This window comes from Hibiscus syriacus, unplaced genomic scaffold (assembly GCF_006381635.1).
Source record: "Hibiscus syriacus cultivar Baekdansim isolate YM2019G1 unplaced genomic scaffold, ASM638163v2 tig00004045_pilon, whole genome shotgun sequence".
Classification (NCBI taxonomy): domain Eukaryota; kingdom Viridiplantae; phylum Streptophyta; class Magnoliopsida; order Malvales; family Malvaceae; genus Hibiscus; species Hibiscus syriacus.
Genome location: NW_024061996.1, coordinates 17,714 through 89,802, shown reverse-complemented (window position 1 = coordinate 89,802; position 72,089 = coordinate 17,714). Strand labels below are relative to the sequence as shown.

General features: G+C 34.5%; 2 protein-coding genes, 1 long non-coding RNA gene and 2 pseudogenes across 3 annotated transcripts; 2 read left to right on the top strand and 3 right to left on the bottom strand.

Annotated features, from left to right (window-relative positions):
* Positions 1 to 25,820: 25,820 nt before the first annotated feature.
* LOC120188013 lies at positions 25,821 to 26,945 on the top strand (annotated as a pseudogene).
* A 944-nt stretch (positions 26,946 to 27,889) lies between these two features.
* Positions 27,890 to 30,040, bottom strand: LOC120187964. Its single transcript, XM_039191544.1, has 3 exons — positions 29,843 to 30,040; positions 28,943 to 29,025; positions 27,890 to 28,147 (listed from the first exon to the last, which is right to left on the bottom strand). The coding sequence occupies exons 1-3, from the start codon at positions 29,919 to 29,921 to the stop codon at positions 28,112 to 28,114; spliced, it is 198 nt and encodes a 65-aa protein (XP_039047475.1). The 5' UTR covers positions 29,922 to 30,040; the 3' UTR covers positions 27,890 to 28,111.
* A 3,787-nt stretch (positions 30,041 to 33,827) lies between these two features.
* LOC120188002 lies at positions 33,828 to 38,369 on the bottom strand (annotated as a pseudogene).
* A 61-nt stretch (positions 38,370 to 38,430) lies between these two features.
* On the bottom strand, positions 38,431 to 52,261 carry LOC120188090. Its single transcript, XR_005522386.1, has 3 exons — positions 52,176 to 52,261; positions 52,017 to 52,086; positions 38,431 to 38,559 (listed from the first exon to the last, which is right to left on the bottom strand). It is a non-coding gene; the product is annotated as an uncharacterized LOC120188090 (long non-coding RNA).
* A 3,967-nt stretch (positions 52,262 to 56,228) lies between these two features.
* LOC120187954 (alkaline/neutral invertase CINV2-like) lies at positions 56,229 to 58,799 on the top strand. Its single transcript, XM_039191535.1, has 4 exons — positions 56,229 to 56,342; positions 57,151 to 57,597; positions 57,966 to 58,506; positions 58,594 to 58,799. The coding sequence occupies exons 1-4, from the start codon at positions 56,229 to 56,231 to the stop codon at positions 58,797 to 58,799; spliced, it is 1,308 nt and encodes a 435-aa protein (XP_039047466.1).
* The last annotated feature ends 13,290 nt before the right edge of the window (positions 58,800 to 72,089 follow it).

Below are 72,089 nucleotides of genomic sequence, written 5' to 3'. Positions count from 1 at the left end.
AGCGCGCCCTCTGTACCGCGCTATACGCTGACTAGGTTACACGTTGAGTATAGCGCGCCCCCTGCTCCGCGCTATAAGCCGTACCAAAATTATATTTAACGCGGTCCTTGGTCCGCACTATATAATAATTACATATATCACGGTGCAGGTACCACGCCTTATATGTTTATAAATACACTCCTCTGGTTCTCGCATCTCTCCTCTCAACTTATAAATTAATACAACAATTCCTTCAACGAGTAATAATTTTGATAATCTTCTCATATTTGATTTAGAAGTTCGTGCGATTTTGCGTTATAAGGTAATTTTATTATAATTTTTTAATTATACTTATTGTTTATTATAATTATTTAAAAAATATTATACTAATTATTTTCAATTAATTTTTATGTTTGTAAAATTGAAAAGCGGTAGCATACGTCGAAATACTTTTGCGGTGCAGGTAATAATATAAAATTATATTATTTAAATTATTTACGTTGATGTGTAAAAAATTTATTGTGTTATATTTTCGTTCATATATAATTTATTTAATCAGGTTTGTTTTAGTTATTTTTTTGCAGATATAATATTGTCGCACTTTTAAACTCAAAGAATGGCGTGACTTTCAGCTATTGTTTATTATGATGGTGAAATTCGAGAAGATGAAACCGGCATTGTTTTCGTATCAAATAAGCGTGTTAAAATATCATTCAAGAGAAACATAACTCTTGAGGAGTTGATAACGGACATTTCGAGGAAGATTCATGTTGGAAGTAGTAGAAGAATGTCGTCGTTGCAGTACATATTTCCAACATCATTTTTTCCATTAACTTATACAGCGTTCGAACTTTCGAACAATGATGAAGTTCAAATAATGGTTGAAGCTCAAAGTAATTATTCAGACGCCGCTATTGAGATGTATGCACATTTTGTTCAAGTGCGTGCTGTTCGTGGTCAATCTTTAAGCTCAAACTATGGGCTGGCTGAACAAGTTGATCAAGTTGACAGCCCGACTACAGTAATGTGTAATGATTTTAATGCCATAATAGGGAGACATTCATCCGCAACTCTTTACGATATGTACCGAGGTGAGTCCACGAATAATCCGTATGGCAACACCGTGTCCAGTTCAAGGGGAAGGCATTCATCTGCAAATTTCTTTGACCATATGGAGATTCCATCGACGCAACCATCTGTGCAGTTTCCATTTGACACGATGACTTCAAGCTCCAGGGGGAGGCATTCGACTGCAAGCTTTTTCGATCTCAATGTCGATATGCCTTCCAGTTTAAGGGGAAGGCGTGCAAGTAGTAGGTTCTTCTACCTAAATGTGGAGAGCATTGAGGAACCATCATCTCCACCAGAAGAACCGCTTCATGAGCCTGGTGTGGATGATGCTGATACTGGACTATTCATTCACCCAGAATCACCGCAATTCAACTCCGATGATGATGAAGTTTCAGGAAATGTGGCACAAACTGACCCTCCTGCACACATGTATGAAGCTGATTATGGTGCAATGTACGGGCCAGAATTTGCGGATATGCCTCATCTCGGTGACTATGGATATTACTCATCAATAAATAATGGTGAGTTATCTTTAGGCATGGAGTTCTTAAGCAAAGAAGAAGCGGTGATGGCTATAAAAAATTACAATATACGTAATTTTGTTCAGTCCAGAGTCAACCGATCCACGACCGAAATATATGTATGCTACTGTGCCCGACGTGAAAACGGATACAATTGGATGGTTCGCGTATCGAAAAAGAAGAGGAAAAACAACATATGAGAACTAACAGTATACAACGGTCCTCACACATGTTGTGCTGGAGTGGTCAACCAAGATCATCCCAACTTGGACTCTGAAGTGATATGCCAAGCCATCATGCCCATGGTGAAAGCAAGCTCTCATATAGCTATTGCAGTGTTGATTTCAGCTATACAATCGTAGTATGGGTACACTGTCTCCTATAAAAAAGCTTGGTTGGCAAAACAAAATGCCATTGTCAAACTTCATGACGAATGAGATGCATCTTACAACGAACTTCCAGGTTGGTTTAGGCTGGTACGGACGTTGAATCCTGGGACAATTGTGGACTTCGAAACCTCCTATGCATACCATAATGATCGATTTTTCGCGATGGAAGCCAATTCTACCGGGTTTTTTGGAGTTACCCATAGTGTGTTAATGCTGCCAAATACTGTAACCCTGTGGTCCAGATCGACGGGACTTTCTTGTATGGAAAATACAAGCAAGTTTTATTATTGGCAGTTGTCCAAGATGACAATCACAACATTCTTCCAGTTGCTTTTGCTCTTGTCGAAGGAGAAGATATAGATTCTTGGGCTTTTTTCCTCCGAAATTTACGTGCACATGTTATCACGAGGAAAAAAAATCCGTGTCATTTCATATCGCGGAGCTGGGATCAAAGCAACAATGGAGTCTTTGGGTCCAATGTGGCAACCACCCTTTGTCCAACATAGGTATTGTCTCCGACACATTACTGCGAACTATCATGGAAGGTACAAGAAGATTGATGAGCGTCAATTAATTGTGCGCATGGGTAAGTGAAAGCAAGTTAGTAAGTTATACATTTTTTTATCATTTTAATTTTGCAAAGAAAGTAAGTTAATAAGTTATACATTTTTTGATCAGGTTACGAACTACTTCCTCGAACGTTTGAATCAATGCTTCAAGATTTACGGGTAAAGAACGAGGAAGGATACGATTACATCAACCTCATCAATAAAGAAATGTGGACGAATGCATATGATGGTGGATATCGATATGGACACATGACGACCAACTTGGCTGAGGCAATCAATTCAACCTTAAAGGGTGTACGTCACTTACCTGTATCGGCTTTGGTAAAAACTATATATTTTTGTTTGGGGGCACTTTTTGCGAAGCTCGAGGGACAAGCTCAAACCTGGATGCAAGGCGATCATGTCTATCACCCTAGATTAGTTGCAGATCAACAGAAAAAAAATTGTTGCATCAAATGGAATGTCTGTAACAAGCTACTCTAGAAGGCATGAAATGTTTCGTGTCACAGAGTTGCCGCGACCTCTTCAAGGGATTGAAGCTGTGTCGTTAAGAGTAAATCTAAGGGACAGAACGTGCGACTGTGGGTTTTTTCAAGCTCTGAAATCCATGCTCTCATGTGATAGCAGCTTGCTGGCATACACGTCAAGACTATAACCATTTTGTGGATCCCGTATACCTACTATCTGAAGTTTTTAAGGTATAAGAATTTGAGTTTCTCCCTATAGGTAATGAAAAAGACCCTGATGAGGTTCAAGATTGGCTTCCGATTTTACCAAATCCGAGTTTATTGAGGGAGCGTGGTCGTCCAAAATCCAATCGAATTCATTGCGATATGGATATTCGAGAAAAATCTAGACAAAACAGAAAATATGGCCATTGTAGAAACCCATGACACACTAGAAAAACATGTCCACTTCTGTTGTCATCAAGTAACAATTAATGAGGAAATGATGTATTTGTTTATCAAATAATAATTCTTGTATTTTAATTTGCATTTACTTCAAGTTAATGTCATTCGATAATCGCTGATGAAGATTAAAAAAACGAACACAATCATTAAATTTTATCAAACTAATAACAATTTGGTATTTAAATACAACAAACTTACAATAAGAATTAAATGGTAAATGATAACCAAATTACAATAACTGAAATTAAATGATAATAAACAAAATTAACTGAAATATATTAAGAAAAGTCCAACAAATTTAACAAAATAAAGTAAGTATTAAATAAGAAATAATAAAAAATTACAATTAAACAAAATAAAGTAAATACAAATATAATAAAAAAATCTATCTATGCCTGCATCGCGAATGTGTTCCGCAGAGCGGTGGCTGTCGGTCTCGAGGAGGTTTTCTTCGTATCACTGGTTCTGACTCCTCGCTGTCATCGTCGTCGTCATCTTGAGCAGGTACATTAGGTTGATGAGGAAATGATGACGATGAAGCACCTCCATAGAATAAGGACACTGGAGGTGTATGACTGACTATCCCACCGGCATGCGAAAACTGGGAAAACCCAAACATCGCTGAGTACGAAAACTGTACAGGAGGTGTCTGTGCTACGGCCATGGGTGATGAGGCTGAACCCGCCAAAAATTCAGCATATGAACCCCAAGTCAGATTTACAAATATAGACCAATAATAGGCTTCAGGAAGGGTCATCTATGACGGTGGCGGGGTCATAAAACCAGGTGAAGGAGGCGGCGGCGGCGGTGGCATCAGGTAATAGAAAGGCGATAGCGGCATCATATATAGCTGCGGCATCATATATGGCTGTAGTGGCTGCTGGGAAGGTCCTTATGGTGCAGCTGAGGATGAACCGGAAGCACTTGCTCTCCGTCCACGAGTCGAGGGACGATGGTGCTGTATCGGTGAACGTCTCTGTCGACGTCGTGGAAAGGTCTGCCCTCGTGCATCATCGGGAAGTAGAAACGGTTTCCCGTTACTGTTGAACTACTCATAATAATCCTCAGCATACATCAAGAAGTGGGTAAAAATAGGCTCTCTATGTGGAAGGTACCGATGTCGATCCTCCCACAACACGACCCACTCATGATGCCTCACCAGCCAATCTGTATCTGTCTTGTCGCGTCTATCTAAGCTATGCAACTCGTCCATATTGCGAGGTGCTTCCGAAATTGGTTGAAAACAACCAAACTGCCAAAGCATGAGATCAGTGGAGTGTCACTCGACGGTCGCATAACAGATCAGATGAATCATCGTCATCCAAACATCTGATGGACCCCTCAACTCAGGTGGGATCACCGCCCTCACATCATCAGTAAAATATGGCACCCATTCAAACTAAAACATATAATATATAATTTTTATCAAAATAATAATCTAATTATATAACTATAATCTAAAATCGATTTTTAAACATTAAAATTCATACCTGTGTGCCAACCTTCTGATCGATTAGCACCATAATTTTTTCTAAATCATCAGGTAGCTCCTGATGATTTTTTCTATCAGTAGACCACCTATTCAAGGGAAAAAATTTGTTATACGCTATATAAAATTATTAATATACAAAATCAGTTTTATAATTACCTCAGAAGTAGTGGAAATATGAATGGGTTCTTCACAACGGGACATAAAAAGGGCAATCGATATCATGCCCAAGACTGCAGTAGCAGGAGACATCCGCCGATAGCATTACGCCTGTAGTCAGTGGCTCCACACATCTCCCTGTACAGCAAAGCCAAAACTGCCGAGCCCCAACTGAATGATCCGGCGAGACGAAAGTCGCTAAGATGTCGCAACCACATACAGTGAAATAGGTTGCGCGATTTTTCCGGCATCAGCAACCCTCCTATCAGCTGTAGTATGCATGCTCGTGCATACATCTTAACCTCATTCTCAGAGACGTCTGCGCTCAACTCCCGAAAATTGGCATCTAACCAATTTAACGGTATCCTACCTCCGATAAAATTTTCTGGGACACGTCATAGACTATCCCGACACAAAGTAGTCCAAGAACCGAAAGCTATCCCCGATATCACATCTCCATTCACCGAAAACCCCAGGTGCATAGAAACATCCTCAAGCGTGATCGTGCACTCTCCGCACAGAAGATGAATGTGTGGGTCTCCAGCCTCCACTGCTCTACTAAGGCAGAAATCAGGTCTGACTCTATCTTACAGTTACCCTGATATCTACCTATGTAACCGAATCCAGCCTCTACTAAATACGGCAAGACACGGTTGGGTATCACTAACTTAAGATTCCTAATAAAAGGATCTAATACACGGTCATTCTCCTAAAAATAAAAAAATTACAAAAATTAATTCTTAATCTAATAATCATGCATTAAATAAATCAACTAATTATTAATAATAATTTAAATTAAATTAAAACGTTAAAATGTTATTGTATCAGCAAATTGTCGAGATATTTAATTCTTAATCTAATAATCATGCATTAAATAAATCAACTAGTTATTACTAATAATTTAAATTAAATTAAAATGTTAAAATGTTACCGTATCAGCAAAGTGTAGAGATATATGATTTCCATCCGAGCGAAGTAGACTGCCTTCCATTATATATCTGCAAAATAATTATATTAGTAAAATATTAAATAAAGTAAAATACTTAAATAAATTAAATACATAATAGTAAAAATATTATAAAATATACCTTAAAAAGAGAGAGTATTTGAGAGAAATTTAGAGAATTTGAGAGAATTTGGTGTGATAAAAGTGATTGAGGATGAGGGTATTTATAGGGAGGATTGGGATGTGGAGGGGCGGGTATTTAGGGGTATAGCGCGCCCCCTGCACCGCGTTATACCCCCACGTGTCAGATACCCAGGTATAGCACGGATCAGGGGGCACGCTATACCCATGTGGTGTCAAATCACCGTATATCGCGGGGCAGGGGGTGCGCTATACCCACATGGTGCCAAATCAGCGTATAGCGCGGTTCAGGGGGCGCGCTTTCTGCTATGGGTGTTAGATCGGGAAATATAATCTGACCGATGTTAGATCGGTAAATATACCGATCACCGGTGATTTATTGGGAAAAACGTCTACAATTTCTTAAGGGATTAAACAATATTTTTTTAACAATGACAACTTAATTTTATTAATAAAAATGGAGTAATCAAATTACGACTCATTCAAATTAGAGACAAGTCACAAAAAACTCATACATAAAATAAAATATTAAACTCAAAGATACAAAGAGATTAAAACCTCCAAACATCAAAATAATCCAGTAATCTTCATAAAACTTCTTGTCATTGTCAAACGAGACACTTTACAACGTGAAAAAGGAGTGGTGAGCGAACCAAACAACTTGATAGACTATTTTCGCTACACAATTATGATTATATCAACAAACAACCATTTACAAAAGATGGGATCTAACAATACGTGGCCACCTACAAGCCAAACAAAAAAAAATGTTGTGCGAATCTTTGTGGAAGCACCAACACAACCGCAGAAGTATGCGAAAAACTTACTGAAAAACCATAAGGAACATGCCATAAAAACAGAGAAAAAGCGTGTCACAAGAACATATAAAAGTGTGTCACAAGGACATATTTTTTATAAAAGTGAAAAAACTCAAGAAAAAAATAAAGACATAATATGAAAAAGGAAAAGAAAAATAATAATCATGTCGACAATTAATATTAAGATTGAAGCCGTCTCTAGCTAAACAAAAATAAAAGAAGAGAAGAATACGACACAAAAATATTAAGAAAAAATTAGGTTAAAATTGGATCTTATAAGAAGAAAAGATGCTCAAAATCTATTATAAACAATACTTTTATAAGTTAAGATTCTCATTCTATATTATTCTTAATATAATAATGTGAACCACAACACGCTCTTCAAGTCGAAAACAAATTACTGAAATTTACCAAACACACCCTATATCAGGAAATACAATGTAAGATTGTTCTTCCAACAATCGAAAAGGATGCATTAATTCAAATGTGGGTTTTAGATATTTATTTACAAAAATAAGAACCGCCCAAATATATTCCATTTAGGGGAAGAAGGAAAACGAAAAAAACAATTTGAATGTGTGCACCTTTTGTTGAAGGGTTATTGAATGTGAGTGAATATGTGATATGATATCGCCCCTTATTTTTGAATGGATTCATCTGTCCTTTTACATGCCTTTATTTGTGCCCTTTGAATCTTATTGGTTATTTTAAAATGAAGTGCGATGACGTGTATAAAAGAAAACTAACTAGTCACTAATAATGTCATTTTATAGCAAAACGAGGACGATCCTCCCAACTTAGTTTGCTCTATTCGCAAGTGTCAGGATTCGAACTTTTGACATTGTTTAAGGGATATAGTGTTTCATCCCACTAGACCAACTGATTGTTGGTACTAATAATGATTTAATTCTACTTGTTTTAAATGTTCATAAGTTGGATCAATAAGTTTTTGTATGACATTAACATTATATTTCTTTATTCAAATTTAATTCTATTATATTTTTGAAGAATAATTTTTGGAAACTGTTAACTTTTTGTTGAAACTTTCAGATTGATCTCTTTATTTGTTGGAGTCTACAAGTAGATCATATTTTTCAAACACAAGCTTCCAAGTCAATTATAGCGAGACATTGACAAGTCCATGTCACTTACTATAGCAAATCAAAGATTTGATGACTATATTTATTTAGTTTATTAACCTACGAATAATCATAATAATCTTATGCATAACGCCAAAAACTAAATATCATTATAAATACCTCTTAGTCAAGATTAAGAAAATATGGGTCTTTTACAATTTATAGACTCAATTTCCTTTTTCTTCTCTATAATCAATTATCTCTCGTAGAAATATGTCGATCAACTATTATTTTATCACCAAACACGATTTTTTTACCTAAATCGAAAGGGATAAATTATCAATGATCGACAATATAGATTTCTTCTTATCAATAAATTATGTTTTACAATCTAACATATATAATTTTGATAAACATTATTGTTGTTGCAACATACAAAATGGTATAGATTTAAACATATTTAAACGTGGATTAATTTTTGATTAATGAGTATTAGTAAAGAGGGATTTATCTAATTTAAGCATTGCATTAAAAATCATATCATAATCTCAAAGAATATTTATTAGTTTAATATAAAGTACATAATATGCAATAGGCTTAATACATGTTTTACCCCTTTGCTATACTTAAATTCTCACTTTGGTAAGTTTGGTCCCTTTACTTTTATGATATTATCATGTTAATCGCTTGTGGTTTTGTGATTAAATAATTGATAATCACAATAAAATATTATCACTAAAAACCTCAATTGATTAAATGGTAAATGATATGCTTCCGGTTGCAAGTTCCGAGTTATATATGTTGTTGTCCGATCGTGATTCAAGTAAGAAATTGATTTTTGCAAGGCTTGAACTCTGTAATTGTATAAACAAAAAAACGTAAGAAGGAAAGGAAATAATAATAATGATAAATAATGAATGAAAGGATTGTGGTTGTTGATTGAAGGTTATGGAAGAGTGATGGATATTGTAGTTAAATGAAATAAATGGAAAGTGGGGAACATATAGTGGTGGCGACGTGGGTTTTGTAGGTTTGAAATGATGGCAGATTGTGACCCACTAGCTAGCTACAACTAGGAACCAACAATATAAAGTGATGGAATTGAAGTGATAGAGGGTGGAACGTGAGCCACTAGCTATAAAAGAGCTAGGAACCAACGTTATAAACGAATGAATGGATAAAAACCATAAGATAAACTTGAAGTTGATAAATTTCTTCAACAGAACTAGAATGAAAGCAACTTTCAAGAGGTTTTTTTTAATAATCAAATTGTGTCGTACAAATGATCATAAGCTGCCTATTTATAGTATTTCTAGGCAGTATATGAAAGGTCGCAAAAAATGAAGCACTCTCATTAAATTAAAAATAAAATGCACTTGAATTCTTTGTCTTTTCTCATATTCAAGGTTGGCCAAATATTCTATATCATTTGGGGATGAATCTAGATAATTTGAAGTTGAATATGCCCTTAATTTCGTCCAAGCGGTGAAGGACTCTTGGGCTTCCTTGTCTTGTTTTCCTATAAAAAGAAAAAGGGGATGAATGTAGACATTGAATGAATGTAGACACCCTTGCTATCCACTAAGATATGACTCTTTCTATTTCATATTGATCTTCATCACTAAATTGTCTTAATAAGTGAATTAAACCAGCCTTTATTGCATGCTCCCTTGAAGAATTTGAACAACCACTTGAATTGGATGATAAAAATCAGCTTTGAATGTCTTGAATAGATGTAAAAAGAAGGCTTTCATTAGCCCTGTCTCTTGGCGAAAGTTGAGAAGACTCCTCATTGGTTCAAGCTTCATCCACACGTCCATGCACCTAGACACAAATGTAGGTCTTATTCAAACTTTAAATAAAAACATGCATGAAAGACTTAAGAGCTAGTTTGATTAATGAACTACTTTAATCAATTAACTAATATTATGAAATGTACTCGCTGGCTTAAATAAAGTAGCTTATTAAATGAAATAAATGCATGAATGAACTACTTCCCTAAATAAATTATAAGCTTAAATGCAATGCATGCTTTAATGAACAACATGCTTATTGAATGCAATGAGTATTTATGCAAACTTTAATTTCTCATGCAAATTCACGCATAAGTAAAATAAAGTGTCCCCCCTTGTTGTTGGTATTTTTCCTGCACATTCCAAGCTTGACATAAACAAGCTTTCCATGGCTGCTAGGAACTTCTTGGCCCTGACACTTATAATGGGCCGACTTGGGCATTCTTTCGGGTCTTTGTTGTTATGAATCACATCAGTCCCTCCCTCTTTAAGGCTATTTGTCCCTAAATCAACATCATAAGGAGATAAGTTAGCAAATAATGGTCCGAAACAGCATGGACAATACTCGGTTCACCACTTCTATTTGACCATCCGTTTAAGGATGACAAGTGGTAGAGAATAACAAACTTGTACCGATCTTACTCCACAATGCTCTTTAGAAATAACTTATGAACTTCACGTCCTTATCATATACAATGGTATTTAGAATGCCATGGAGTCTCATGATCTCCTTGAAAAACATATTAGTAACATGTGAAGCATCACTAGTTTTGTTACAAGGAATAAAGTGGTCAATTTTAGAAAATCGGTCCACCGCTACGAAGATGAAATCATTATTATTCTTTGTACGGGGTAGACTTAGTACAAAATCAATAGAAATGTCCAACCATGGTGCTTCCGGAATGGGTAGTGGCGTGTAAAGTCATTTGACATGACTTTCTACTTGGTCTTCCTACAGGTGATGCAACGTTCACATAACCTCTCTACATCTCGTTTCATTTTTGGCCAATATAGGTGTCATTGAGGTATGCACAATGTCTTAGCTATCCTAAAATTTCCCGTTAAACATCCTCCATGGGTTTCTTTGGCAAGTAACTCACGTTTAGATCGTTGTCTGATGCATAACCTTTATTCCTTGAATAGGAACCAATCATTCCTATAGTATTTGTCAAACGTTTCCTTCTCGTATGCCTTATAAATCTTTATAAAATCAAGATCAAAATCAAGTAATTCTTTAAGATAAGCAAATCCCAACAACTTAGAATCCAAGGTATTTAGAAGAGTATACCTCCGTGATAAAGTGTCGACAACTACATTCTCCTTACCTTTCTTGTACTTGATCACGTATGAGAAAGTTTCAAGAAACTCCACCCATTTGGTATGCCTTTTGTTGAGCTTATATTACCTTCAGATGTGCTTTAATGCCTCATGATCCGTGTGAATTATGAACTCCTTAGGCCAAAGGTAGTGTTGCCACGTTTTCATAGCCCGAACAAGAGCATACATTTCTTTGTCATAAGTGGGATAGTTAAGCGTAACTCCACTAAAATTCTCACTGAATTAGGCTATAGGACATCTACATTGAGATAAGATCACTCCAATTCCCACACCTGATGTATATTCAATTTCAAACGTTTTGTTAAAACCGGGTAGGGTGAGCAAATGTGCATGAATTAAACACTCTTTAATGGCATTAAATGACTTCTCTTGATCTTCTCCCTAAAAGAAGTTAGAAGTCTTCCTGATAACACTTGCCAATGGGGTGGGTATAGTACTGAAGTTGGGAACGAATCTCCGATAAAAGCTTACGAGTCCATGGAGGCTCCTTACTTGAGAAATGCTTACTGATAGTGGCCACTCTTCAATGGCTTTAACCTTATCTTTGTCAACCTCCATGCCTTCTAAACTCACAACGAAACCCAAAAACATAACTTTATTAGAACATAATATACAATTTTGCAAGTTAGCGAACAATTTCTCATTCCTCAAAAGAATTAAGACTGACCTTAAATGTTGAACATATTATTACATTGATTTACTATATATTAGTATATATCAAAGTAAACAATGCAAAACTTACCCAAGAATGGCCTAAGAACATGATTCATTAACCTCATAAAAGTACTTGGTGCATTAATTAAGCAAAAATGCATAACCAACCACTCATAAAGGCCTTGTTTAGTCTTAAATATTATTTTCCACTCATAACCTTCTCATATCCTCATTTGGTGGTAACCACTTTTAAGATCAATCTTTAAAAAAGGTTAGAACCACTAAGCTAATCTAACATATCATCTAAATGGGGACTATATTGAAGATACTTTATCGTAACCTTGTTTACCGCTCGACAGTCTACACATATGTACCAAGTTCCATTCTTCTTTGGCTTAAGTAAGACCGGTACGACACATGGGGTAAGACTTTCCCTCGCATAGCCTTTTCTATTAATTCAGATACTTACCTTTACAACTCCTTAGTTTCTTCGGGGTTACTTCGGTAAGTTGGTCGATTTAGAATGATAATGCCAGATATAAAATCTATTTGATGTTCTATGCCACGAATAGGTGGTAACCCACTAAAAATTTCCTCTAGAAATAAATCATCAAATTATTGCAACAAAAAACCAACAAAAGAAGGCAAATCTTGATTAAGGTGGTTAGCGTTTAAGAAATTCTCCTTGTAATAAACACAAGTGCTTCATTTTTCGATAATAAACACTTTCTCAACTTTCTCTCTCTTTTGAAAGAACACTGATTTTCTTTCCCTTATCTCGGTCATTTTTCTTTGCTTTTACCTCAACTTTGGTCTCTCTCTCTTTGGCTCTTTTGAAACTCTTTCTCAAGCGGATTTGATCTTTATGTACTTGCTTCGATGAAAGTGGGGCTAAAGTAATCTTCTCCGCCTTATAGGTAAATGTATACCGTTGGTATACCCATCATACACTACACGCCTATCAAGTTGACATGGTTATCATAGTAATAGGTGACCAGCATGCATTGAAACAACATCGTAAAATACTTCGTCTTTAAATCATTCGATGGAGAAAACAATAAGGACTTTCTTGAGAACTTTGAGTTCACCTCTATTATTGATCCACTGTAGCTTGTAGGGTTGTGGATGCTTTGTTGTTGCTATGCCAAGCTTATCTACCATTAAATTACTAGCAACATTAGTATAAATCCCCCCATCTATAATGAAAAAGCATACATTTCCACCTATATGAAAGCGAGTATGAATGATGTTTTCGTGTTGTTCATCTCTTTTAATTGAATGCATGTTTAGGCTTCTTTTGACAATAAGAGCCTTTTCTTTCAGGACATACTCTAATTCTTCTTCTTCTTTAATGGTAACATATTTATTTTCACTCTTTTCTTGTTCTGAATCGACTTCTTCATCATCTTGAAGAAACTTGGTGTTGCAGTTTGGACATTGGCTTGTGATATGCCCTCGCCTCATTTGAATTGGACGAACTCTTAGCATTGCTTGTGTCGAAAATGGGTTTGCTTTCTTTGGGTGGTCCTCATCTTTCATGGGAAGGTAATAGAAGAGTCTTCTTATAAGAACCTTGCCCCTATTTTGATGTTGCACTCTCATAAGATTATGTGGCCCCTTTCCTCTTGAGTTGATTCTCCACATTTATGGCCATATGCACCATGTCTTCCATCTCCATGTAATGTTGCAACTTGACCACATTCGCAATGTTTGGATTAAATCCCACTAAGAATCTTGACATTGTGGCTTCTATATCCTCATTGATGTTGGTATGAATCATGTACTTCTATTACCTTGTGTAAAGTTTTAAAGGCAGATGAATAACTCCCGATGATAGTGGGTCAGAATGAATCACCTCCTCATCACTACTTTCATTTCATTTAATGTAGAGATAGAACACTCACCATTGTGTCTCCCGATGATAGTGAGTCGTACAAATGATCCTAAGGTGTTTATTTATAATATTTCTAGGTAGCATATGAAATGTCACAAAAAGATGAAGTATTTTCACCAAATTAGAAATAAAATGCACTTGAATGCTTTATATTTTATTATCTTCAAGGTTGACTGAATATTCTAGATCATTTGGGGATGAATCTAGACAATTTGAAGCTATATATGACCTTAATTTTGTCAAATAAGTGAAAGACTCTTGGGTTGCCTTATCTTGTTTTCCTATGAAAAGAGAAAATGGGATGAATGTAGACATTGAATGAATGTAGACATTGAATGAATGTAGACACCCTTACTGTCCACTAAGAGGTGTCTCTTCATATTCCATGCAAATCTCACTAAATTGTCTTAATAAGTTAATTAAATCAGCCTTCATTGCATTCTCCCTTAAAGAATTTGAACAATCACTTGAATTGGATGATAAAAATCAACTTTGAATGCCTTGAATAGACGAATAAATAAGGCCTTCAATGACTGAAGTTGAAAAGACTCCTCTTTGGTTCAAGATTTATCCACACGTCCATGCACCTAGACACAAAGGTAGGTCTTATTAAAACTTTAAATAAAAACATGCATGAAAGACTTAGGAGCTAGTTTGGTTAATGAACTAGTTTAATGAATGAACTAGTTTAATCAATAAACTAACTTTATGCAATGAATTTGCTGACTTAAATGAAGTAGCTTATTAAATGAACTAAATGCATGAATGAACTACTTCCCTAAATGAATTATAAGCTTAAATGCAATGCATGTTTTAATGAACAACATGCTTACCGAATGCAATGAATATTTATGCAAACTTTAATTTCTCATGCAAATTCATGCATAAGTAAAATAAAGTGTCCCCCCTTGTTGTTGGTCTTTCTCCTACACGTTCCAAACTTTTCATAAACAAGTTTTTCATGGCTACTTGGAACTTTTTGGCCATTGTATGTGTAATGGGTCCGCTTGGGTATTCTTCTGGGTCTTTTCTGATAGAAATCACATTAATAAACTACACTATTAATCACTTTCGTTTAAATTTTTTAGGTTTTTTCCTCGCTGAATTGAAAAATATAATATTTGACCACTTTCATCTTTATTTAGATAAGATATGCCCACATAGGGTTAACTATTGTTAGACCTTTAACAAATTGTTGATATGACATAGTGAATAAAATTAAAAAGGGTAAACTACATTAAATGTCACTATTATTTGAGTAAGTTTTCATTTTTCCCATTGAAGTTTCAAAAGTAATAAAATTGTCATTAAAACATCAAATAAGTCATTGAACAATGATTTTGTATCTAATTTATCCCAAAAGTTTTTTAATTTTTAGTTTTTTCCAAACACCCACTACCTCCACTATATTCGCGTGAATCACCCTTCACACAAGACCAACTCAAGGACACTTGTTGATCACACAATAAATTTTTTGCCTTGATCCACGTCTACTGTGACAAATGATACATGCTTTGTCGTGGCAATCTCAAGACTGCGCTCTATAAATATCTTATCGTTTTAAGTTGTGTTGAATAAACTCGTCACTAATTTTGATGTTTCCACGAGCATCAAAGCCATCAAGCTGGTTAACGATTTCAAGCATGGTTCGCTGAACCTCATTTTCTCCACCTACACTATCATCGAAACGTGCACCTCCAGTGACATCAACTTCATCATAGAATACAATGCATGCTTTCTTTGATCGTACCATCTATGGTTATTCAATAATGTCAAACCTAAAATAAGTAGGCATAACATTATTTCAAGAGAATATGTAAGTGACTAAATTTAGGTGGTTATAACTTGAAACAACTCTTGAAGTATCCTAGCTCATTTACTAACATATTTTTGAACAAGCTCGCTCCCAATAACACGAATGAAACAAGTATCAGTTCTGTACATCTGTTTGCAATAACTCTCGCTAGAAGTGTGTTTTACCAATACAATGAGGACCAACTTGAAATGCTAGGATTTGCTTGGAGCACAGCCTTGAGGTTCCCACAACGAAACATCTACCATTTGTCGTGGTAGGCGTCGATCAAGGCAACAATTTCATCATGTGATCCAGTAAGTCACCTTGGGTTGATGCTGCATGAAGGGTGGTCCATGTGAATATAATGGAGGTTGTGGGATGTTTGGAAGAAAATGAAAATTATAAACTTTTAGGGTAAGTTAGATATAAAATCATTTTTCAATGACCTACTTGATGTTTTAATGACAAATTTGTTACTTTTAAATCTTCAATAAAAAATAAAAAACTTATTTAAATATTATTGACCATTTGTGTAGTTTAATCTTTTTAATTTTATATATTTTATTGTGTCACATCAATAATCCGTTAAAAGCCTAATGATAATGACCGCATCTTAATTAAATAAAAGTAAAAAAACCAAATTTTATGTGAATTCAATGAGAAAAAATATATATAACTTAAAAGAAATTGATGAATAATTTAGTTTACCCTTGATTAAACAACTATCAAACAAAGTCGAGGCAAAATTGCCCCATTACCGCACCTAAAATAAAAATAAGGGTTTTAGGGCATATTGATTTTTAATTAGGGATCTACGATATTTATTATAGTGCAGGGGGAACTTGTCACCTCGACGTGACGAGCTTCATGAGATATTATTTTTTATTACATGCATATTATTTTTTTTAAAAACAACTCGTCACCTCAAGGTGAGGAGTTTCATTAAAATATTATTAATATTTTTTCGGTAATATACATAAAATTAGAATTGAAAAAAGAAGGCGTTAAAACTCGTCACCTCGAGTTGACGAATTCAGTTGGATTTGAATAGATAGCCGTTGAAACTCGTCCTATGGGTTTGATGAGTTCCAACAATCACTTTGAGAATATTTCATCTATAAATAAGAGTTGAGTTAGTTGATAGAGTTATAAGAGAACCGAATCATGTAGTTGTAGGAAGAATATTTCAGGCAATTTTCGAAAGATCATTTTGCGTCTGATTACTCTGATATTGATTATTCAAATTCTAGGTCGCCTTCATATAGAAGTGGGTGAAAGAGTTAATAAAGTTGATTCTTGATCAACATAAGAAGATGAAAAAGGGAGGATGAGGAGGAGGAGAAGAATAATGTAGACTTAGAAAATTGACGTAGTAAACGACTTATCGAGATGAAGAAGTAGAGGAAAAGCTATTTATTTTGTTAAAAAAATGTTTTAAATATATGTATGAATTTGAATTTAGTTAAATATATGTATGAATTTGAGTTTAGTTAAATATATGGTTATTAATATTGATAAATTGTCCAAAAAAGGTACAACATATAACATTTAAAGCAATAAAAAGACGAAGGTTTATCAACTCGGTCGATATTTTGGAAGATGTGGACATTTCTTCCTGGTGTGGCATTCACTTTTTGCAGTGGCCACAAAGTTTTGGTAGACTTTTCTCTCGTTGTGGATATTCCATATCAATATGAATTCGACTAGATTCATGATGACCCTTTAACTTCCTTCGTAATTGTGGATTGGGCAACTATTTCTCAGAAATTGTTGGTGGCCAATATGCAGCGTTTGAGAGATACTTAATTTCATAACTATATATGTTTCACATAGTATGCAAGCTATAACAATCATCAGCATATGAGTATGGGTCTACTTTGACATGCATACATGCAACAACAGTGTGAGCATATGGGTATCTAAAGGCTTGAAATTGATCATAATCACACCATCTTCTATTCAAATTACTAGTTTAAGTGGAAGGATTTCCACCCTCTTGTGGTCGAACAAGTGCTTGGACAATGTAACTAGAATCGAGTCTGCCGAAATTATGAAGATATATTGATGTTGCATGTGTTTGATTTTTGTTCATGGTTTTCTCGAGATCTGGAGCCTAATTTCTGCTTTCGTTTATCATTGCCTCCACTTGGGCACATTTTTCTGCTATAGTTTACCCAATCTGAAGTAAGTTTTCCAAAAAATACTTGGCACCGAAAGATATTTAGTCCTTTTAAGTACTAAATTGATACAATCGAAAAGATTGGTTGTCATATGACCGTAACATCGACCTTGATCATCATATGCATGTGACCATCTTTCTCAAGGTATTTCAGCTACAAAGTTATAAACCTCTTGTCCATATTTCCTCAGATTTTCCAACCTTGCTCGGAAGTTTGGTTGAAGTAGAACGTATCCTGAAAAAATTTAGATTTAAGTATAATAATAAATGAAGAACATAAATGAAGGAAAAAATAAGTTACCCATGTTGATAATCTCTTTTTTGTTCATCATATTCTTAAACCTCGTCATAGCATTTGCAAGAATACGACGTATGCAATACGTCGGGAATACATAAGGAAGTGACCACATACTTTTCAATTTTTTAATCGTGGTCAACAACCAAGGTGAACGGTCAGAGATCATACAAACCCCATCTTGAGTGACAACATGTGAGACAAGTTAGATAGAAATAATTTTCATGTTTTTTCTGACTCATTTTAACGATGGAAAAAGCAATGAGGACAATGTTTCTGTCACCATCTTGTGTAACAGCTACTATCAGGATGTGTATGTGTATGCCATATAGAAAAGTACCATCTAGTTGAACCATTTGTTTGACGAAAACCTTTAATGAATGACTTGAAAACCTAGAATAAGCCTTCGAAAACTCTCTACCCTGGGATAACATGTCCATCAAACGTGGTTGTAAGATAAGTATAAGAGAGAAAAATGGCTCCTAGATGAAGAATTCCCTTGTGTGTAACATATGTATGTGGAAGCTTATTGTATAACTGATCTCAATCACCGTATAATAGTGTCATAGCTTTATTTTTTGCCATCCACGACTTGTAGTAAGACGAAATATAACCAAATGTATTTCGAATTTATGCCCCTATCATTGAAACTGAGTTCATTGCATTTTTCTTCATCAAAATCTTAACGCATGCACATATATGGCATCAAAATCTAAGTGTTTGTGGTCTTGTGTGAAGGACGTCAATGTATAACTGTGCTGGTATTGGAATATTGTGACTTCCCACAAAGTCTTTCGTTGTAGGTATGACACACTTATCCTCCACTTACATCTAACATTGTTGTTTATACACTTGATAAGGTATGTCTTCTGATTAGACTCAACAACAATGAATTCCATATGAACTTTTAGACAAAACTCCTTAACTGTTAGTTGAGCATCCTTCTTAGTTTCAAACTGCAACCTAGTTGCCAACTCCATTGATCATTCTTTCGATTTACCCCAGTGGGATACACATATCCCCGACATATCAGGAATCTCAGGATTCTTTATGGCATTATAGCTTATATCATGTATTATAACTGGACGATGATAGTGAGGTATTTAGAGTTGCGACATATTGGGTTGACTAGGTGTTGCTGAATGTGCCCAACCTCGTTGAGGACTCCGGTGTGCATGACTATGAGAAACCCCTTGCCTCCTAGACATCGCCCTCTATATTAAAACATTAGCCCTATGAAGCATCCTCAAAGATATCAGAATCATCAATTATTGGTGTGTTATCGTCTAGCATCAATGGAACAAAAATTTCATCATCCTCGCTAAAATCAATAAGGGTTTCACTGAATCGCCCGACAAGGTTATCTAGATCTTCTGATGGGCCTACTTCTTCGGGTCCAACGGTTGAGAATATAATAAAATATATAGTTTAGACGTATAACTCAACCAATTGATTATTTGAAGATTGATGCAGGCTAACCATAACATCTACATCGTCATTGTTGTCAAGCTGGATTACTCCATATTTGATCATATTCTCTGAAATTAGGTGTCAATAACTCAAACATGATATAGAAGCTCCATGTTTTTTTCTCAATTTTTCTTCATTTGTTGATGTGATACATCTACAGGGAATATCATGTTTATAGGCCTTTGTGACATAAATACAACACTATAATCATTTTCAGTGACTTGACCATTTGAGTGAACGATAGTGAAAATTTTGGTAGCCATAGCTTCAGAAAGGTTTTTGGAGAAAGGTTTTTGCTGAAGATTTACATGAAGTAAGCCAATTTAATAAGCTTCAGTAACTTTTCAGTGAAATGTCATCCCTAATAATGCACTATGCCTGAAAATGTCAAAACGGATCATTAATAATGTATCATGCCAAAAAATGCCAGCAACTTTTCAGTGTCCCATTAATCATCTTCAACAACTTTTTAGTGATATATCAACTCATTTTTTAAAATTTTCAATTATGATATATCACTTCATATCAGGTACAACCTGCATTTCAACAGTTATCTCAAATAATGCACCATGTCATAAAATTTTCAGTTTACAAACTTTTTTGCCTATAAATACGTGTCAAGTAAAATCTATTTTATTGGTCTAGAAAAACTTCAGTTTTTAACTTCCAAATTTTGAGTTTTTGTGAACATGACAGCTATTCGTGCAACTATTTTTTATGATTGCAAATCTTTAACCATGTGTTTAAAAAAAATTCAACTAGACGAGTCGAAGTTCAATATACAAAGAAGGGTTCAATTGGGAAGTAGTAGAAGAATATTTTTGTTATATTATAGAATTCCACTATCATGCACGAGGTTTCATCTAAGTGATGATATCGACCTTGCTGGTATGAATGAGACATACTTCTATCATTCTTTGTTTAATGTCGATTTGTTTGTATAGTTTAATGATCTCGACCTTGCTCGTATGGTTGAGGACATTGCTTCCAGCTCGAACATCCCAACAACTCAGACAAATGATAAAGCAAAAAAACATAGATGATGGAGACCCAAAAGCATGACTCCAATTTGTACGTGAACAAAAATAAGAAAAAACATTGAGAATTGAAGAACTTAATACTACTTCTGACGAGTCTATTGATTACAAAGAGTAGAACATCATAACGAATAATGCAACAGAGGTTTATGAATTTATGATTTGATTTACTGTTTAGTGTGTGTAAGGTTTGTCCCATTTACGTCTTTAAGGTAATGTATTAACTGTGTTGTAATATTACTTCATTGTTTTTTTCACTATATATTAGTATGATCGTTCGAACTCCTCACATTAAGAAGATAAAAAAAATTGAATAAGACCACTCAAATCACGTAACCTTAGAATTACGACTTTCTTATTTAAATATAATATTAAACAAAAAAAAAACAACCACAAAAAATTAAAAAATATTAATGTTTAAGTTTATTTAGTTAATAATTTTTATTGAATATGAGAATGATCTTCTGACATATACGAATGATCTGAAGCAATTCGCAGTATCTTCATTGGCAACAATACTCCTGGGAGATGCCCTCGGATGATCCAGCAAATCAAGCTCGAACTGAGCTTTAATTTTGAATTCGAATCAAATTTTAATTTTTATTTAGAACTTGACTCTAGTATGATAATTTTAAATATTTTAAATCAATTCGAAGTCAAGACTACTCGAACTCGATTTGAGGATTGGGTGGTTGAGATGATACTAAATATTGGGCTTTGTTTTGGTAATTAGAGAGATGGGGTGGGCTTGGTGAGTTGATGGTTTTTATTTATTTGAAAAAGTTGGTGTGATGATGGTTAGACATAGTGTCGGGGGTGAAAATTAAGGAAGCAAAAGCATTATATTGGAAGAGGAATATCTGAGAGGATGAAAATGTCAAATCAACAAGCGATAAAGATCGTTAAGGTTGTTTTATCACTGGAGTTAACGAGTAAACGCATTTCTCTTCGGTAATATTACCAGTTGGAGCCTTTGGATCCTATTTTTTTCACTTTAAATATCTTTCATATCCCTATCAAGTTTAATATTAACCAAAATAAACAATAAACTTATTGTTTTTGTTTAAATACTTCTTCAATTCAAATTTAAACAAATTAAACTATAACTCTCAATTCTTATTTTTTAGCATAACAATTAGCCTCTGACCTATTTTTCATTACTATTTATATTTGTCTCTTAATCTATCATTTTATCTTCATCCCTTTCGGTTGGATTTATCTTTTTTAAAAACATATTTTGTTACATCATATGTAATATACCTAATCTCAATTGCAGGCATAATTATATTTATACTAAAATAAAAATATTAAAACTTATTAATTAAATTTAATAACTTAATTTAAGTATTATATTTTTTGTTTTGAAAAGTAGTTATGTAAAAAATAAAATACTTAAAGAGAGTAAATAATTGAAAATATTAAAATTTTATATGAATTCATATGGGTTGGTACACACTATTGTAATCAATATTGATCGAAATAAGTCGAAACATAATAAAATGATTGAGACACACTAAAATTTGGGAAAGTCTAACGTGCGACAATCTTAATATACGGTTAAGGAAAGACGTTACCGGTTTTGTTATTATTTTTAAACTATAATTATACTCCAGTTACTTTGTATCGATGTAAGATTGATTAGATTGATATAGACTCATACGACCGATACTATATTAAATATTATGGTTTCACCTAACTCTTCTAAACGAGATGAAGGTATTTGTGTACAATTAGGCGAGAGGCATTTGTGTATAGTTTTATACAGTGTCTTCTGGGAGAGAAGAAAAATGCATGAATCCAGTTACGTGTGAAGCAACGTTGTGGCTTCTGCTTATTCATTCAAGCTGGGAATTTGATTAACATGTTTCGCGGCATCATTGCAAGTTCCAGAGGAACTCTCCAACAGGGAAACAAAAGGGGGAAATTTGGCTTCGTAGGAGTTTGGCAGTTTAGGATTTAGGCCTTAGGGATGGTAAGATGTCCAAACAGTTCGTTGGTGAGATGCTGAATTCTTGGTACTATTTTCCAATGGTTACATCAAAACATGACAATCTTAAATATATTAAAAAATTCACTGAAGATAAAATTTCGGATATTGTAAAACATACAATGAAGGGATCATAATAGACCAATCAACAAACCTCATTATCTTGTAGCTTGCACCAATCACGCTGACAAGCATATATATATGGGTTTTGGGCAATATATTTAGGTCATTTCAATTAATTAATTTTGATAATTAAATCATCATCTTCATGTGTTGCGTTGGAGGCTATAAGTGCTTAGAATCTTGTCGGTGCTTCAAAGAAAATAAATATATATTGTGTGTATATATATAGCATGAGTTTGAGCCTGATAATTAAGAAATAAAACAGAAAAAGAGTAAATGGTTGGTTTGTTGCTTTAGAGAGGCATTTTCGGAAGCTTCAATCATTCTTCCTCCGATTTCATTAATTAAATAATAGGGTAAACTATACATTTAGTACCCAATTATCACTTTTATTATGTTTTGATCACCCAACTATTATTGTTTTTTCAAAATCATACATAAAGTTATATTTTAACTTCATGATGATCACCCACATTAAAAAGGTAACAAACTATTGACATGACATTTAAAAAATAATAATGATGATGTAGCATTACTTTATAGTAATATATCAATATTGCTATTAATTTTTTAATGGTGAGTAACCAAAATAAAACTAAAATGTAAGTTATGTATGATTCTGAAAAAAATAATAGTTAGATAACAAAAATGGAATAAAAGTAATAGTTGAGGTACTAAATATATAGTTTACCCTAAATAATAATATAGTTGATTAATTGCTTTATTCATGATTCCTTGTGCTCTCTCCTTTTTTGACCTCTGCATTATGAGCAACTGTTGCTGAAGTTGTTTCTACTTTGAGAGAGTATTGTATTCAACTGTCGGTAATAGCACGAGTTTAAATAGTCTAATCCTTAAATCTTAAATCGTATGTACAATTTTTTTTTTGGATAATTAGATTATTATTACCCAATGAAAGCAGTAACTGCTTCAAATTCAATACAAACAAACAAGCATAAAAAAAAGGTGACAAGATACACAAAAAATCATACTATACCCCTAGGAATTATAAAGAGAAAGATTAGTAATATCCAATCTATTGACAACCCTATTACTAAGTTGAATTCCTACAGTTTTTTTGATTGAGGCCAGAATATCGTCTTCGGATCTGCAGGTTCCTCGAAAAAGTCTTCGGTTCCTTTCTTCCCGTATTGTATAATTGAGAGTGCACCAAGAAAGCTTCAATATACTAGTAAGCAAGGACTTGCCTTTCCATGTGTTATATGCCCAAGTAAACAGATTAGTCCAGGCAAGAAGAGGTTTATGAATATCTGTGAGCTGAAGAATAGAATTCCAGATTGAAGCAGTTGTTTTACATTCAGCAAAGAGATGGTTTTTGGTTTCCCTGGCTTCGGAACAGAGGATACACATATCATTAGTTTCAATTCCAAACCGTAGTAGCCTATCCTTTGTAGGAAGACGATCCAAGATAACCATCCAAGATATTAAGCTAAACTTGGGAATGTGCAATGAAAACCAAATTAGTTTATGCCATGGGACTTTACCGTTTTTCTGTCGAACCTCTTCCCAAATCAGTTTGGTAGTCACAGCTCCGGATGCAAGAATAGGTCGAGCAGCTGCTCGGAGTTTCATGATTTTCCTTAGGATCCAGCTTGAGTTCTTCGGTTCTTCCATGTGCCATAAATCATGATCCTTAATGAGATAGTTGAGGATCCAAGCAACCCAAAGGGAACCCTTCCCCTGCAAGTAATTTCTTGATTAGTAGAAGCATGCAAGATTTGTTCCATGACTTGATGTCCTTAAGACCAAGTTCGTCTTCCGACTTTGGGGTGCAAATTTTACCCCAACTAACTCTAGCTCCCACTGCTGAAACGTCAGAACCTTTCCAAAAATATCTCGAACAAATTTGTTCGATTTTGTTAATAACAGATTGTGGCAAGACAAGTTGCCTACACCAGAAGTTTGCCACACTAAAAAGAACTGTTTTGATCAACTCCAATCTGCCAGCGTAACTTAGCTTCTTCCTGGACCATTGATGGAGTTTGACCTTGATCTTGTCTAAGAGAGGATGACAGTCTTTGATCGAAAGTTTCCTTGTGACCAGAGGTATCCCAGACATCTGACTGGTAGTTTTCCAAGCTTAAAATAGAAGAATTAATAATAGTGTCAAGAGAGTAAGCTGAAATTCCAGCAGTAAATATTTCACATTTTGCAACATTAAGCTTGAGGCTTGAAATTTCATAGAAGTAGTCAAGAACAGTGATGACTCCCATGACAGATTCCAGATTTCCCTTGCAGAAAACTAGGAGATCATCAGCAAAAATAAGGTGGGTGAGATGAATTTTCTTGCATTTAGGATGGAAATTAAAGACCCCTTTTGCAGCAGCATTATTGAGTAAATTAGATAAAATATTCATTACCATGACAAATAAGATAGGGGAAAGGGGGTCCCCTTGTCTAAGACCCTTAGCACCCTTAAAATACCCAGTCAAACTTCCATTGAAAGTTATGGAGTAAGTTGTAGTAGAGTAGCAGGCCACTATCCATTCTATAAAAATATTTGGGAATTGAAGAGCCTTTAGAATGCTAGGAATGAATTTCCAGTGAATGGAATCAAAAGCCTTTAATGTATGTACAATTTATAGCAACAATCAATACATAAATGAGATTTTTGAACTAGTGAGAGCATAAGTTCCACAAGTGTGTGATCAAATATTTCCATGATTTCTGGGAGTCGTGCATGTGTATCCTACTTTCAAAGGTCATACTCATCGTACATAATTGTGCATTATTGAAAGGTAATTCAGCTATAATAATTGGCCATTACATACCTTCTCCTTCACTTTCCTTTCCAGTTATCATCATTGGTTTTTGCACTTTTTGGTAATTGCTTTGGATTGTACACTTAAATGTATGATTGTACCTTATGTTCACATGTAAGAAACTTTAATTGATAACACATTGCAGTATCATGGATCTATCAATTCATATGTTTAATGTCATATTTACATTATTTTCTGTTTTAATTGTGTTTAAGATATATTAGTCAATTAAGTCTTATTCTATTTGTTTTATAACATAATTTGAACATATTTAAATATATAATTATTTTCAATTCGAGGTAATTTCATTATCAAAGAAAACTCCAAAATAAGCCCAGTTCTGGAAGAGAAGAGAAAGGGGCCTGGCTCTCCCTTCAGGATCAGGTCGAATAGGCATCCAATGAACTTGGAGCAACAATTATATGGACTCAAGACCACCGTAGTTGCTTGCAACCTAGCCTTTTATATACTGTATTTCCCAATTTCTTCTGATTACCGGTGCTACATATCTTCATCTGAATGAAGGACAACATGCAGCAAGCAACAGTTGAATAAGAAGCTGAGATCACCCGTGAAGTTAGCTTATTCTGGTTTGCTTCTTTGAATTGCTTTCACTGTTCATCGTTGATCTTCGTGTTTCTTCTTCACCCTTTTGTTAAATTACTAGTGGGAGAGTTAGGTGCCTTAGTCACACCTTTTAAAGGCATAAAAGATGGCATGATAAGATTATGGCCGTGTAGAGAGCTCATAGCAAAATATAAAAGGACGTCCTTTGAATAACCTTTTATAGATAGCGACGAGTGATTTACTCGAAAGCCTGCCTTTTTTCTACCTTGGACCTTCCTCCTTGTCTCTCCCCCATTTCATAAGTTACTTTAAACTCTCTCTCTCGCTATTTCATTATCATTGGCATTATTGAATTAGATTAGTGAGAAAGGTAAAGAGAGGAAGAAAAACCATGGGATCTGAAGGAGGAGTCGAGCTACATGCCGAAGCTACCGCTGTTATCAGTTTCACATGCGCAATTGCAGTCGCCAGAGAGGTCAGGGACGCTAACCCCACCATTTTACGTCTCGGCAGCCTCGGTCCCATTTGGCTGGGAAGAGGAGCCGGGGAAGCCCAAGCCGTGTACAACGCTCGCCACTTTTTCTTCTACCCCAAATGAACCTGCTCAAAGTGCCTGGAACTTCCTCCTAGGTTGCTGCTGGATGCCAAGGTTACTAAACTCTCCTCACCCACCACGGTCTTGGAAGGTCCTTACATGGGCAGGGCTAGATTTCAGTCTTCTTCTTTCAGGATGGGAGGTGAGCGTTACGGATCGTTTCGTTCTGTTGCCAGTGATAGTCCTGAGATGGTGCAGCTTGGGACTATGGTTCTTAGCAAAAGAGGGTACACAGATAAAGGGTTTCTTGGTTCTTGGAGGAGAAGGCCCTTAAGGCTAGACATAGAGAGAGAAGATTATGCGTTTGCATCTTCTGGGGAATACGGAGACAAATCAGTACTCAATCACTCACCATTTACTTAAAATTTTATACATAAATTAACAAGGGGATAAATGGGGTGGTTTCTGATGGCACTTTGTAATATTAAATCAAATTCTCCTTCAAACATTTACTTAAAACCTCACTATTGAATTCACTATAATGGCCACTTCGGTAAGCTTTTTATACCATTCTTGTTCTGCAACATTCAATAAAGTTGTTTGATTTGTGGATTGGGTATGACAGGAAAGTATATGAAGGCTTGATGCAAGTGGTTCCATGGAGTAAAAGGGAAAGAAGGATAGATTTAAGGGGTGACTTTTTTATTTGTCTATGCACCCTACGATATGAGTACAAACAGTTTATTAAATTACCTGCACTAAAAGGCCAGGCTGTCCTCCAATCCGCTTGAGTCAGTTGATACTTCACCGTGAATGGCAATGAGTAATCAAAGCCCATTACTGTTTTGTTTCTTCTTGTTGTCGGGCTGGGGGTTGTTTTCAGCTAACGGTATATTGGATGCGTCTATGGCTATGGTTGCAATCTTTTACTCGTTTGGATGTAACTCGAAGTGAGGGTTTGCACAAACCAGAATATGCAGGCTTTGATATTTAGCAGCAATAAATGTATTTGTAGGCCAACCCTAGGCAGTCGGAAGTTGGAACTTCTGTAACTATGTGAACTTTATAACTTAGCTCTTTCCAATATTTATCATTTACCAATACCACTAGTTGTAGATTGTTCCGATCTAATCATTAACTTCTTTATCTGTATTTATGATAAGGGCAGCTCGACAGAAGATACACTAAAATAGCAATTTGGGGTTTTGAGGGCAACTTCAACAGCCATAGCACGGTTTGGTGCATCCATCCAGGCAACCAACATTTTCTATACCAATGTTCTCAAGCTGCTCTACTATTGTTCACCATACTAGAGCTAAATAAGAGGCACGGAGAAAGCAAATTAACCAAAGAAAGAACATTAATCTAAGGGAAATAATATTCAACTCGAATATGAATTATCCATGCTTTGAGCAATCCTTAACCATTGAAAATAAAAACAAAATAACATTCAAATTCTCGTGCTAAAGACGAAGTTGAAGGCACAAGTCACTCTTTAAGAGTTCGGCTTAAAAAGGGAGGTTTATTTTGTTGCTGATTACATTACTCGCTACATTTGAATTGTTTTTCTTTCCAATCCATAAATCAAATCAACCCTGCTTTTTACCAGTCACACCTGCAACCACCTGCACAATGGAAGCAAGCACATCCGTGTATTAAAAGCAAGAAGAAAAAAGACAGAACATTGGTATAACTAAGGCTAGAAAATGTCACCTGGGAGTACTCATATCTCTTAGAATATGCAAGTCTTTGGATAACAAACTCAAAAGAAATTTTAAGAACATACAAATGATGTTATGTAGCTGGTCTAGTTCATAGGCATGGCAACCTCCAACAAGCCAATTGTGCTCGTTTATTATTTTCTCAAAAAGATGCAACAAGAGAAAGAAGCACAAGACGGGTAAAAAGGGTAAAATAAGCCTGACCTCATCTTATATGCAAAGAACAACTACAATAACCAAAATTTAAGCAGTGGTTATTATTTTCTCCATGATACCAATCAATCCTTATAACTAGATGAGTAAGGCATATAATTCTACCATAAGTGCAATCATAAGATAGCAGGCATTAACAGTAAAATTTATCATCCAACTAGAACAAGCTAAATTTAAGGAAGATCTACAAAAAACAGATCTCTTTAGTGTGAGCTAGAATGAGGTGTTCTCAGTGTACAAGGGTGTCAATAACAAAACCCTGACTAAAACCGTTGTCATTACTTGTTCAAATTATCCACCATTTCAAAAATAGTCTTAAAAAACTGCAGCTGTGGATGAGAAGTTTCCATGCCAAAGAAAATATTACCCAAACTAGGATCACAGTTAATAATACCCTTCTCTGACACACAGGAAAATAATCTCAAAATTTCTTTAAAAATCGTAAAGACTTTAAAAAGGATCCATATTGCTAAGTGCTAAACTTACATCTTTTAATGCAGGCTGAGGGACTTGCTTTGACGATTCAAAGGAATCTAGAATGGGCCTTACAACAGCTGGTAGGAAGAGACCTGCATATTGTTTTTACAGAAGCGTGAGCAGAGGGGGAAATTGCAATCTCCACGGTCCACACAAATTACAGAAACAAGTGGAAGTTCAAATACTAACTTCATAGAACAAAGAAAAGGAATGATGCTACAAAATATTATTTTCTCTTTATATAGATTCAGGCTAGCTACTCTAAAAACGTCCAAGTCTCGACTATTGCTTCCCCAGAAACCACCTTTAGAATTACCATCATTCTTTGATTATGAGACATTATTACTTCAATCACATTGGTATAAAACATAGAATATACCAACTTCATACATCATTTCGGATTTAGAATCCTGTCTCATTGACATCTATGTACAGACCATACATTGGATGATAACTTATAATCTGAGTTTCAGAAATTCCAGCAGTGTTTGCTATGTCATTTCAAAAGGTCGTATATTTATAGAAAAGAAAAAAATAATACATTGTCCAAAGCATTTCCTGAAATATGAAGCATTTAAATCTGATTCCCCTTCAGCTACACCAGGGATTGTAATCAGATAGTAACTAACTACCCATCAATAAATGAAACCGAAATTGAAAGAATCCGCGTACCAAATTTCAGCTAATTAAAAAATTGGATTAAAAGCCTAGTGAATTCAGAAGGAAAAAAAAACAAACATAAAAAACCTAAGTTTTAAGGAAAAAAAACAAACATAAAAAACCTAAGTTTTTCCTCTGATTCAAATCATTGATAACCAAACAACAAAACATTAGGGGTTAATAATCAAAGAAAAACAAAGAATAATCAAAAGGATGATGATTAGATTAAAGAAGGGAAGAAAAATTCACCAAAACCAGCGATAGCGCAAGAAGCGGCGACAACTGGCTCTTGCACCACGAACATTTTTAGCTTCTCCATCACCGGCATCTCTAACCGATTTTTTACCTGCTTTCACTGAATTCTTTCGGAAGAGCAACTCTGTGACTGTTCTTCGATGAATGCAGCAGAAATATAAGATCGTAAACCCAGATGATCCCCCTTTTTTATGAAATGAAAATGGGAAATTTATGTACGGGTCGGGTATCCGAAAGATATCGAATATGCTTTTATATTTTTATTTCCATAAAGAGCCCCTGATAGCTTCCGAAAGTAGTTCAAACCAAAGTTAGTGGGGGTGGAATTTTCAGTGTTTAAGGAGGGTAAAAATAGAACAAATGAGCGAAAGCTGTAGACTGATGTCGCAACGTCCTGAAAAATCGAGAGTTTAATTTTAGGGATTCGTTTTGACTAAAATAAAAATATGGTTCGGAAGAGTCGTCAACAATATTTGTTTAGGGTGTGATTGGAGCAACTAAAAGCACCTAAAATATTGTCATTTTAATAAAATTTAATTTTTTAAAATTACTAAAATAACATTTTTGTCTGCTTTCCAGAAAAATGAGTTCGAGAGTCGATTACGTGTATTAGGACCCTACAACGCCCAAAAATCGATACATAGTTGATTAATTATTATCTGTGCAATATAATTTACGAATTCAAATTTTAATTTAATTAATTATCCCTTTTAATTTAACTAAATACACTATTATTTAACCTATTAAAATTTCAGGGAGAAAATAAACAATTCGTGCATTCAACTAGATAAAGTTAACCAATGAGTGGCTTTACTTTCATTTCCAACAAAAACGGTGAATCACTAATTTTTTTCTCAAAAATTTTAAGTTAAATTGTTAACATTTCACCATTTTAAATTAAAGGGAAACACCACCTAATATGATAAATAAAGAATATTCAAATATTTATACGCATCAAAATTAAACCACCGAATAAGGTCGAGAGGTTCATTGTTTTATTTGATTTCACTAGAAAAAATTTATTTACTTTAAATTATCTGAATTGGACATACCAGGTGGATTAGGAAAGGCCTCTTCGATAATTTAAATTAAATTAACATTGCCTTTTAATTTTTTATGAAAGGTGGAATAATGCAAATGAGACTACCCTGCTATGCAATTAAATAAAATGTCATACAATCAATCAATAAGCTTTAATGAAAATTATTTACCAATTTAAAGAATCAAATCAAAGAATCAATTTAATTAGCATGTTAAGATTATAATGTAAATAATTAAAAAAATACATGCGTAAAATAATAAAAAATATAAACAACTTAATGTAAAGAGTGAATAAATTAAGTTAGAAAAAAAATAAAGTTCGAAGGTGAGTTAAAGAGAATATTAAAATTACTTGTCTTTAAGAGTATCTTACTATAAAACAAAATGAATTAAGGTTATGGTAAAAAAAAAAGTAATAAATAAATAAGTAAATTAAGTATAATCTGCAAAAATGAAAAAAATAAGGTTACGATTATCACAATAAAAGAAATAATATCAAATATACCAAAAAGATAAATTAAGTTAACATAAAAACTTAAATAAATAAAAATTATGAATGTCTAAAATTTCAAAGTATATAAAATTAATATGGAGAAGAAAATAAATAAAAATATATTGAAAAGGTAAAAATCTAATTTAAAATAAAGATAAACATTTAAAATATTGAATTTAAGAAAAGAAAATAAATCAAATTAATGTTTTAATCAACGAATCAATTCTAATAAAGTGAAAAAAATTTGGAAATAAATAAATTAGAAAACAATTAAGAAATTAAATTAAAAAAATGAGGAAATTAAAGAATAAGAAAACATAAAAAAAGTAAAAAAAAAAGGTTCAAATCTAAGAAAATGAAATTTTAAAAAAGAAAATATTTTTTCAGTAAAAAACATGAATACTCAAAAAAATAAGATAAATAGAAGTGGTATTGAAAATTTAATTAAAAAAATCAAAACAAATTTTCAAATAAAATGGAAGAATATGAAAAGAATTATCTCCAACCCGTGTAAAAGTACATGGATCCCATAAAGATCTGAATTGGGTCATCGGTTCATTTACTTGAGTATAAATCTAAAAATTTCAAAGTACCAATTTGTTCGTCCTCAAAAAAGAAAGAAGAATATTTCCTCACTTATGATTCATGGTCTGCTTTTATCGAGAAGTCTCAAGGAAGACTAAATATATAAAGATTCAATGAAAATCATTTTTCCTTGTTCATCGAATTTCTCTCTTTCGCGTGATTTTTAAATAAAAGTAAGATTAATATCGATCGAAACAATAAAAACAAAAGTAGAGAAAAAAAGTTATCAATATCCATTGAGAAACCTCAAGGAAGGCTACTTAAGAAAATATATTCAAAGGACTTTTCCTCGTTCATCGATTCCTTCTCATTCGATGGAATTTTTGAACAAAAAATAGAAAAATAGAAATCGATTGAGAAAAAAAAGCAAAGAAAAATAAGAAAAAAGAAAATAACATAATTACCTTTAATAAAAAAAAGTTATCTTTTATTGCTGGTAATATCAAATTACAATGTTTGAGTGGCTCTCTTTTTCTAAAAAAAAAAAAGTGTAAAGTGTCTATTTATAGACTCTCAAAAACTCTAAAAGAGAAATCCTATCTTTTCATTAATAAAAAATCCTAAAATAATAAAAAATCTTAAATTACCCTAAATAAATTATGAAAAGTCTAAATCTAAATTTAATTACAAATATTAAATAAAAATATTTAAAATCAGCTTCAATAAAATGTTTGGGCTTTGAGAAATTAAACTAGACAAAAATCGGGTATTACATTTACACCTCTTTACTCATTGATATGTAATGCAAATAGAACAAAGATAAAAAATAACCGATTTTTATTCGTTTGCTATAACTTCGTTCCACAATTTCATCGTTTTCCTCTAATATTCGGTTGTGTAATGTGAAGCAATGTCCTATATAAGGTTAAGGAATTCGGTGTATGAAGTCCAAGAAAGGGATATAGGGCACGGCTTTGTTTGTTTTTTTAGGGTCCAAGTTTTCAAATGTTGATGCTGGGAAATTGGTGAGGCGGCCACATGAAGACAGGATCACGATAGTGGCATTGTGGAAAAATGTGGAACTCACTGTTAGGACAGTGGACCTAACAATATTGTTGGGTTTTTCAAGAAACAAAAAATGTTATTGATCAACACATAACGTGTCATTTCTCTATTAGTTTACCACTGTTAATTCAGAAAATTGGTACCTTAAATCTCTATAGCTTCATTGAATTCAATTCCCACGTGCTGTTATCATTTTTTTCTGACTTATGTATCATTGCTTTTTAGGGACTATTGCCAGAGTTCCTTCGCTTGGAAATTAGAAACATTCTGACCTTGGATTTTGGCAATTTATTCATGCAGTCCACGTACAGATCACCAACACTTTGGCTTTACCTGGCTTGTTTATTTGACTGCTCGCCCAGTAATTTGTATTTTAGGTGCTCTATTTATATTCTGAGCTACCCCAGATTTTACAGGACGGATGTAATATTTTTTTATAGATGGAAAGAGCTTAAAATATAATATTTAAGTAGCGGGAGCTTATAAAATTTTAAAAGGATAACACTATTTTTAGTAGAAAATATAAAAAAATGTAAAATATATAAGAATTTGAAATTTTAAAGGGACGATCGACCCACATATCCTCTAAATCCATCCATGCTACTAGCCATTCAATTCCTATCCAGCCCTTATAACCAATCAAATTAAGTTAAAAGGGGAAGAAACTTGGAATATACATGTCAAGGAGCATGCAGGCTCCACAAAGTGGAGATCCTTGATTTTGTCTTATTTCCTATGTTAAATATCAGTAAATTTGCTGATAAATCTATATGCTGTTATCTGATATGATATATTATTGTCGATTTATATATGGTGTTATAAATGCATTCTTAAACAATCTGACCATGCAATGCATGATTAAAACAAGTAACAATAGCAATTAAAACAAAGTGTAGCTATTACATGGTTATCGACATGAACATGAATGAATGCAGAAGAATGTTAATCTTCCTATGGAATCATAGGTGGCAGCAAGGTTTCTATGAAGTCTCTAAGCGATGAGCTCCACATTCTTGTTCCAATATCTTTCTTGAATTTTCAAATAACTTTATGGCCTCGTCTATTCTGTACAGTTGTACATTTGCTAGTCCCATCTGGTTGAATACAAGTCCAAAGAAAGCGGATTGGTTCTCCCTGCTAGCATGGAGCTTTTCCACGGCACTCTTGAAAGAACTTTGAGCTTCCCCGTACTTCCCAACCAGGTAAAACATCACTCATCAGTTCTTCAATTCCGTAAATGGTGCTTCTATTGCCAACAGTGTCCTCCAGTAATTTTATTGTGTTCTCAAGGTACTTCAGAGCCTCTTCAGGCTCATCCAAACCTTCATATATACCCAATACTTCAGTTAATCCGCTAACAATCTCCCCTGATGTAGTCCAGACACAGGTTTTGAATGTATCCTCAAGGAATTCTCAGAATAGAATTAGGGTTCCCCTACCATGCCTATCTTGTAATAGAGATCATTAGGGTGAAAAAAGACTTGCTACAAAAGGATGATTTTGCCTTTCGTGGATTTAAATACTGCAAGTGCCTTCTGATAGGCAAAAATTGCCTCATCAAATCCACAAAGGGACAAATAAATGCTGCTAATGCTAATATCAATAGCAGTTGACTCATTTTCTTGACCGTTAGCAATCATTGACATGCTAGCAAGGACAAGGTGCTCAAGGACAGATTCATAGTCTGCCTTTGCTTCATACACAAGATCCATAAGCCGGTGGTCAGCTGCGTCTTCAAGGGATGTCAGTACACAGTGCTCATTGTGGATTTCAAGGGCTTCTTGCATAGATTTTGTCTTCGTCAAATTGCATTGCTTGAACATGAGCCTCAGCTAAATACCTGACATTTTCAGTAAGTTCAGAATGCACTTATGCTGATTAATGTAACAGGATCAAGAAAACAAATTGCAACATCGTTTTTTTTTTTGCCCTGGTTGCTTAATTGCTCTGTCTATGGCTTTATCTGTTTCACCAGCGGTTTAGCATTAAGCCATTAACCAAAAAGCAGTGTGCAAAATACAACATTGTAAGATAACTCTCTGCATCCAGTTTGTTAACAACAAAGGCAGACAAGTAACCACTTATTTTTGGAGTATCTTTAGCAATACTGTGTGCTAAGGCTCTAACCATCAAGTGGAACCTATCTTCTGGTTCATATTTAGCCATGTCCCGTCTGCAAACATGTCTTTAAAACTTCAGTTAACTATTATAGTCATTAACACCATTTTTATTGTAACATCCTCAATACAGGGTTAGTGACCAAATTGTTAAATTTCAGAATTTAGTGACTAAAGTAGAGTAATTAAAGAGTTAAAGGACTTATATGAAAATGTTGTGTAAGATTAAACTACAAAGAAGGAAGAATTGAAGGACAAAATGGTCATTTGTAAGGAAAATAATTAAATATGGTTATATATATCAACCACGTGGGGGAAAGAGGGGAAACTAAGTGAGTTTCCAGAGTTCTCTTGTTCTCCCTTCTTCTTCACGTGTGGAAGCCAAGAGCCAAAGGTGAGTTTCTGGTTAATTGAGTTCTTGTTAAATTTAAGGTTGAGTTTTGATTATTAGGTGATAATTAAGCTTAAGGAGAGCTTAAATTGTCTTAAAACAATAAGATGAAGAGAATAGAGAGAATTAAAGAAAATAGAGGAATAAGTGAAATCTTGAAAGAGGGTTCTTTAATGAGGTTTAAGAGTGAATTTGACTTGTCATCAATCTAATTAACATGTATGAAGTGTTAGAATTGGATTTGTAACATGTTAAAATTTGAGTATGATTCTTGAATTTCATAAGGAAGAGAGGATATGGAGGTTAAAGAAGTGATTATTGAATAGAAATGAGTGCAATTTAATTGTATTTATGTTATTAATCAATCATTGGCTTGCGATGAGCCAGTGACGGAGTTACTATGGTAAAAAGTGACTCCTAAAATGTTATATGATTGATGTGATTCTTATGAGTGTATATGTTAAATGATATGTGTGAGTACATGTTAATGTGATTGTGAATAGGTATAAAGGAAACAAGTAATGATATAAGAATATATTACAAGATATATGATATAAAAATGTGATAGTAAGCCATGTGAAAGAACCATGAGATACATAAGCTTATATGAATATGTGATGTGAATGTATATGTGAATATATGAGATTAAGTGAATGAACATAGATGACATATATATGATATAAGAATAAGATATGAATCAAATGATATGAGTTATATGGGAAAAATATATGTGAACGAGATATGATATATATGTTTATGTGAAACCATGCAAAGTGATATGAGCTATGTAGCATATGAATATGAAATCATATGAAAAGTGACATGAATTACATGAAAGTAAACTACGTGATTATATGCACATGTAGTGATGGCAAACGGGCGGGTTGGATGCGGATACCCCCTCCCCATCCCCATATCCACCTAATATTTTTCAATCCACCACCCGCCCACCACCCATGATGGGTACAAATTTTCAAATCCACACCCGCCCACGCGGGTACATTTTCAAATCCATCCCCACACCCACAACCCACTGGTGACGTACCCGTCTAGACCCGCCTGAAAGCAAACTTAAGTTATATATAAGCAACAAACATAAAAAAAACATGTCCATTAAGAAACATAATAAAATAATCCAAGGATTATTTTAGTTAAGTGTTAATATAGATCTTAAAGTACATAAAACACCATAATAAAAGACATAATTAAAGTTTAGAAACATAAATGACAAACACATAATATTTTTGTTCTTTGACACAACATTCTAAAATTTCAAGCAATGCTTATGACATTTGATACTCGAGTATTACAATCATCATTCTCTATTTCCTCCAATTGAGAGAGCTCCAATTTAAATTCACTACTCCCTACATATATAATAGAAAGTGGGCGGGCGGGTGGATATTTAACTGGGCGGGTTGATGTGGGGCGGATGCGGGACGGGTAATGTCTTAAACCCATTACCCGCGACGGGTATCACTTTCTAAATCTACACCCGCCCACTACCCGCTAAAATTATACCCATCCCCGCCCCAATTGAAGCGGGTGCGGTGCGAAATCCGCGAAACTGTACCCGTTTGCCATCCCTATGCACATGTGATATATGCTATGAGACATGACCAATGTGAGATAGATGTTTACACATACATGTGGTATGTGACAGAAGAAAAGAAATATGTGATCATAAGAGCAAGGATATGAATTATTATAAAATAAATGCACATAGTATATGATACAAGAACTATATGTATAGTTGGCATGCCAAGAGTCGAGGGTTACCTATGTCTTTCGAGACATATGGACAGTTTACCTATGTCCTTCAGGACATATGGACAGTGTTACATATGTTCTTCGGAACATATGGATAGGTCATTCGGGGCACAGATTTTATTTGCCACTTAGTGGATTTTATACGAGCTGTGGTGACAGCATATGTGTGCACAACCTCATAGTACTCGTATATCTTAAGTTCTCAATAGAGTGCATGGGCTTATAAAAGATATAAAGAGTGTGTACATGTTTGCATGCTAATGTGTTAATGTTGTTTATACTGGTTCCTATATGACAGTGTGAATACATAATGTAATATGCATAATTGTTATTAGTTACTAGATTGCATGTTCATACTTATAGAAATTCTTTATGTAAATTATGCCTCACTAAGTCGATGACTTAGCGTGTAAGTATTCTACACGTAGGTACTAATAAGCTCAAGGATCAGATTTGAGACCGGTAGAACAACATACCTTCACAGGAGATCAGATCAGAAGTAAATCGTATAATAGGTATTTTGTTGTATTAAATGTGTTAGCATGTAAGCAAATGTAGATTTTTGTATGCTCTGATCAACTTTATAACGTTTTGAACTCAATGATGTAAATATGACTTTTGTGTTAATAAAAGTTTTTAAATTTCATATAGTTTTTATGAATATACATGTTTGAAAGGTTAATGTGACACCTCGGACTCGTATCCGAGTCTAGTACAGGTTGGAGTTTTACATTTATTTCTCTGTTGCAGCAATGGTCTTTTATTCTTCAAACCTATAAGTTTTATTCCTAGATCTATAGTGAAGACCAAAAAGAAAACATCTACTTAACTAATAACAAGAATTTCATCAAAGTGTAATGACAACAACTAACTGATCACAACACTTTTTATCAACCTTTCAAACAATTAAGAAACCATAACCCGTCTGCTAGCTGCAATGTGTGCTGTGAATTAAGAAAGTTTCAAACCCACCAAAGAAACAAGCATGCACCCACCTCGTGAACTAACTGGTAAAATTAATTAAAAAATGGAAGGTTAGTTAACTTACCTGCAAATATCGGGCAACTCTAGGATCCAGATCCCCGTAAGCTTCAATCTGGATCCTCCAGCCAGAGTCATAGCACTATTGGACTGGTCTAATTGACCTATAATGGAGTACTAGTATTCTTCTCCCCTAAATGCATACACCCAAAAAGCTTCGCCGGTGCATGATCTAACTCATTTCCAAGAACTGGCACCTCGATGGACCGCTCCAAGATCAGAACCGCTTCCTCAAACTTAAACTATCAATTTTAGTCCATTTTAGTACCTAAATTTTTATTTTTTTAAAAAAATTTAACGTTAAATTTTGAACATAGATACTAAAGTGAAATAAAAAACTAAACTTTAAGTATAGTTTTGAAAAGAATGTTTAAATACTAAAACGAACCAAAACGGATAGTTTAGTACTAAACACATAATTTATACTATATTTTAATATATTCTTATTCATCGAAAAAGAAGAAGAAATGATTGGTACTAATTAAGGCATGATGCGTAAGATTGTGAACAATTCGATTAGCTCTTGATTGATATAATGGACCTTAAAGGTCTGGAAATCATTTGAATGAACAAGATTATATTTGTATCATTTGTTTATTTTTAAAGGTGTTCGTATTTGTTTAATTTTTTAATATCATATTCGAATTCATTTATTTATTTTTGAAGGTATTTGTGTTCATTCATTTAACGTTCGCGTACGTGTTCGTTTAATGTTTGTGAACATGTTCGTTTAAATATTCGTGAATGTATTCATTTAGTGCTCATTTAACATTCGTTTAGCGTTCATTTAACATTTGTAAACATGTTCGTTTAGCGTTCATGAACATGTTCGTTTAGCGTTCGTTTAACGTTTATGAACATGTTCGTTTAACGTTTATGAGCATGTTCGTTTAGCGTTTATGAACATGTTCGTAAGCATGTTACAAAACAAATAGAAAATAACAAATTATATTGAATCACCTAATAAAACTCATATAACATCCACAATAACAAAATACAATCTTAAAACATATAAACATATTAGCAGTATTTAAAAATATCCATAAACATTTTCATATTAAAACATCTACCAACATATCACATTTTAAAACATACTTGAAAATAAGATGAACAACCAAATCGGATATAATAGACTGCTGTAACTAATGGGTCAATCCTAACAAAATCAATTGAACGATCAGAAAACTCAAGATACATCACCTCAACTAGGAGCAGGCACACGAAGAACAAGTGAAAGAACTCAACAAAAAGCGATTGTCACATAGTGAATAATGTTGTGAAACTCGGGTTAATTTCCACCAATAATAACAAATTCACCTTGAAAACTATTATCTAGGTGACTAGTGTGAAATCGATTGTACTAAAAATCACCCTAAGGTAGATTCCCAGAAAAGAGTGGAGGGGTCACAATGGTCCCTCTTAAAACTCACTCTCCTTACCCATAACTATCAAGACAAATAATTTTAATAGGATAATAATTAACAACTATACCCGACAATAGCTATTAAATAGACATAAAAGAGAACACCAAAATTGGTTAGGCCAAAATTATGCCTACATCCTTGAACACTACTAAAATAATATTTCACTAATAGAGGAAATATTACAAAGAGAAAAAAATATAAATAGCCTTTAATATAGAAGAAAACTTATATTTGTGAGATGTTATGAGGATTCTATTTATAACAAAAGAATTTTCTATTTATAACAAAAGAATTTCCCCTCCTCCTTATACAAAACCAATGTGGTTTTTTAGCAAATTTTGAATCCCACATTGGTTTTGTATAAGGAGGAGGGGAAATTTTTTTGTTATAAATAGAGTCCTCCTCCTCTTTAGTTGAGCATCCCACAAATATAAGCATTCTTCTATATTAAAGGCTATTTGTACTCTTTCCCTCTTTATAATATTTCCTCTATTAGTGAAATATTATTTTAGTAGTGTTCGAGGACGTAGGCATAATTTTGGTCTAACCTCATTAAATTTTGGTGTTCTCTTTTATGTCTATTTAATAGCTATTGTCGGGTATAGTAGTTAATTATTGTCCTATTAAAAGTATTTGTCTTGGTAGTTCTGTCTAAGGAGAGTGGGTTTTAAGAGGGACTATTGTGACCCCTCCACTCTTTCCTGAGAATCTACATTGGGGTGATTTTTAGTACAATCGTTTTCACACTAGTCACCTAAATAATAGTTTTTAAGGTGAATTTGTTATTATTGGTGGAAATTAACCCGAATTTCACAACAATTGACATCAGAACTCTTGGTTTATTTTAGTATGCTCTGTGGTTGTGGCTTAGGGTGATCTTCCACATCAGAAAAAAATTTCTTTGGGCTAATTGACATTTCGCATTGACAGCTATTAAATAAAATTTGTAGCAGAAATGGCAGACGACACAAAAACATCCACATCGTCGTCAACAGCTTCTTCATCTTCAATTTTGGCAAGAAATGCTATGACAAATGTTAAATTTACAGTAGAGATTTTTGATGGCACCGATCATTTCGGCATGTGACAAAGTGAGGTTCTAGATGCCATATTTCAACAGAGTCTAAACATTGCTATTGAAGGAGAGAAACCAGATGATGTTGAGGAGAAAGAATGGAAGAGGATCAATAGATTGGCATGTGGTACTATTCGATCGTGTCTTTCTAGAGAACCAACTGTCACGGACTTAATCGCTCAATAAGCCTCGTGCGGCCTTAGCTCCTGTTCGCCCCTCGCGATAGCTAAGTCAGCCTCACTCGAACTCGTGCTAGTGAAAGGATTGGCAAGAAACAAAGAAGAAAGGAAAGAACTTAGAGAGAAAACTTGTTGAATGCTTGAATGCTTACAACTCTTGGATGATTTACAAATGAGGATTCTACACCTATTTATAGCATCCCACCTTCTCAATGGACGGTGGAGATTGATTTGATCTTACGGTAGGGAGAGATTCTCTAGAATTCTCCATTATTTCCTACCTAACATGGAAGACTCTAGAATGCTTCTAGAATACTCTACATTTGTACAAGTCTTGAGTGCTTCTAGAATAATCTACACTATTCTATCAAACTCCAAGACCAAATGTGGCCCAACATAGCCCAAAGTGTGGGAAAAAGCCCAAGTTCGTGACAAAAAGTATGCATTTTCTAAGGAAACTTTTGCAAGTAAATTGTAGAAGGCACTAGAGGATAAATTTTTGAAGAAAAGCGGTCAGAACAAGCTCTACATGAAAAAAAGATTGTTCCGCTTCAACTATGTACCAAGTACCACTATGAATGATCACATTACTAGCTTTAATCAGCTGGTGACTGATCTGATGAATATGGACATGACTTTTGAAGACAAAGATTTAGCTCTGATGTTGATGGGATCACTTCCTGATGAGTTTGAGTATCTTGAAACTACTCTACTTCATGGGAAGGTTAATGCGTCTCTCAGTGAAGTAACAGCTGCCTTGTATAGTTATGAATTGAGAAAGAAAGAAAAAAAAGAAAACACAAGTGTCGAAGCAGAAGCTCTCGTTGTTAAAGGTCGTTCGAAGAGTCAGAAAAAAGGAAAGAGAGGGAGATCGAAGTCAAAGTCCAGATTAAACAAAGATGAATGTGCCTTTTGTCGAGAAAAATGGCATTGGAAGAAAGAATGTCCCAGGCTAAAGAATAAAGGCAAACCTGAAGGGTTTCAAGTTATTAGATTCAGCTTGTAGCCACCATATGACCCCCAATAGAGAATGATTCTTTGATTTTAAAGAAATAAAAGGTGAAATTGTCTACACAGCAAATAATTCCCCTTTTGACACACTTAGGATTGGTTCAATTCAATTGAGGAATCAAGATGAATCAATCAGAACCTTAACATGTGTCCATTATGTACCAGATTTAATAAAAAAATCTCACATCTGTGAGAACCTTAGATCCAAAAGGTTTAAAAGTGAGGGCAAAAGATGGGATTTTGATGATTATCTCTGGTGTATTGGTGATAATGAAGGGAATCCAGAAAAGAAATAATGTGTATTACTTTCTGGGTAGTACAATTGTTGGGACAGCAGTAGTAGCAGCTTCTACTGATGAACAGTAGTCAGAAGCAACTAGGTTATGACATATGAGCTTGGGGGCATGTTGGTGAAAAATCCTTGAAATTGTTGATAGATCAAGGATTATTGAAGGGTGCTCGGGCTTGCAAATTAGTTTTTTGTGAGCATTGCATCAAAGGGAAGAAAACGAGGGTGAAATTTGGAACAACAATCCATGATACTAAAGGTATTTTGGATTATGTTCATTCAGATGTATGGGGGCTGTCCAAGACAACTTCATTGGGAGGAACACACTATTATGTCACATTTGTTTATGGTTTTCCCGGAGAGTTTGGGTGTATACAATGAAGACAAAGGATGAGGTGCTAGGATTTTTCCTTATATGGAAAAAGATGATGGAGACTCAAACAGACAGAAAAATTAAACGTCTCCGTACAGACAATGGTGGAGAGTACAAAAATGATCCATTTCTAAAAGTATGTGAATAAGAAGGCATTGTCAGACATTTCACTGTCAGATATATACTACAACAGAATGGGGTAGCAGAGCGTATAAACCGAATATTAGTGGAGAAGGTTCGGTGTATGTTGTCTAATGTTGGGTTAGGCAAAGAATTTTGGGCTGAGACTTTGGTCTATGCTTGTCACATTGTCAACCGCTTACCATCAACTGTTATTGGTGGTAAAACACCATTAGAGAAATGGTTTGGAGAACCTGCTACAGATTATGATTCCTTACATGTATTTGGTTCCACTGCATGCTACGATGTTAAGGAGTCAAAGCTAGATCCAAGAGCAAAGAAGGCGATCTTTATGGGGATCACCTCTCGTGTGAAAAGTTATCGTCTTTGGTGTCCAGAAACAAAGAACATAATCTTCAGCAGGGATGTTACCTTTGATGAATCTACCATGTTGAGAAAGATGACTTCAGAAAAAATTGGAGTTGACAGATGGAACTCCCAAACAGGTGGAGTTTGAAGGAAGCAGAATTGTCCTAGCCAGTAAAGAAACTGATGTTGACTTGCCTATGGTAGAAGAAGAGTCAGATGAAGAAGAGATTCAGACCCAAGAACCTCCACAACAACATGAATCAATTGCACTCAGAAAGGGAAAGAGGACCATTAGACAACCTGCTCGTTATGCTGATATGGTCTCTTTTGCATCACCAATTGCAATTGATGACGTTCCTGCCACTTTTAATGAAGCAGTCCAAAGTTCAGAACATAAAAAGTGGAGGATCACCATGAATAAAGATATGTAAACCCTTCAAAAGAATCAGAAGTGAAAAATAGTTAGTCTTCCGAAGGGAAAGAAGACAATTGGGTGCAAGTGGGTATAAGCAAAGAAAGATGGATTTCTTGACAAGAATAACATCCGCTACAAAGCAAGATTGGTGGCTAAAGGCTACGCTCAAATGGAGGGAGTTGATTATAATGAAGTATTTTCTCAAACTGCAAAACATACCTCCATCAGAATTTTGTTGGCTTTGATAGCGCAGTTGGATTTGGAACTAGTTCAGATGGATGTAAAAACTGCATTTTTACATGGAGACTTGGATGAGAAAATCTACATGACTCAGCCAGATGGATTCAAAGTTGCTGAAAAAGAAGAAATAGTGTGCAAATTAGAAAAATCGATGTACGGATTGAAGCAACCTCCAAGGCAGTGATACAAACGATTTGACAAATTTATGATTGGATAGAAATACACAAGAAGCAAATATGATCATTGTGTGTATTTACGCAAGCTACAAGACGGATCCTATATACATCTTCTTTTCTATGTTTATGATATGCTGATAGCTTCCAGGAGTTAGACAGAAATTGTGAAACTAAGAACTCAATTGAACAGAGAGTTTGAGATGAAGGATCTTGGTGAAGCGGAAAAGATTTTAGGCATGGAGATATCAAGAGATAAGAAATTGGGGAGACTTTGTTTATCTCAAAAAGAATATCTGAGGAAGGACTACAACATTTTGGCATGAATGAGAAGTCAAAACCAATTAGTACACCTCTTGCTCCTCATTTCAAGCTCGATGCATCCATGTCACCTAAGGATGATGCAGAACATGAATACATGTCAAAGGTTCCGTATGCAAGTGTTGTTGGTAGCTTGATGTATGTAATGGTGTGTACGAGACCCGATATTTCACAGGTAGTTGGGGTTGTGAGCAGGTATATGCATGATCCTGGAAATGAGCATTGGCAAGTTGTGAAATGGATTCTACGGTATATTTTGAACACCGTAGATGTTGGTTTGGTCTTTCAGCAGGACAAAAAAGATGGTCAGTGTGTAGTTGGGTATTGTGATTCAGACTATACAGGTGATTTTGGACAAGCATCAATCAACTACTGGTTATGTGTTTACATTTGCAAAAGCACCAGTTAGTTGGAAGTCCACCTTACAGTCAACAGTGGCTTAGTCTACTACAGTGGCAGAGTATATAGCAGTTACAGAGGCTGTGAATGAGACAATTTGGCTTCAAGGGTTGCTTGGTGAATTGAGAATGAAACAAAAGCACATCAAAGTGCACTGTGACAGTTAGAGTGCTATTCATTTATCAAAGAATCATGTTTACCATGCAAGGACGAAGTACATCAATGTTCGATATAACAAATTCACCTTGAAAACTATTATTTAAGTGACTAGTGTGAAAACGATTGTACTAAAAATCACCCCAAGATAGATTCATAGGAAAGAGTGGAGGGGTCACAATAGTTCCTCTTAAAACTAACTCTCCTTAGACAGAACTACCAAGACAAGTAATTTTTCCTTAGACAGAACTACCAAGACAAGTAATTTTAATAGGACAATAATTAACAACTATACCCAACAATAGCTATTAAATAGACATAAAAGAGAACACCAAAATTTAACGAGGTTAGGCCAAAATTATGCCTACGTCATCGAACACTACTAAAATAATATTTCACTAATAGATAAAATATTACAGAGAGAGAAAAAAGTACAAATAGCCTTTAATATAGAAAAATGCTTATATTTATGGGATGCTAAACTAAGGAAGAGTGCTATACCTATAACAAAGAATTTCCCCTCCTCCTTATACAAAACCAATGTAGAAATCAAAATTTGCCAAAAAACCAACAAATCTCCACCTTGACAAATTCCACACATCTCTCAAAAATCCAATCTTCAGTAGTGTCTGCAAATTCATCTTTCAATTTGTAACAATATTGACAAGTATAAACAATGTTTATACTTGACCACATTTACCACTTTTGTCAACATATTAGCAGGATTCTCAGTGGTCCGAATATTCTGGATTATGACTCCACCTTCTTCTAGAATCTCTCGTACAAAGTGATATCAAATATCGATGTGCTCTTCCTTGCATGGTAAACCTGGTTCTTTGCTAAATGAATAACACTCTGACTGTCACAGTGCACTTTGATGTGCTTCTGTTCCATTCCTAATTCACCAAGCAACCCTTGAAGCCAAATTGCCTCCTTCACAGCCTCTGTAACTGCCATATACTCTGCCTCTGTAGTAGACAAAGTCACTGTTAACTGTAAGGTGGATTTCCAACTGACTGGTGTTTTTGCAAATATAAACACAACCAGTAGTTGATCGATGCTTCTCCAAATCACCTGCAAAGTCTGAATCACAATACCCAACTACACACTGACCATCTTGTTTGTCCTGCTGAAAGACCAAACCAACACCCCAACATCTATGGTGTTCAGAATATACCGCAGAATCTATTTCACAGCTTGCTAATGCTCCTTTCCAGGACAATGCATATACCTACTCACAACCCCAACTGCCTGTGAAATATCGGGTCTCGTACACACCATTGCATACGTCAAGATACCAACAACACTTGTGTACGAAACATTTTACATGTATTCCTGTTCTGCATCATCCTTAGGTGACATGGATGCACCGATCTTGAAATGAGGAGCAAGAGGTGTACTAACTGATTTTGACTTCTAATTCATGCCAAAACGTTTTAGTACCTTCCTCATATATTCTTTCTAAGATAAACAAAGCCTCCCCAATTTCTTATCTCTTTATAACTCCATGCCTAGAATCTTCTTCAATTCACCAAGATCTTTCATCTCAAATTCTCTGTTCAATTGAGTCCTTAGTTTCGTAATTTTTGTCTGACTCCTGGAAGCTATCAGCATATCATCAACATAAAGAATAAGATATATATAGGATCCGTCTTGTAGCTGGCGTAAAAACACACAATGATCAAATTTGCTTCTTGTGTACTTCTGTCTAATCATAAACTTGTCAAATCGCTTGAACCACTGCCTTGGAGATTGCTTCAATCCGTACATCGATTTTTCTAATTTGCACACCATCTCTTATTTTTCAGCAACTTTGAATCCATCTGGCTGAGTCATGTAAATTCTCATCCAAGTCTCAATGTAAAAATGCACTTTTTACATCCATCTGAACTAGTTCCAAATCCAACTGCGCTACCAAAGCCAACAAAATTCTGATGGAGGAATGTTTTGCAACTGGAGAAAATACTTCATTATAATCAACTTCCTCCATTTGAGCGTAGTCTTTAGCCACCAATCTTGCTTTGTAGCGGATGTTATTCTTGTCAGAAAATTCATCTTTCTTTGCATATACCCACTTGCACCCAATTGTCTTTTTTCCCTTCGGAAGACTAACTATTTTTCACGTCTGATTCTTTTGAAGGGATTACATTTCTTTATTCATGGCGATCCTCCACTTTTTATGTTCTGAACTTTGGACTGCTTCATTAAAAGTGGCAGGAACGTCATCAATTGCAATTGGTGATGCAAATGAGACCATATCAGCATAACGAGCAGGTTGTCTAATGGTCCTCTTTCCCTTTCTGAGTGCAATTGATTCATGTTGCTGTGGAGGTTCTTAGGTCTGAACCTCTTCTTCATCCGACTCTTCTTCTACCATAGGAGAGTCAACATCAGTTTCTTTACTTGCTGTGACAATTCTGCTTCCTTCAAACTCCACCTGTTTGGGAATTCCATCTGTCTGCTCCAATTTTTCTGAAGTCACATGTCTCAACATGGTAGATTCATCAAAGGTAACATCCCTGCTGAAGATTATTTTCTTTGTTTCTGGACACCAAAGACGGTAGCCTTTCATACTAGAGGTGATCCCCATAAAGATCACCTTCTTTGCTCTTGGATCCTGCTTTGACTCCTTATCATGGTAGTATGCAGTGGAACCAAACACATGTAAGGAATCATAATCTGTAACAGGTTCTCCAAACCATTTCTCTAATGGTGTTTTACCACCAATAGCAGTTGATGGTAAGCGGTTGACAAGGTGACAAGCATAGACCAAAACCTTGTCCCAAAATTCTTTGCTTAACCCAGCATTAGACAACATACACCGAACTTTCTCCACTAATATCCGGTTCATACGCTCTGCTACCCCATTCTGTTGTGGTGTATATCTGACAGTGAAATGTTTGACAATACCTTCTTCTTCACATACTTTCAGAAATTGATCATTTTTGTACTCTTCACCATTGTCTGTACGGAGACGTTTGATTTTTATGCCTGTTTGAGTCTCCACCATCTTTTTCCATTTAAAGAAAAATCCTAGCACCTCATCCTTTGTCTTCATTGTATACGCCCAAACTCTCCGAGAAAAATCATCAACAAATGTGACATAATAGTGTGTTCCTCCTAATGAAGTTGTCTTGGAAGACCCCCATACATCTGAATGAACATAATCCAAAATACCTTTAGTATCATGAATTGCTGTTTCAAATTTCACCCTCGTTTTCTTCCCTTTGATGCAATGCTCACAAAAAATTAATTTGCAAGCCCGAGCACCCTTCAATAATTCTTGATCTATCAGCAATTTCAAGGATTTTTCACCAACATGCCCCAAGCTCATATGTCATAACCTGGTTGTTTCTGACTCCTGTTCATCAGTAGAAGTTGCCACTACTGCTGTCCCAACAATTGTACTACCCTGAAAGTAATACACATTATTTCTTTTCCGGATTCCCTTCATTATCACCAATGCACCAGAGATAATCCTCAAAATCCCATCTTTTGCCCTCACTTTTAAACCTTTTGACTCTAAGGTTCTCACAGATATGAGATTTTTTATTAAATCTGGTACATAATGGACACCTGTTAAGGTTCTGATTGTTTCATCCTGATTCCTCAAGCGAATTGAACCAATCCTAAGTGTGTCAAGAGGAAAATTATTTGATGGGTAGACAATTTCACCTTTCAGTTCTTTAAAATAAAAGAACCATTCTCTATGGGGGTTATATGGTGGCTACAAGCTGAATCTAACAGCCATGAACTGGAACAGTTGGTTGATGGCGTAACAGCGAATGCGAAATCTGAATCTGCATCATCATACTCAACCATATTTGATTCTGAGACAGTCTTTCCTCTTTCAGGTTTGCCTTTATTCTTTAGCCTGAGATATTCTTTCTTCCAGTGCTTTTTTTCTCGACAAAAGGCACATTCATCTTTGCTCAATTTAGACTTTGACTTCGATCTCCCACTCCTTCCTTTTTTCTGACTCTTCGAACGGTCTCTAACAACAAGAGCTTCTGCTTCGACACTTGTGTTTTCTTTTTTGTCTTTCTTTCTCAATTCTTAACTATACAAGGCAGTTGTTACTTCAGTGAGAGATGCATCAACCTTCCCATGAAGTAGAGTAGTTTCAAGATACTCAAACTCATCAAGAAGTGATCCCATCAAAATCAGAGCCAGATCTTCGTCTTCAAAAGTCATGTCCATATTCATCAGATTAGTCACCAGCTGATTAAAGCTAATAATGTGATCATTCATGGTGATACCTGGTACATAGTTGAAGTGGAACAATATCTTTTTCATGTAGAGCTTGTTCTGATCGCTTTTCTTCAAAAATTTCTCCTCGAGTGCCTTCCACAATTTAATTGCAGAAGTTTCCTTAGAAAATGCATACTTCTGCTCTCTAGAAAGGCACGATCGAATAGTACCACATGTCAATCTATTGATCATCTTCCATTCTTTCTCCTCAACATCATCTGGTTTCTCTCCTTAAATAACAATGCCTAGACCCTGCTGAAATAGGACATCTAGAACCTCACTTTGCCATATGCCGAAATGACCGGTGCCATCAAAAATCTTCACTGCAAATTTAACATTTGTCTTAACATTTGTCATAGCATTTCTTGTCAAAATTAAAGATAAAGAAGCTGTTGACGAAGATGTGGATTTTTTTGTGTCGTCTGCCATTTCTGCTACAAATTCTATTTAATAGCTGTCAATGCGGAATGTTAATTAGCCCAAAGAAATTTTTTTCTGATGTGGAAGATCAGCCTAAGCCGCAACCACAGAGTATACTAAAAAAACCAAGAGCTCTGATGTCAATTGTTATGAAATTCGAGTTAATTTCCACCAATAATAAAAAATTCACCTTGAAAAATATTATCTAGGTGACTAGTGTGAAAACGATTGTACTAAAAATCACCCCAAGGTAGATTCCAAGGAAAGAGTGGAAGAGTCACAATGATTCCTCTTAAAACTCACTTTATTTAGACATAACTACCAAGATAAGTAATTTTAATAGGACAATAATTAACAACAACTATACCCGATAATATCTATTAAATAGACATAAAAGAGAACATCAAAATTTAACGAGGTTAGGCCAAAATTATACCTACGTCCTCAAATACTATTAAAATAATATTTCACTAATAAAAGAAATATTACAAAGAGAGAAAAAAAGTACAAATAGCCTTTAATATAAAAGAAGACTTATATTTGTGAGATGCTAAACTAAGGAGGAGGAAGACTCTATTTATAACAAAAGAATTTCCCCTCCTCCTTATACAAAACCAATGTGGGATTTAAAATTTGCCAAAAAACCAACAAATAACACAATCAAAACAACAAAAGAAAGTAGCAAGCACAATCGAAATTCCTTCCTAAAACGTTAAATCACCTGCAAAACCTAAGGGATATAACCAAACATCAATAATAAGAAGATAAAAATATAACATAAAAATATATCAACTTGAATGATATAAAATATTAAAAATTTTCTTTTCTCTACATAAAAAAATAAAATTAAACAATCAAATCAAAAAATATATCAAATATTAAATAAAAAGAACAAATACTTAAAAATTACTTATTTTAGAATTCTTTTTCAACCCATAAAAGTTTCGATACCAATCGAAACCACAAAGTAACATTTGTACTGTATCAATTTCTAAAGATGAATGATATACATCAATCATTCTACCACCAACACTAAAAGTAGATTCTAAGGCAACTGTGGTAATACGAATAGAGAAGATTTCACAAGCCATTTTTTTTTATAAAAATTCAAAACTTGAGGTTATTAACCTTCCACCACTTTAAGGCAACAAAATCACCACAATTTTCCTTATAAATGAACACTCCTTCCAAGTATATATATAGTTCAGACTTTACATTATCAATTGTGTCAACACTTCAAATATATCTTTTAAATTTGGACCTCCAAAGTTTACCCTAATATTTATCATTTTTTTTGCATCTTATCAACCATATGTCTTATCCAAAGTTCCTCACTCAAAGATTTCTCCATCAATAGTTCATTGATACTCCAGAGTTCACAAAGAAACAAATTTGAAGTTGGATATTCAAAACCTAAACTTTATAAAAGAAAAAACACATTAAATTAAATATCATAATAAAAATTAATAAATAATGAAATAAAACTAGATATTCAGAACCTAATATTTTAGGTTGAAATCCAAATTTTAGGTTGCATAAAAGAAAAAACACATTAAATTAAATATCATAATGAAAATTAATAAATAATGAAATAAAACTAGATATTCAGAACCTAATATTTTAGGTTGAAATCCAAATTTTAGGTTGGGAATCCAGATTTTGGGTTGGAATCCAAATTTTAGGTTGGAAACTAGATTTTAAGTTGGAATCCAAATTTTAAGTTAGGTTGGAATTCAGATTTTAGTTTGAAATCTAGATTTTAGGTTAGAAACTAGATTATTGGGTACAAGTCTGTTATAAGTTTATTGTTGGAATTATGTGATCATTTTAACTAATGTAAGTAAGAAACAGATTAATGTCAGTATTGGAATTAAGTATTATTTACACCGCTAATATCTACTAATTACGCTCTATGTTGTAATTATGTGTTACTATCACTAGAAGAATCAAGCTCAACGCATTAAGCACAACGCCGGCTCCTCATATACACAGTTACGTGGCTTTTAGATATATAAAATATATAGCATAGATCTGATAGGACAAAATGGGCACTCCTCTTTGTCCTTTCGAAATCACTTACACATTCATTCCTATTAAAGAAAGACCATCTAAAATAAATTTTGACGGATTAATAATTTTTCATCTAAATAAAAAAGAATAAATTATTGATTATCGATTAATTTCTCCAAATTTTCATAGGTTATTCATTAGCATAGTATCACTTTTTGATTTTAAGTTTGATTTGAAACATGATAAAACTACTAAAACTTAATTAAGTTTCATTTACATTAAAAAACACTCGGTAATTGATTCTAACACTAGTTCGAACTCAGGCTAAAATTAGAACTGTAACTTTCAAAAAGTAATTAAGAATAAAGAGTTTCAGGCGAACCCAAATAACTCGTAAGTACGATCCGTTTACCCGGATAAAGATAACGTGAAGGAGAGAAAGTTAAAAAGTCATAGAGAGCAGGAGAGAAAGTATCCAAAAATAGAGGGATCAGAAATACCTTTTTAATTTTCTAACAAGAAAGTGAAGGAGAGAAAGAAGTCATACAAAGCAGGCACCGATGAAGTTATCTAAAATTCAATGAAGATTTTACCAAAAGAAAAGGAGAAATATCAGTAAAATAGAGAGAAATCTTGTAAACCCAAAAAAAAACTCTTACCTGATTATACCACACAGTTGAATAGGGAGATAAGTGGAAGCTTAAGATCTGGTTGCACAAATAAGAGTTTAGGGTTTGAGAAAAAGGGGAAGAAAGCATAGAAGAGAGAATAGAAACGAAAAGAGTTTCTGTTACAATTAAGAGAAAATGGTAAAATCATATAATTGGTGCTTAAACTTCTTAGTATTTATTATTTAAACTCCATGTTTTACCGTGTATTTAATTTAATATGTACCTTCACTGATATTTAAAATATAAAAAAAATTAAACGAGCTTGTTCATGAACATATAAACGAACTCATAAATGAGTTTGTTCGTGAACTAAACGAACCAAGCACACATATGTTTGTATTCATTCGTTTATTAAACGAACATAAAATGTTTGTATTTAAACTCCATGTTTTACCGTGTATTTAATTTAATATGTACCTTCACTGATATTTAAAATATAAAAAAATTAAACGAGCTTGTTCATGAACATATAAACGAACTCATAAATGAGTTTGTTCGTGAACTAAACGAACCAAGCACACATATGTTTGTATTCATTCGTTTATTAAACGAACATAAAATTTTTGTTTATACTCGTTTATTTAACTTAATGAACGAACATAAATGAACCTTATACGAACGGTTCACAAACAATTCACCGAACGATATGTTCATTTACACTCCTAGATTCCTTAAACAATAATTCTATTACTGAGATGTCAATTTAGTGGTTCACATGTTTATTCACGATGAAAATAATATCTCCTTCGATAATAGCATGAATTCATCCATTCTTGGTTGTGTCTCCCCTCTAAACACTGTGCAATACCTCCTATAATCATGTCATTATGGTCCCTTGCAACCACTCTAATTGTCGTGGTTCTGATGTGAACAATAAAGCGTTACTAATATTGATCTTTGTGCAACCGTCATGAGGTTTGATTTATAACATTTTAGAGTTAACGTCCACCAATTTTGGGTGGTGAATAGAGGCTTGTATGCCTCACAAATCTTTTTCTCAAGCTCCAAGCCGCATTGATCACCTCTCTCGCTTACTAGAGTTATTTGTCATTGATCCATTATTTCGACGGGTCCATATATCTAAGGGAGATTAATGAGTTTAGTAAAATTCGCTCGATCCAAGTGAACAATCGCTTCTCCAAACCAAGATTTGTAATTTGTGGCGTTAGAAGAGATGATCTTATGGTCTAGCCTTGAGAGTGTAAGTTCTCGACCATGGGGCATACCTTGAGGGCATGAACGATCGTCTCGATCCCCTGATTACACATGGGACAGATTCCTTGACTCGACTGTCGAGAGCTTCAAACATGTGGGTAATACATCTTGACAAGCTCGTCATCCAAAAACTTTTTATTTTAGACAACGTGAAAAGCTTCGAAATTATCCTCCATATGGATGACCTACCTCGCTCCGTGTCGACCTTTATAAAAAGTCAATTATACCCAGATTTGGTTGAATAGCATCTTATATTATGGTGCTCCCAAATAAGGCGATGAGTTTCTTATGGTGATATAATAGTACTAAAAATTATGCTTACATCATGAATTAGAAAGATCTTTCTAACTTTGTTGTCATCCCATTTTTGACAGCCCCAGAATCATAAAGTCCTTACACCGAATCAATTGTTCAATGTTATCCATGAACGTGTTGGCTAATTTTAACGATTTGAACTCCCAAACGATCGAAATACATTCTAGAGGACCCGCTAAACCTAATTTGTCAGAAGTGGTCGTCTTTGAGTGACTTCTTTTCCTGTTCCAAGGCTTTTCCATGCATAAGATGTCTTATCCCCTAGCTTGGCTTCCATGAAGAAGAAATGCTTAAAATATTCCGCTATAAATAAATACACTAAAGAGGAGAGAGTGAGGGTTATGAGCGAACCTCCAAACTTGATTACTAAGTAATGCCAAATTAAAAAGCTTGAGGTCATGAATGTCCAATCCACGGTCTCTTTTAGCTCGACAAATTTATTCATGAGGATTCTGTTTCCTTGACCATTAATAAACTCTTATATATTAATTTTTTTGAAAAAATTTAGGTTGAGCAACTACGCATACAAGATGTATATATTTGTTAATAAAATAAAAGAATCTAAATAAATACTACATTATAACCACCTCGCTACCTCAAACCATTTTAATATATATACTTTACGACCTATAAACAACATCCATTTATATTTGAAATTTGTTATACATGTTTGGATTTTTTTATCGAAATATGTGACTTACCTCATACCATTTTAATATATATACTTTACTACCTATAAACAACATCCATTTATTTTTGCAATGTGTTATACATGTTTGGATTTTTTTAACAAAATATGTGACTAGTTAAAATATTATTAATATATGATTATTTTTTAATTTTAAAATGATAGAAAGTAGTTATATTTTTTCTCTCTAATTTTAAGGTTTCGCCTTATTAATTTAAATCGACTGAAGTCGCACATTTAATTTTAGTGGGTGAATATCCCAATAGAGATTTTATGCATACACAAAAACTCGAACCTGAGATATTACTTAAACAATATCAAATTGTTTACCACTTGAACCAACCTCTCATAATTACATATTTGCATGTAAATAAATATCGCATTTATGATCAATCTTAAAATGAACTTGGTAAATATCCAATATACCAAATACTATATTAGGTCGTGTGTTATTTATAACCGGAACAAAATAAAAATATTAATTTAAAAGAATATAAATTTGTAAAAATGAAGAAATAAATTATAATTTAATTGTTGAATAAAATTTTCAACTTTATTTTATAAATTAAATGTAATTTTATGGGGTTTGGGCCACCTAAATGAATACCTCTTAACTAGTTTGTAATGTATTTAATTATGATACTTTTATATCACAATTAAATAGTTACAAAATTATATAATTATAAAAACTTGTAGCCACTCCATCGGGTTCCTTTACGTATGAGCTGTTTTGAAATGAAATGGCATATTCGTTAATAACTGAGATGTTAAGGCCAAATTGCTAAACTCGAGAAATTCTTCACTCAACCGCCAAAACAGAATTAGAGTACACAATAATCAGTCACACTCCTCCCTCCCCGCCCAATATGCTTTCTGGTTCTTTCATCGCCTAATATTCCTCTCTTGTTCATCCCCTTTAGGCGTACTTATAAAATATAGCTGAGGGCTCCCACTCTCTCGCCCTCCCTTTTGCTTCATTTTTGTCTCGCCTTATTCTTTTTATCTGTTAGTTTTGCTCTCCTCTCCCAAACGACGAACAAAGAGCTCTCAAAGGTATATTTCTCTCCCTCTAAATCACAATGTTATTTGTTCCTCTCTTTAATATCTTTTTCTGGCGTTTTCTTTTCTTTTCTCTTTTCATATCGATGCGAGACATTATTGAAGTTACAGAGGAAGCGGGGGCGGTTCCTCTGCCTTCTCCGACTCTGTTTCCCGGAGACGGTGAGAAAGAACTAGAAGATTTGTCGGGAAAGGAGGTGAAAGAAGCTGATTCTTTGATCTATCTTCAACTGAAGGAAGAACGGATAACGCCGATCGCGGAACAGCTTTTGGAGACTATGGAAAAAGAAAGTGACGAAGCGACCGAGAAATCATCTGATTTCAGCTCGTATAAGGAGTTTAAGTCTGCTTGGAATTCTCTACCCTCAGCAGGGAAAAAGTGTTTCAAAGAAGATGAAGTTTATGAATGTTTTGAGGAACCTTCGTTAGGTTCTTTAAAAACTGTCAACGTAAAATCAACTCATAACGGAGAGGCACCTCTTGAATCAAGAGAGGGAGAAAATCCAAATATACTGAAATAGAAATGTCAAGACTCCATCGGAAAAGGAGAGTCGTATAAATCGCAGGAAGAAAATCAATCGACTGAAAAATTGGAAAAGCTAAATAAGATGGTGAGAGTGCATAGCTACGAGAAAATCGTTGATAACGCCAGCGTGACGCATATACCCTTGAAGTCGTGTGCTAGCATAGGCTCAAATTTTGAGAACTTTGAACCGAATAGTATATACTCTGCGATTAAATTGAACAACACAGAAAATAATGCAATGATGGAAGAAGCGTGGGAGGCACTCCTGAAATCTTACGTATATTACAAAGGCCTGCCTGTTGGAACCCTTGCGGCCATGGATCCTACCGCCGAGGCTTTGAATTACAATCAGGTATAATTTGTTTAGTTCTTTGTTGTCTTTTATGTTTCTTCAAATTCAATACCTCCCTTGTTTTGTTATAGTATTATTCTTTTCCTTTGTTTGAAAATGAAACTGAATTTCTCTTAGACGGTTAGTATACTGCATCTTTCTTTAGTAGGTAATTAGGAGCTATTGTATATGTTCAGATTTTTTACTTATTGAAGTCTGGTCTTCCTAAATCCTATAGCATTTTGAGACATTTTCTGTTTGTTGAATGATTTTAATGAATTCTTAATTTGGTATTTATGAGAACCATTAATCTACTTCTTAGCCATGTTGTTTACTAACTAAGTCGATCTATGGTTACACTTGTTATGTTACTTGCGATGAAAGTAGGCACTTCATGATAAGCCCTACGTGTAACTGCAAATTTTGTGGGTAAAGGTAATGCAGGGAACTGGATTTATATTGTTATCTTTACTATTTTTAGTTGAAACTTATTTTGAGTATCATCAGTCGTTACATTTTCCTAATTTATTTTAAAACAAACGTTGAAGGTATTTTCCCATACATGTGAAAGTTGACACTTGTTGTAGATGCCAATACTGAGAGGAGTTGGTGAATGTTTATTTTACAGCAACTAAAAAAAAAATCAAAAACTGTTTTTATTTTTGGCTAAACTATTATTCAATCATAGTATTTAACGTTTAACAAATTCATGCGCTGATATTTTTTATTTTACTTTGATAGATAGAACGAGTTAAAAGAGTTTGAATTCCTTATCTCGTAGTTGCCAATTACATGGAACCAATAGCATTGCACAATTCTTATCTTGCAGGTTTTTGTAAGAGACTTTGCTCCCAGCGGCTTAGCCTGTCTAATGAGACCAGCCAGTGCTGGTGGCGATCCAGAGATAGTAAAGAATTTCCTGTTAAAAACTCTCCACCTCCAAGGTTGGGAGAAAAGGATAGACAACTTTACACTTGCAGAAGGTGTCATGCCTGCCAGTTTTAAAGTTCTTTATGATTCGCATAGGCTGAGGGAAACCTTGGTTGCAGATTTTGGTGGCAGTGCCATAGGGAGGGTTGCTCCTGTTGACTCTGGGTTCTGGTGGATCATTCTGCTAAGATCATGTACCAAGTGCACGCATGATCACACACTTTCAGAAATGCCTGAGGTGCAGAGAGGAATGAAGCTGATACTTAACCTTTTCCTTTCAGATGGATTTGATACTTTTCCAACTCATTTGTGTGCAGATGGCTGTAGCATGATTGATAGGAGAATGGTAAGTTATCCTGTTATCATGAAATAATCCTTTGACTGCTCTAACTGCTTAATATATAGCTTGCCAATCTAAATGGGCAATATTCTGTTGCCCTTAGAGCCTGTGATCTATCAGTGCATGATTTTATCCTGGCCCTTGTCTAGTAGCAGAGAAGTCATACTGGCCACGCTCTATTTTCTTTTGTTCTGAACCTCCATTAGCTATGCCAGTAATTTTGCAAGCTTTTAGACAGAGGGGTTATAGCTTGACTTATATTCTTTGGATTCATTTTATGTACTAGAGTGCCTAGTGTTGCTTCAGGTGTTGGTTCCTAATGCACTAAGATTGAGTATAATTTTTGGATTTCAACGTGCTTGCACATTGGGCAGGGAATTTACGGATATCCTATTGAAATCCAAGCCCTCTTCTATTTTGCATTAAGGTGTTCAAGGGAGATGCTGAAACCAGAGCGAGATGGCAAGGAATTGATCAAGCGCATTGATAAGCGCATAACAGCTCTCAATTATCACATCCGAAATTACTACTGGCTTGATTTCACAAAGTTAAACAACATATATCGTTACAAAACTGAGTATTCCCACACTGCTGTCAATAAATTCAATGTAATTCCCGAGTCCATTCCTGATTGGGTGTTTGATTTTATGCCCCTAAGAGGGGGATATCTGATTGGTAATGTCAGCCCAGCTCGAATGGACTTCCGCTGGTTTTTGGTTGGAAACTGCATTGCAATCTTAAGTTCATTAGTTACACCTGCACAAGCAACATCAATTATGGATTTGATTGAGGAGCGTTGGGAGGACTTGATAGGAGAGATGCCTTTGAGGATCGTTTATCCAGCCCTGGAGGGTCATGTTTGGAGAACTGTCACTGGATTTGATCCAAAGAATACACGATGGAGTTACCATAATGGTGTTTATTTTTAAGTAAGGCTATGGTCTGATAAACTAACTGCATAGGTAATTAACATTCTTGGCTTGGTGTTTTGAATATTGTAAGCAGCTTTGATATGGCTACTCGCAGCAGCATGTATCAAGACAGGAAGGCCTCAAATTGCAAAACGAGCCATAGAGCTGATGGAACAGCGCCTTTCCAAAGATGGATGGCCTGAATACTATGATGGTAAGGCCTGGAGTTATGTGGGAAAGCAAGCAAGGAAGTATCAGACATGGAGCATTACTGGCTACTTGGTCGCCAAGCTGTGATAGAGAACCCAACCAACCTCCTGATTATCTCCCTTGAAGAAGATAAAAGAATCTCCAAGCCAAAGCTCACCCGCTCCATCTCATTTTAAGAATAAAACAAGATGAAACATGCAACTGGGTGATGTTTAGTATGATGTTACAATTTTTTCTTTAGAATGATGTTGAGAAAAGAGAATTATCAAAATGTTACCATTTTTGTCGTATAATCAATCCACTTACAATAGGATCTCAACGACTAATTCTTTTTCACTGATGTTTTCGTATAAAAGATTATGAATATTGGGGCCAAGATAGAAAGGTTGAAACCTGGAATTTTATGATTCCAACCTTTTTGGCATCGTGGTAAATAACAAAGACTTGTACAGTTTACGGCACGGCAAAGATTAACAAATCCCATTACACAGAGTCCATAACTGTAGAGGCCAAGAACAAAACAGCAACGGCCCCACTGCTCTTTCTCCCCAGCCGGCTTAACAATAAACCAACGGGCAGGATCACTGCTAAAAATCCGTAATTTACAGAAAATAAAATAAAGAAAAACATAAACTATTTGAATAGTCACTTTAACTACGGGAAGTTCTAATTTAATCATTGATTTATTATTTTATCAACCAAATCACTTATCTAAAGGATACTTATTATTTAAGTCACATGTCATTAATGACATATCAACGTTATAATTAAATAAATTTGTATAATATCTAAGTAAAATATTAAATTCAACTTCGTGATTAAGCATGTATTTCCTTATCCTTCTTATTCAGGTTTAAATCTCTCAATCCCATTATTTTTTTTCCATTTTCACTAATAAGATAACCTTTGATAATGTTATGTTTGGCTTGTACTTTTACAAGCTAAAAGTTGATTAGTTAACAAGTGTTGGTTAAAATTGGTAGCCATCAAAGAATTCAAATTTACTACCACTTTAGAATTCAAGTTTGATTTTGCTACATAGGTTGGCTACACAGGTTGATAAGTTGATTCAAGTTAGCAAGTGGCCAACTTATGCACATGGAAAAATTCATCTTTGGTCCCTGAGCTATTAGGTTATTTATAAGTTTAGTCCTAAGCACATTCACTTGAAATCATACCAAAAAGTTTTCTCTCCCATTTGTTTTCTTCATTCTCATACTTTGTAATATTTTGGGAATTCTAAGGAATTCCATTTGTTGTAATGTTTTTGTTGATAGTGAAGTTATCATCCGCTGGTGGTGCCCGAGGAGTAGACGATATTTTCGTTGAACCTCGTAAATTTGGTGTGTTCTTTCCATTATTGTTCTTTCTTGTGCTTTGGTAAAATTCATCTTAACATTTCAAATCAATTTAAAACTACATTCGTGTGGGAAATAATTTGGTTTCTCCAACAATTGATATCATAGTTACGGTTGACGTTATCATGTTATTTCATCGCTGAAAATATCAAGTTTGTGCTATTGAGTATTATTTGTTGGCATTGAAATGACAAAATACGGATCAAGTGAGACATCAAGCTCTTCATCCAGACCGATAAGGAGGGTGGTGCCAAATGCAAACTTCTTAGTTGAGTTTTTCGATGGATCCAGTCATTTCGACATGTGACAAGGTGAGGTGTTAGACGTTTTATTCCAACAAGGTCCAGACATCGCCATTGAGGAAGAAAAACCTGTATATATGGAGGAGAAAGAATGGAGAATAATTAACCATTTGGTGTGCAAGATGATTCGATCTTGTCTTTCTAGGAAGCATAAGTATGGCTATAAGGACGAGACTTCTGCAAGTAAGTTATGGAAAGCATTAGACGAAAAATTCCTAAAGAAAAACTCTCACAATCTTCTCCATATGAAGAAAAGATTATCTAGATTTGATTATCAATGAGGCGTCAATATGAATGAACACATCACTACTTTCAATGAACTAGTGGCATATTTATTGGCAATGGATGAAACCTTCAAAGAAGAAGATTTGGCTTTAATATTGTTATCATATGTTCCAGTTGAATTTGAGCACCTTGAGACAATGTTACTTCATGGTAAGGATCAATTTACTCTTAAAGATGTAATTGTTTCTTTGTATAGTTATGAGTTTAGGGAGAAAACTAAGAAGGAGAGTAAGTACGAAGTATTGGAGGTCATGGTGGCAGGTCACTCGAAAAGCCAAAAGCCAAAGAGAAGAGGGAGATCAAATTCGAAGTCCAGAATGGGAAAAGATGAATGTGCATTTTGTCATGAGAAAGGCTAGTGGAAGAAAGATTGTCCGAAGCTGAAGAAGAAAGAAAAAGTTGCTCCAAATACATGTGTCGCAGAGCATGAACATGATGCTAAGGACTCTGACATATCATTGGTTGCTTCATCATCAATATTCCATTCAGATGAGCGGATATTAGACTCAGATTGCACCTATCATATGTCCCCTAATCAAGAGTAGTTCTCTGATTTAATAGAACTAAGTGCATGAATTGTTTATATGGGCAACGATAATGATTGTAAAACTGTTAAGATAGGTTCAATACGATTGAAGAATCAATATGGATCAACTAGGGCTCTGACTGATGTCCGATACATGCCCAGATTGAAGAAAAAATTTATCTCTTTGGGAGCCTTGGAATTCAAAGGCTAAGTTGTCACTATGAAAGATTGAGTTCTGAAAGTCACATTTGGTGCACTTGTGATGATGAAAGGCATCAGAAAAAATAATTTCTATTACTACCAAGGTAATACAATTATTGGAGCAATTACAACAATTTCTTATGGCGATAATTTGGATAAAACTCAAGTGTGGCATATGCAATTGAGACATGTTGGAGAGAAATCTTTGTAAATTTTGGCAAAGCAAGGATTTTTTAAAGGTGCAAAGGCTTGCAAATTGAACTTTTGGAGTATTGTGTTATAGGAAAGTAGAAAAGAGCGAAGTTTGGCACCACAATCCATAATGCAACAGATATTTTGGATTATATTCACTTAGATGTATGAGGTCCTACCAGGACACCATATTTGGGAGGAAAACATTATTTTGTAACTTTTGTAGATGATTTTTCTAGAATAGTTTAGGTGTATCCAATGAAGTCTAAATATGAAGTGCTCCAAATTTTCCTTAAATAGAAAAATATGGTCGAGAACCAGACTAGTAGAAAGATCAAACAACTTAGGACAGACAATGTAGGGGAATATAGAAGTGATCCACTATTTGACTTTTTTAGGAGCATGGTATTGTTCAACACTCCACTATTAGAAATACACGCAACAAAATTAGGTGGCAAAGCGTATAAATTGAACATTATTGGAAAAAGTTTGATGTATGTTATCTAATACTGGTTAAGCAAAGCATTTTGGGTTGAGGATGTGACATATGCTGACAATCTCATCAATTGTCTACCACCATCTACAATAGAAAGAAACACATCATTGGAGATATGGTTTGGAAAACTACTACAGATTATGATTCCTTACATGTTTTTGGATCCATTGTTTATCATCATATGAATGAATCAAAGCTTGATCAAAGAGCAAAGAAGGCTCTCTTTATGGGAATCACCCATGGAGTAGAGAAATTTCGCCTTTGGTGTATAGACACCAAGAAGATATTTTGTAGCATAGATGTTACCTTTGATGAATCTTCCATAGTAAAGAAGGCAACCAATGTAGTTGTTCAAACAAGAAGTACTTCGCAGCAAGTGGAGAATACTCCAAAACAGGTGGAGTTTCAACATACAATGATCCTAGAAGTTGATGGAATTTATTCTTCAACTCCATTAGAAGAATCAAAAGATGAAGAGGTTCAAGCCCAAGAACTACTAGAGACACTATAACCACTTGCAATTACAAGGCCAATGAAAGAAATTTGTAGACCTGCTCGATTTGCTGATATGGTGGCATATGCTCTTCTAGTTGTTGATGATGATATTTGTATCACTTACCAAGAAGCAATGCAAAGCTTGGAAAGTGACAAGTGAAAAAGTGTCATGGATGAAGAAAAAAAATCTCTCCAAAAGAACAACACTTGGAAGTCGAAACAATTACCTAAAGGTAAAAGAGCAATTAGATGCAAGTGGGTATTGCCAAATAAAGATGGATCTCCTATCAAGAAATATATTCGCTACAAGACAAGGTTGGTAGCTAAAGACTACGCTCAAAAGGATGGAATCGACTACAATGAAGTATTTTTCCCTATTGTGAAGTATTCCTCCATTAGAATATTGTTGACCTTGGTAGCTCAGTTGAATTTAGAGCTAGATTAACTTGATATAAAGATATATTTCTTGCATGTGATTTGGAAGAGGGGATCTATATGACTCATCCAGAAGGATACAAATATGGTGATTATGATAAATGGGTTTGTAAGTTGAACAAATCTCTATATAGATTGAAATAATCTCCGATGAAGTGGTACAAGTGATTTGATAGCTTTATGAGAAGGCATAAGTACACCAAAAGAAAATATGATCATTATGTGTATTTGTAAAAGCTACAAGATGAATCTTTCATTTATATATTCTTGTATGTTAACAATATATTGATCGCTTCGAAGAGTAAAAATGAGATAGACAAATTAAAGGCTCAGTTGAATCAAGAGTTTGAGATGAAAGATCTAGGTGAAGCCAAGAAAATCCTTAGTATGGAAATAAGCAGAAATAGATAGAAAGGTAATTTTTGTTTGACTAAGAAGCAATATCTGAAAAAGGTATTACAATGTTTTGGCTTGAATGAAAAGACCAAACATGTAAGTATCCCATTTGTTTCTCATTTCAAAATTTGTTCTCAATTGTCTCTTAAAACTAATGAAGAATGAGAATATATGGCAAAAGTTTCATATGTTAATGCAGTTGGGAGTTTGATGTATGCGATGGTGTGTATGCGTCCTAACATTTCACAAGCAGTTGGAGTTGTGAGCATGTACATACATGATCCTAGAAAAGGGCATTGACAAACTGTGAAATAGATTCTATGGTACGTCCGACAAACTGTGGATGGTGGTTTAGTTTTTGCATAGGATGAAACACTTAGTTAGTTGGTGGTTGGATATGTTGATTCCGACTATGTTATAAGCGTCGATCAACTACTAGGTATTTATTTACTCTGGCTAAAGTCACAGTTAGTTGGAAGTCTACTTTACAGTCTATTGTGGCTTTGTCTACTATAGAGGCAAAGTATATGGCAGTTTTAGAGGCTGTAAAAGAAGTAATTTGGCTTAACGGGTTGATGGAGGACTTGGGAGTTGTTCAAAGTCACATTAGTCTCTATTGTGACAATCAAAGTGCTACTCACTTAGCAAAAAATTAAGTCTACCATTCAAGGGCTAAGTATATCAACGTAAGGTATCATTTTATGCGTGAAATCTTTGAATAAGGAAATATTCTACTTCAGAAGATTGCAACGGCAGAAAATTCTGTAGATATGATGACTAAGGTGGTAATTGTAATCAAGTTAAATCATTATTTGAATTTGATTAACATCCTAAAAGTTTGAGCACCTTCAGACGTACGACGCTTACAATTGGAAGCAATACATAAGGATATCTTCATCAAATTTGGGGAGTTGAAGAAGTTAAGTAGGTTTGGAAATATTAAGTCAAGTTGGATATGTGTTACGTGTGACTTGTATTTTTACAAGCTACAAGTTGATTAGTCAACAAGTGTTGGTCAAAATTGGTAGCCATCAAAGAATTCATATTCAAATCTGCTATCACTTTAGAATTCAAGTTTAATTTTGCTACATAGGTTGGCTACACAAGTTGACAAGTTGATTCAAGTTTACAATTTGATTCAAGTTGGCAAGTGGCTAACTTTTGCACATGGAAAATTTATCTTTGGTCCCTGAACTATTAGGTTATTTATAAGTTTAGTCTTTGAAACTAAACTATAAATAGGCTTAAGCACATTCACTTAAAATCATCTCAGAAAGTTCTCTCTCCCATTTGTTTTCTTCATTCTCCCACTTTTTAATATTTTGAGAAAGGAATTTCATTTGTTGCAATATTTTGTTAATAGTGAAGTTATCATCCGGTGGTGGTGCTTGAGGAGTAGACAATATTTTCATTGAACCTCATAAAGTTGGTGTGTTCTCTCCATTATTTTTCTTTATTGGGTTTTTCTATTGTGTTTCAATATTCAATAGTTTGATAGGTTTTCCCGCTGTGCAACTTTGGTAAAATTGATCTTGACATTTCAAATCAATTTTGAAACTATGTTCGTGTGAGAAATAACCTAGTTTCCCCAACAGATAAAATATATTGTTAACTTTTAATCAATTAGCAGATTTGACTCAATGGTTAGAGCTCCTAAATCTCTTTCCACATGTATTGAGTTTGATCCCTCATTTATTATTTTTTTGTTACCCTCCCTGTTCTAAGATTTTATCTTGACTAATTTAGATTGACTTGTGCCGCACACATGGATTTGGTGGGTGAGCCTCCCAACGGGGATTTTCTGCATAAACAAGAACTCGAACTTGAAATCTTCTTAAGAGATTGAACCAACTTGTTATCTCTTTTATTAACTTTGGTAATACATATGACTATTTCATCTAATGATTAAATTAATTGAACTAAATTAAAATTGATAGAGTATATAAAAATAAAAATCAAATGTATAATTATATAAATTTATTTAACTATCATGTCATTATTTTTATTAATTATTAATGATATATGATTTGATTGATATCCTTTAAGTAATTAAATGACCTGATTAATGAAATTAATACATAAATGATCAAATTAGAACCTCACCTATAATTAAGTGACTAGTGGAATAGTTTATCCTAAAAAGAAAAGAAGGCTAAACAAATGGCAAAAGGAGGAATCGTGTGAGGCACGACGCATCCATACATTAAAAGATAAAAGCAGATAGCTAGCAAAATGAAAGTGTGGCGCCACTTTACAACCAACTGTCTTCCTCCTTTCTCTCTTTAACAAAGCTGATTAACCAACATTTGCGGTTAATTAATCTCATCCGAACAATTTGATCAAATAAGGCAATGGAAGACAGCTGCAGCTTCATATCGTGCGACAAGCTAGATCGAATGGCTAATTGGGTCGGCACCAGCGTGGCCTCTGCATTTTTCGCATCGTTGGAGCGGTGCTCCTGTATTAATCTCAGCACCACCGATTTTGATGAGGATGAGGAAGCCTATGATCGCCCCCTTGTGTTCACCAAGCCGCTTCTCCATGATGAACATGAAACCGAACCGCGATCCTAACTATCCCCTTAGATCCAAACCATCCCCTTAGATCCATTCCATTGTCCATTTGCTCAACGGCTTCTAGGGTTTGTTCCTTCTTTTTCAGTACTTTTTCTCCTTTTCGTTTTATACGTGCAAAAGATGTATTCATTGATTCAACTCTCGTGTGTTTTGGCTTATAATTTGTTGTGATTTTGTTCCTTTTTTTAATTATCATTTGAATCGAATTTCCAAGGAATTTGTGGATTTCTTTCTAATTTAATTTGAAGCTGGTTCAACTTTACAATTCTCAACTCATTTGCCGATGCATCATATTGTTGCTAATTTTTTATCTCACAAACATTCTTGTTCTGGGACTGTGCGAGCATAATGAATGAGTTCATGTTTAATGTTAATGAAGTCTTTCTTTTTGCCTTTTCTTCTTTTAATTGAACTTGGGCTATTGGTGATTTCTCTTGACAACTCATTAGAAAAGTAAAAAGAAAACACCAAACGCAAATTCATATTGTTCTTTCACTAAGTTGTCACCATGTTCTTCTAAATCTTATTCAACGAGTGAAACCAGGAGGGATGAGAGGCAGTAGTGAAAGTGTTCTTTAAGTTTTGTTGTCAGCAACTTATCCTTGTTTTGTCAGTTCATTGTGTATGCCACAGGTGTATTTCTTTCTTCCCATGAAAGGTTGCCATGTTTGCTTTAGCTAGGACCCTGTGTCTGCCCTGGAATTCTACTGCTTCCAGTTGATATATTCTTAATTTGGATTATTCTTTATGGTAGAGTTTGTTTTGGCTATAGATATCTGGTTTTGATACTTGATGAAAGCTCTTTTCACTTATGTATATGGTGAAATTGTATAGATATTTATAAATGACCTACTTGCTTTCGAATAAAATTGTGTATCGCCGTGCATAAAACTATCACAAAGAGTATAAATACATGATATTCTATATATCCCAAAAACTCTCTATATATACAAAACCCTGACGTATCCCAATGCATTATTCCAATATTCTCCGAAACACATATGTATTCCAATATTCTACGAAACTCATATTTGTATCATAAACCCTGAATTAAATCTTTCTAAAATAATTCTCTCACGCATTTTGAGAATATTTTTCAAAAACACTTTTGGGGTTAAAAGTGTTTTTGAGGCTAGAAACAATATAAGACAGATTAGTAATTTTTTAAGGTTAAAAGTACTTTTCAACATAGTGCTTCCCCTTAGATAAGTGCTTTTGGGTTGCCAAAATATCTGGTAATAGATAGACGGTAATTTTTTCATCAATGAAATATATATTAGAGTTGCGGAAGTTACAAAGGTGGGTTACAAAATTTGGTCTCATGGACCTGTAAGTTACATGTATCATTGTATGTTTATTAAATCTTTACAACTTGGAGTCCATGGTCGTCTTTGGAATCTCCTCTACACACCATGTAACAGCATTTTTTGCAGTCAAAACCACTGATTTACTACAACGAAATTAATTCAAATATGGAATTTCTTGACATCTGTTTCCTGAGCAAACCCACCCAAGTGTTTCTCTGCAGTTGGGGCAGCTTGAAGCCAGTTTTTTTCACTGTAGGAAGCTTATATTTCAATTTGCAGGTCCAGTGTGAGTGTATCCGAAACCAATGAACCATTAACTATTTATGTTTTGCAAGAATAGAAGTTTGCCATCAGTACTGATTAGTGTTCAGTTAACATAAAATGACTCACAATTGGATTGGATTATATCAGGAAAGCTGGCAGACTAGGACGGCTTTTTCCATGTGTTTGCTATATATCATAAAGACGATGACCCTACCAACAGAAACATGTTCTCTCCTTCATTTGTCCATTGTTCTGCAAATTGTTTTCCTTTTATTTGAATGAATGATACTTCTGTGCTATACGCTTGCTGATGCTCTTTCTTGTTGCTGCTGCTCTTTCTTGTTGCCGCTGCTGCTTATTGCACTCAGACATGGAAATATAGTTGATCACTCTGTCAAGCTGAAAATCTTTTTTTTTTTAATTTTTCTTATTAGGTTATGTTGTAGCATCAATCTCTACAGTAATAAAATATAAAGAATCAACTCTATTAAGCTAAACTTTTTGTCTCAAGCATGCATGTCACGTTGACTTGAGATTAAGATGTTGATCGATAAACTTACACCATGATTTTCTGCCTTTTTAAGATGGGGGAGAGAAAAAGAAAAGCAAAGGTCTTTGCTACAGTTGGAATCTTTAATTAAATTAGATGGTATTAATTATAAGCTTAAAATTTTGGTTTCAGCCACTTTTCGTGGCTACTTTAGGCCAACTGCTCCCTTCAACCCATAATCTATTGGTAAGGCTATAAATGAGATGAGATAAATTATAAATTATAAAAAATTTGATTTGACAAAGTTTAATCAACATTTTGTTTGAATATATTTGATTTGAGTTCGAACTCAACTATAGTTAATAACGAGTTGAAATGAGCTACTTGATACCTTAAAAAAATCACCAGCAACTAGAAAAAAGAATATATTAAAAATTTAATTTTTAAATTAAATTATTAATAATATTATCATTATATATATTTTCAAATACAATATAAGGTTTTTATATACTTAATATTTAGGTTTGAGCTTGAGACGGTTCAAGCATGACTCGACTTGTCTCATTTACATCATTACTGTTGGGATTTAGATTTAATAAAAATTGGGTTGAAAGGAACATCCCCTATAATGAGCATCTTCAATACTCGATATTGATTAATCAAACAATAGATTAAAAAACAATTGGTTAAAAAAATCTCAAAGTTCTTGGCTTAGTTGAAAACAAAAAATTAAAGTAAGAAACAACTTTGGAAGTTCATGCCACAGAGTGCACAATGCTTATGATAGTGTCAAATGGCAGATGTCTGAAAATATCATAGCAAAGAAACCCATCCTTTTCTCCCCCATTGCTACCTTTGTTTCGAGTACTACAGAGCTAATATAATTGGTCTAATCGTTTGTCTTTGCTACCTTTTCTTTTCATACCCTTACTGGCAAAGACATGCATATATAAAATATTACTATATTATATAACCATTCAAAGCAAAAGATTATATAAAAAGAGCCAATAATTTCCATTAAAAGAAATGAAAGCATATTAAGAGCAGTTAAGCAAAATATGGAACTTTACAACTTTTAGAGGGAAAAAAGATAATCGGTTGGTGTTGCTTAACTTTCATGGCTGAACGTAGCTTTAAAACCCAGTTTGTAATAACTGGTTTTCAGTGACATCAGTTATATAATTTAAGACATGCGTACTTATACGTGGAAACTAAAATAAAACTAAGCAAACATAATGACAGAGTATAGATGTAGCTGTTGAGTCATGAGTGTGTGTATTTTTCTCAGTCAACGACATATTTTAACTGGGAAAACTTTGACAGATTACAAATCAAAAACAAAAGACAAATAATTTGCTTTTCTCTGTTAAGGAAATGGCTAAAAATCCCTTGCAACACAATGGGGTCACGGTGAATAATCACGCCCCCCAACACATTATTATCACGACACCATGTTAGAACCTAGAAGTATCATGAAAGCTGACAAACATAATTCACCTAAAAAAAACCTTTCTTGTTTCTACTTTTAGCTTCCATGGTTAAATTCTTAAAATATTCAATGGCTTCACTCTTTAAATTGGCCCCCTCCTCGCTTCCACTCCCTACCTTCCTACTCACTGAGCTTCTCTCTCCCAAATGGCCACCTTTGCCCCTTTCTGCTTTCTATGCTTCTGCTTGTCGATGTCATGTTTTCTTCAAGCTTTCCCTTCCATGGCACATGAATGGCCTCGAGGGGGCTCGACCAGGATCTATGATTTCAAGGTCAATCCATCAAATGCATGAACTATTCTGTTATGCCTATACAATTATCTTTGTATTCTCATTTCTGTTTTTTTCTTTCATTGCAAACAGGTGCGAACCTTGAGAGTTGCTAAGCTGTGTAACGCCAAAGAGATTGTTACCATTAACAAGATGTTCCCGGGACCGGTCGTTTATGCCGAAGAGGACGATAGAATCATCGTCAAGGTCACCAATGAGATCCCTACAATGCCACCATTCACTGGTATTATTAATCAGAAAAGTCCAATGGATCATTATTAATCATTGCGCCCTGTTGTTTTCCTAGGCATGGTGTTAGGCAAAAGCTATATATCATGCTGGTCTGATGATCCATCTTACATCACCCAGTGTCCCATTCAAGCTGGCCAGACTTTCACGTACGAGTTCACGATGGTGAAGCAGAAAGACACCTTTTTCTGGCATGCCATGTTTCTTGGCTTAGGACCACTGTTTATGGTGCCATTGTCGTGTATCCTAAGGCTGGTGTCCCTTACCCTTTCAAGCATCCGTACGAAGAACATATAGTTATCCTAGGTATTTATACGTGTATATGTGATCTCCTTCGATCTGACATGCTAAAGTACTTTAAATAATGTGATTGAATATGTTTGGTTATGATGATCAAATGTGACGGGAGTACTGGCTAAAAGATGTAGTGCAACTAGAGCAACAAGTTCTAGCAAAAGGAGGAGCCGCTCCACCGGCCTATGCATTTACCATTAACGGTCACCCAGGCCCTTACTACAATTGCTCCAAAAACGGTATAGAACATAGTTAAAAACACTAATTCTTTACTGTATTTAGTTACATTTGGTCACTTACTTTGATCATGGCGTGCAGATGTATACAAGATCAATGTGGTTCCCGTGAAGACATATATGTTGAGGCTAATCTGTTGGTAAAATAAACTGCTGCAAAACGAGACATTAGAACTGCCAGGAAAGATATATATTGAAATATATAAATAAAGAATAAATTAACCGTGTCGTGGTATTAACCACTGCCTTAGAAACGAATTCGTCCCGATGTGTGTAATCACTGCAGTAGGCGGACCGTCCCCTGAGGTTAACACAGTTGCTCCGAATTCCGTACACCCGAAACCGGAGTGGACTGCTGGTGGTATTGCACTTCTGATCGGAAAGCACGGAGGTAACAACTTTAGAAACACTTGGAGAGTGAATTCAAATTGTAGAGAGTGTGAGTTGAGAAATTGAATTCAGCTCTCTATTTATAGGCTAGAAGTAAGGGTAAATTCGTCCAACAAGAAAATCAAATTAAATTTGATTTTAATTATGAATTTAAGCCCTTTTGTAACTCCTCTTGATGAATATGGCTAAAAAAAAGTCCATGTTCATTGCATAAAAATTAAACAGTTATAACTCCTGAAATTAAATCATATAACTCTTGTAACTCCTGATATTAACAGTTTGTCTCTCCCATGAACAAAGCTGAAAATCAGTCCAGATACATCTTAAATTCTGATTTAATTTAGAAAAATAATTATTTAATTTATTTAATTTCAGATAACTAATAATCAGCTGTTATAATCTGAAATATTCGAACTTTAATAGTCTTAGTAGCCTATAAATATTAGATAAATCTTTCATATTTTTTCATTTAATATTTCAGAGAAAAATTCCTTACGAATTTTCTCTAAAAAGATAGTATCCGTGTGGACGTATCAAAGACACGTATTACCACGCCTTGTTCTCTATCACTCAACAAGGGAATGGAGAATATAAACTTTAAATACCATTCCTACTAGTATTTCTAACTCTATGTGGGATTGAGCATTACCAACATTCACCCACTAATACGAAAGAATTCTTCTGAAACTCGAAAACAATCTTTCCAGAAGAGCAATAGCGAGATTAGTTGCTTAAGCACTAGTGAACGTATCTGGAACTAGTACATAGTGATGATGAGCAATCCTTCTCTTAGATAAGTGAAACTAGTCTGAAACTTTCTAAGATGGGGGTAAACTCATAACACACAACTAACCCCTTCATCCACCTGAGTCCTCGATGTGTAAGATATATATATATATATATATATATATATATATATACAAAAGTATATATTTGGCCATCTTACCTCAGGATTCTAGTAAGTGTGCTAGAAAAATGGCCCAATATTTTTCATAGAAGGTGGCTAACCCTTCTCACTTACATAGGTTATTTCATCAAGTTTATCTCGATATAAACCACCCTTAATATGGATATGAAAATAATTAAGAGCTTTTACAATAGCTCAACCTCACAAAGGGTATGGTGAC

What these genes read in the sequence shown, in the direction of transcription:
- LOC120187964 (XM_039191544.1), bottom strand. Translation starts at nt 29,921, where the DNA reads ATGCCGGTGATGGAGAAGCTAAAAATGTTCGTGGTGCAAGAGCCAGTT. An exon ending in TTGCGCTATCGCTGGTTTTG is followed by an intron (nt 29,026 to 29,842) that starts GTGAATTTTTCT and finishes AACAATATGCAG; the next exon opens with GTCTCTTCCTACCAGCTGTT. An exon ending in CTCAGCCTGCATTAAAAGAT is followed by an intron (nt 28,148 to 28,942) that starts GTAAGTTTAGCA and finishes TCCATTGTGCAG; the next exon opens with GTGGTTGCAGGTGTGACTGG.
- LOC120187954 (XM_039191535.1), top strand. Translation starts at nt 56,229, where the DNA reads ATGATGGAAGAAGCGTGGGAGGCACTCCTGAAATCTTACGTATATTAC. An exon ending in GCATGATTGATAGGAGAATG is followed by an intron (nt 57,598 to 57,965) that starts GTAAGTTATCCT and finishes CACATTGGGCAG; the next exon opens with GGAATTTACGGATATCCTAT. An exon ending in ACGATGGAGTTACCATAATG is followed by an intron (nt 58,507 to 58,593) that starts GTGTTTATTTTT and finishes GAATATTGTAAG; the next exon opens with CAGCTTTGATATGGCTACTC.